Genomic DNA, 60,948 nt, shown 5'->3' with positions numbered 1-60,948 from the left:
ATGGAACTGTCACTTAGAGTGAGGTAGGTTATCCTCCTTTTCCCTTCCTAGGCATTACGATTAGCTCTCACCGATACAGAACGCACGGTAGGCAGAGCTACTGTAACCTGTGGCTGACTCTGGAGTTGTGGGTGGAGGGGGTGGAACGACCGCCTGTCCTCCCCTGAACTGGAGCTCTGCTCTGTTCCACACTCCTGGCTCACAGCAGATGTGGGACACTCAACTCCTAACAATGGATGTTTTCTAATAACCTTTCCAGTCCCAAGGTGTCACATGGTCCCTTTTCTGGCCCAGGACAGGATTATAATAAAACTGATGCAAACACCATCCTTGAGATTAATACCAGATAATAGCCCTTTAAATGGGACAGCCAGTAAACGAAGCCTTTTAGAAACTTCAGTTACTAAACTTCCTCTATGAGGCCCAAGGCAGACTAACCAGCTGACACTAACATGGATTGGAATGTTTATAAATAAGATTTTCAGTTATTCTCATGAACCTTACCGTGGGCCGGTCAGTTAGCAAGTCCTATATAATGCTTGTTAAATATCTCAAACGAAGATTTTCAGGGCTCACAGGGATAAAGTGGAATGGAGGAAAGGAGAGAAGCATTTTTCCTGGCTGGATCCACCATGCTCAGGAGACCTTTATCCTTTTCACTTCCTAACCCATCAATGATGTTCCCTTCTTGGCTTTAGCTCTAACCTGTCTCCAGAGCATCTGATCCATTACTTCCAAGTGTTTATTTAATGAACATTTTCTCCTGCCCACTCAAAGCTATGCTTTCTAGCATTACACTCCTATGATAGTTTTTATTGGTTCAGTACCCACTTGCTTACCTGTGTTGCAGCAGATATAGGAAAGAATGATGAAACTCAAATTTAACTGGGTAGCAAAATTAAAATTTAAAAAACATGAGATGCAGTCCTGTCTAGTGGGGAGAAGAGCATATGAAGACCTAAGTACACTCTTAAAGTGCCACATGGACATGAAGGAGGCGACACCTTGCCCCATCCTGAAGTCGGGGACATCAGAGAAGGGGAACGCCGAGTTGGATCTTTAGTGTTCTTGAGTAATGTGTATTCTTCTCCTTAGCTCTTTAACTGGAAAGGATCATTGAGGCAAAATCTTTTTCTTAATATGCTTATTTCCCACCATAATCAGGGTACTCAGTGCATAGCAACTAGCAAACACTTGGTAATACTTGAGCCAAGGCATCACTGACCCAGGTGCCCAAGCAACAGGACAAAAGTGAAGGCAGCCCACCCACCAGGTACTACGCAGAGCTCTCTACTCGCAGGCTGAGCTCTCTCTGTGTGCAGCTTTACTCTGAGGAAGTCTAAATGTAGTACAGAATTTCTTTTTTTTAATCCTCAGGAAGACTTTCTCCACTGAGATAAATGTAAAGATAAATTCTACCAACATTTTTCAGATTGTTAAATGTCAAGAGTCCTGCTTCATCATCATCACAAACGCACAGCACTTACCATTTGCCCAGTGATATTCTAAGTACTTAATATATAGTTCATGCACATAATGCTCACACCAACCGTATGTGGTGGGCATTATCATTATTCCCATTCTATACATAAGGAAAGAAGGCATGAGAGAGATGAGGTGACTTCCCCAAGGCCAGAGAGCTAATTTGTGTTACCAGGATCCAGAGTATGCTCTTAGCCACTCTGCTCATCCTTCTGATTTGGGGTGGTAGTCATATCACATCTGTCTTTTGCACTCTGGGATATATAAACACTAAGACGAGGCATTTGCAAAAACAAAGACACAGTGCTCACCAAACTACTATTTATTTAGCTTTGTTCCCTCCCATCCAAGACTGCTGATCTCTAAACAAGCATCAAAACCCAAAGCTCATTAACATCAGAGTGAGCTTCAATAAGGTGAACACTACAATGATGTACAATTACATCCTAATAATTCAATGCTCAAGAGCCCTGTAAAACTATTGCAAGACCCAGGATTGTCACAGTATGCAAATGCACTAGGAAAATCATTACCTATTTAGTCCCCTTCATTTTGGTGGGTTTAACATGAGAAGAATAATCCATGCTACAAGACGAGATTTCATTTTACAGCTGTAGTAACCAAGTACATAAAAGCTTGAATCTGTCCCAATAGCTTCTAAAAAATTTTTCCCATAGTGTCAGAGGCAAAAATAATGAAATCTTGCAAATGTACAGTTAATAGGACCCTAGAGGACACTAACTTCAAAAATGCATGGTCTATAAGACATTACAAGGCTTGATTCTAGTTTCTGCACTGTTCCTGTTAATAACAATGTCTAATTAAAACATCTGTAAAATACTGATAGTTTTAATTTTACATAAAATTTCCAAAACAACTGTTACACAGTATAATAGGTACCTGCAATGAATAGGTTATTAATGGAAGTATTATTTTAAATTAAAATCTGGTTCTAAATTTAAATTAGTCATCTCTGGCTAATGAAGAGAAAAAGAAGTCACCCATGCTGGGAATACAGTAGAAAATTTAGTTTTCAACATCTATTAAAGCAAATTCACTGTATCACTTGGGCTAAAGGACAATTCTCTCTGTTACTTTCTGTCTTCTCCATTTGGCACATCTGATGGATTTCACAGTTGAACTCAATATTAGAACTACAGCCTAATGCACCTTTTAATACATTACTTTATAACTTAAAAACTACCATTCAACTTTCTTCACAGTCTGAAATCCCCCCTCCCTGTTTTCCAGTGAGGAGACAGCAGAGAACACACTTCCCTGTGGTAGCTTCTCCCTCCCAGCCCTGCCTAACCTGATGAATATTTTAAAAGGGATGGCACAAAATCTCAGCTTTCCCTTTCTTTGGGTCTCATCTTCAGTTACAAAATAAAAGAGATTTGCAAGGCTTACTGGCTGGCCGCAATTCAATACCTTTCTTTCTAATTAATGCACAACAAAAGAGGGTTAAAAAGCGATCAGCACTGACTGGTGTGTGTCTACCGATGCTGGCACTGAGTTGGTCAGGGATTCATTCCAGACAGTAGGAAGCTGCGTTTCAAGTTGCTTCAGACGCACACATTGCTTCACAACAGGTGCTGCAGAATGTGGTCCACAGCATGAGGGAAACTCTCACAAGTTAAGTAAGGAGGTGGATTAATTTTTTCTTCATCTGATGCTCGGTATTTCCCTGAAATGAAAGTAAAGCCAGTAAACACAGGCTACCACCAGAATGCTAAATTAATCATATCCCATGAGCACCTGGGTCATCAGAGAACCACCCTTACAGTTTTGAGAGAATCAGGGGCCGCACATCTCCCAAATCACCTTTTATTGAGGCTTCAGGATGTAAACGAGGCAATCAAAGAAATGTCACATTCAGCCTTTCCCCAGGCCCTCTGGTCATTCACAATGGATAGGCCACAGGTACTGGGTCGCCTGACAGCTAAGATTCCCTTCACATATTCACAGCTGATGAAATCATCTTCTTTCCCCTACCCTCAGCCCTAAAGATAGGCTGGTGATTAAATTAATTCTTCAAAGTGGAAGCTCAGACCCCAGAGGGCAGAGGGCTCATCCGCTCCCAATGGCGACCGGGAACAGGATGTGCTGCTGGCATGCAGGGATCCAGGCAGCCCGGGAGCCTGGCAGATGAGAAGGCCCTGGGTTGGGGAGGGAAAGACTGATAGATGCTCGCAGGCCTGGGGCCAGGGAGGACAGGCCACTTGGCATCATGCAGCAGGCTCACTGCCTGACTCTCCCAACCCTGGAATTCAAGATGGCCTGCTGTTCTAGCACCTGACACACAGTTTAACACCTCAACACAGCAGAGGAACCATTCCACAGTGGTCACAAAGAGCTTTTGCAAGTCAGAAGGTGCATGGTCCCTATTTAAAGACCCTTTAATGGGTCCCAGTGCCTTTCAGAAAGAATCCAAAATCTCTACTGCAGCTTACCAAGCCCTCTGTCATACAGTCCCAGCGACCCTCTCACCTAAGCATGTGCTACTAGCTCACCAGGCTGCAGTTCCAGACTGGACTTGGCTTTTCTGAGGGCCTTCATACCTGCCATTCCCTTGTCATTCCATTCTTCTCACCTGACTACCTCCTTTATGCTTCAGGTCAGACCCCACCTTTCCATCCAAATTAAAACCCCTCCCTTGTCATTAACCTTGTTCTTTGCCTCTAGAACATTTACAACAATTTGTAATTATGCATTTATTTGTTTAACATGTCTCACATTTAAGACGACTAAGTTATTTGAGAGCAGGGACTCTATCTGTTATATGTCCCAGTGTATTCCAAGTATCTAACATAGTGACTAGCACATAGTAATCACCCTGTAAATATCTTTTTAAAGACTGAATGGAGGGAAGAAGAGAGGGGAGGGAGGGAGGAAATGCAGAACGCAGCTCCTGCCCTGTAGCCACCAGGGCTGCCTCTGCCCTTCACCTTTCTCCTTGCTCTCTCATCCCTTTGTGGTCTCTGTTACTGATTCTTCTGCTCTTCCCAGTTTTCTATGCCTAAACTCAGCTCTTTCAACAACAGACATGCTGTTTTCTACAACTACTTATTTAAGAGGCTTGCCTGAAAAACCCTCTTTTTCACATCTTTGCATCATGGTGGAGAAGATGCTTCCTGTCTTATCTTACTGATTGTAACTTCTTACAGGAAGGCAGCCAGCATCAAATGTACAAAGGTAATTAATATATACCTCACTCTCGTTAGCACCCTGAAGGCACCTGTCCATAGTATGGTCCCCGCAGCAAGCTCTACTGGCAGTTTTCTTCCCAAGCTTAAATATCATTAAGTATAAACTCCTTCACAAGGTTTTTATTTGATCTTACAAGTAAGTAATGACTAAATATTACTATATTACCTACTTTCTGGATCCAGTGGTCTAAGGGACAAAGACATAAGCTTCTTAGCCATGGAGTTAAAGGCTTTTGCTTTTAGTGTGGCTCTGCAAGTGGGGTTTCTACAAAGTACAAATTGACAAAAGTGGCTTAGGTATATGTTCTAGTTCTAGCACCTAGCACTGTGCCTGGCACACAGCAGGGGCTCAATAACATTCACTGAGTGAATGAAGCTCCCTGCATTGCTCATGGCTGACTCACTCACTGCTGCAACCTGTGCTTTCATGGATGGATAAATGATGAATGGGGAGAGAAAACAGGATGCTATGTTGATGATATATGAAGTCAAAGAAGGATCCTATTTTTTTTTTTCTAGATGACTGTTTCACATGCTAAACAAATTCTGGTTAGGACTAGTCAAAAATATTTAACAAATAACTGATCAAATTATATTGAGCATCTACCTTGTGCTACCCCTTGAGAAACAAAATTGCTCAAGATGATCCACAAAAAGCACTTGTTATTGAATATTAATTAAAATACGGTTATTTTCAACATTGGGAAGCATAGCACTTGTCCACTGCACTGAGTTAAAATTTATCAATGGAGCTGGCTGTTCCACATTTTTAGAACAGTAGGGTTATTCATGATTTTTCTGACCAAAAATCAATGGTACAAATATGCCTGTTTCCAAGAGCTGTACTTAGTTGATTTACTAATTACACATTTTGAACTTGATTGTGTTATGCTGATGGCTTCTCAGAGACTAAACTGATGCCTGTGAAAGGCTGGTTACAACCCAATGACAGTCAGAAAAGATGACAGAGCCAGTGGAGACCAGCCGGGAGAGCTGGGCCCATCAAGACACTGGCAGAGGTACCATTTTGAAGCTCAGTATAAATCCTTAATTACATGAGCTAAAACAAAACAAAACAAAACACTCATGGGAATAATACACAAGAGCAAAAATAGTTATCTCAGGATTTCTTCAATAATGAGAAAATAAAACAGCAAAAGGCAGAAATCTGAAAAGAAAGATACATGGAGGCTGGTGAGTGTGGCTACTTTTCCAGATTTTATTTCATTCTTCCTCTTTTCTGCTTACTCACAGGGCTGTTATGTTCCTGGGAAAGTGATCATTTTGACTGAGACATTCGAAAAAACCCACTGTGTTAATTCTAGAGTGACTGGTGTTAATATCTGCAAGGCTCCAATGGTTCAATTCAGGCCTCAGGCAAAAGCAGATAGTGTTTTCACTCTTTGTACAGACCTTCGCCACATACTTCTTATTCAATTGTAGCTCCATCTACATTTCTTGTTTCTATTTGAAATTCAAAGCAGATTTTAAGCAACACATTTTCTTGAACAAACATCATAGTCACTTTTTCTAAAAAATTTCCCAGTGGTCACTCTTCTTTGACTTTATGTTTAAATATTCCCTTCTGTAAACAGCCTATTAAATAGTTTTACTAACATGATATGAAACCAGGCAAGTGAGCTCACAGAGACATCTATGGAACCACTTATCTGCTATTTGATTTATAAGAGTCTGATGATATTTCTTGGACAAGATTTCTGGCTGTCATGTGCTGTTAATTCCAAATGCAGCAGGTGCCATTTGGGGGCAGCACGCAGGGGAAAAAGGCCTTTTCATTTTAATGGTAACAGTTCATTAAGTTCCCAATGCAATAATATTCGGCCCCACTCACAGATCTTATGCCTGTTCTTTCCTTACCTCGAAAGGACTTTATCAGTCCCACTCTACACAGGATCATAAACTATGAGGGCAAGATGGGACCAGTCCAATCCCATCATTCTAACAGGGCCTGAAAAGGGGAAGAACCTTGACCCGTGTCTCACACAGCTAGTTAGTGCAGAGCTGAGACCAGGACCCAAGGCACTTAACCAGTCTATGGTGGTCATAATATTCTATTAGTGAATCCTCCCCACTAAGGTCTTTCCTTTTTCCTAAATTTATTTGAGATACCATATAAAGTAAACCTAATAGTGCCGGAAATACTTCTTAACCTTTTGCCCACCACAAACAGTAAGTAAAGAGAAAAAAAGAGTTTTTCAAATATTTTTGTAAAAGTTCAAACATTAACACAAAGAATCAGATCACTTAGCTGGCCAGTTCCTAAAGAAATCGGTATCACAGTCGTATAGCCAGCAGAAAAATAAAAGGTATTTTCACAGAGCACTACCATTCATGGTCCTTTGCTTCATCCCTCTGTGATGAACTGTACATCCAGGAAATAATATAAATGCTGTCAATCAGGAATGGTTATCTCTGGGAAAGAGTTAAAATACCTCTGAGCCCTCGTCTTCCTAGCTTTGTACAGCACGGGCCCTTTCCAATTGTTTCCTATAATCCTACGCCGTTTTACTTTTGCTTTGTGGCAGAAAGAGAATAAAAGTGCCCAGGGCTCTGCCATTTCTGCAAAGATTGTTCTTTAAGTCAACTGTGTACTCTACTATTCTGTTTTAGAAAATGCTTTATACAGAAGATACATACCAGTCTTTACTAAGATGCCCAGCATGCCAACATCCTGAGCCCCACCAACATCATCCCTGCAATCCTAGAAAAGCATAAAGAAAGCATTTAGTGCAGTGTCTTCAGTAAGCTAGCCAACAAACCTTACCAACTGTTTATTAGGCTAGGGTGTCCAACTGTAATGCCATGTTTTTTATTGAAATAGAAAAGAGAAGATATAAAAGGTGAATCCACATGTAATACTCTGAGGAAGCATTCCAAGTTTGGAAAGGGAAGTATCTCAGAGGTGGAAGGTATACAATAGAGTAGTAATCTTGGTAACCAAACACAGACAGCAGAGTTACAATTACATTTCTCTATGCTTTGCCACACCTACATCTATTTATCTCCCCATTAAATAGATCATGGAAAAATGCATTCTATCCATTTGACAGTAAATAATCCAGCTGCAGACAGTGAATGAGCTAGATTCAGAAGATAGCTTTTCTGTGGACCACGTAGTATGCTATCGTTACTTTCCATCCCATTGTCCTAACAGGTAGAATCAAGTTAAATCCAGATACTCAAACAGACTCTGACTGTCTGATGTTCACTTCACACTTGGGAATAACAGATCATTCTGAAAAAGAAGCTCCCCTTCCTAATTATTATTCAAGACAAGGATGAATATACTTGGTTAAATTCAATGATGATGAATGCAAGGTAATTAAAATTCCAAAGACTGAAAGAAAAATCAAAAAAATTAATCTTGCCACCTCATGTCAATAAGCAGGATTGATTCAGACCATGCCTGATGACAGTTTTTTTTCCCTTGAAAACCATTAATATTGTTCAACAACAGCCCTTGAAAATGAGTTTCAGAATGTCAAAATCCTCATTCAAGGTCCAACTTCAAACCTTTTCTGTTACAGCTAAACTTTCCCTGTTGAAGAGTGGAGATGGGAGAGAAGAGACAGGGAGGTGGGAAAAAGTGAATGTGGACAAGGAGAAGGGGGGAACCACCACTTTCCTGGATAACCAACAACCCTCCATGCAGTTGAACACAGTTATTGCATCCCTTCCCATCTCTCATCCTGTCCCAGGGCCAGCATCTCCTGGGATAAAGAATTCTGAAGCCTCCAGCTTGGATAACCACTTCTTCAGACGCATTTGTCTAGGAAAGGCAGCTAAAGGCTTGCCAAGAGGAACAGTTGTGACTCAAAAGATGGTTTCTCAAAATATTATTGAACTCAGTGATTATCCTATTCAATTTTAGGTGAATGATTATAGAAACAGAAGATAAAATCAGGAGGACTGTGATACACATTTCCACCATCACAAGTTAAAACAGCTAGGGAGGGAGTCCCGAGCTCAAGTTCTACTTCCAGTTGTGCTACTAATTAGCTATGGGAATTCAGGCTTGGAGATTCACCTCTTCGGGCTTCAGTTTCCCAGTCTATAAAATGAGGAGTTTTGGACCAGACATTTGTGATGATCCCTCCCAGCTTGACATATTATTATTTAAAAATTGAAATATAATCCTGGCCACTAACTTATCATGTGGCAGTGTGCTTTCCAGCTCTTTTCCCATCGAGACACACACAGGAAATAACATTTGCCTAGCACACTGGGGTAAACTGATAAGATGCTCATGGCCACAGGTGACCAGCCAGGGCCTCCAATCATCCCAGGCTCAGCCCTGCCACTCAAAGGGCTAAGGTGATCAGTATCTTTAGCTATTTGTGGCACACAAAGAAGTTCTTCCATAAAGCATATGCTAAGAAAAAAAAAACACTAGTGGTAGAATTCTTTGGTATAGGTTCTCATTTGTGTAGTGGTGTTCCTCAAGAAGACATTTAAAGCATTCAACTAACTTGCAATATAAATGGCTTTTGAACTATGTATATAATATATAAACATACATATATATATTATAGGCGTTAACTACATATATATATGTATTGTAACACACAAATCTCCCATTACGCTATGGAGAAATGTCAGAAATAATAAAAATTTCAGTTATATGAAGAATACCACTAAACATTGACAGGAAACCTTGTTTTATAGGTAGCCACTTATATACTTAATGTATAGTAAGAGAATGTCCCGTTTCCTAAAGCAGTGTTTCCAAGCTGGCTCTCCCAGCACGACAGGTGAGCCAGGAGCACCTCCTGGGTTCTTCTACTTACATCTCCTATCATGACAGCCTCCTCAGGTTCACAGCCAGTGCCTCGCAATGCTTCCAAAAAGAACGTCTTCTCTGGTTTCCCCACGATTGTGGCTTTGGTATCTGTGGCATACTCTAAAGCAGTCACAAATGGTCCAGGCCCCAGGGCTAAGCCATCTTTCCTCTTGTAATACCTGGCTTTGTGGATTGCTATCAGAGGTGCTCCACCCAGGAGTAACCTAGAGAGAACAACAACAACAAAAAAGAAATTGACTAAAAGCAAGGCTTTTATGACTGGGAAAGAATGTCAGACTTACAAAGTGGCTTTATTCACATCCACAGAAACAAACAGTTTCTTATTAACTTTTAATGACTTGCTGTCTTCTAATGAATTCACAAATAAGTGCGGGGAATTACACTCAGATACACTAAAGAAAGGTGATAGATTATTAAATTTGGGATTGCTTCAACCTTTTACCTTTAGTGGTTTCAGACACTTTACCCAAATCACCAGGGAAAGAGAATTAAGAGAACTAAAACTAAATAAGACACTCCAGGGAAGAAGCTTAACTTAATGAGACAAGTTGTTTCAACCTTCCCCAATGGTAAGCAGGGGGCTCCTGAGCCTTTTACAATACTACACAATTGTTGCTGCAGTGACATATTAAGTTAACTCCTAAAATATCTGAACTCCTGTTTCCTCTACTCCAAAATGTAAGTTTCTTTTTAATTCAGAAATTTTTAATAAAGTGTTTCACAAAGAGTTTCTGCTTGCACTTTTACCTCTTATACCTTTTGATTGCTTTCAACATTATTTTGCAAATCAGGCCATCTTTCCTGAAGAAAAAGATTTACGGGAGACCCTTCCCTATCAGGTCCCTTCCTTTGTCCTGATACAGGACAAACAATACTCTCACATCAGACAAAAAGACATAAAGAGTTTTCCCATCATTTTGATAAGCAAATTCTACCTATAGCTAAGAATCCTCATTAGATAAGCAAATTCTACCTATAGCAAAACAACAAAACAAGTCAAAAAGTCCCCAGAAATTTAATACTCATTTTCCAACACCCAACCTAAAACAACTGCCATCCATCACAATAATACAGCCTTTAGTCACATGGCAGAAGTACTCATGCACATATTATCATCTAATGGCATGTGGGACATGATATATTTCTTAAACCGCTTTTAACCAATGTAATGAATGATCTCACTAGCTTAATTTACTTTAAGTCATCTACTTGGTTAAAATATTTAGTATGTCCGTCAAGGAAGAATTCATCATATCTTACCCTTCACAATTATGAGTAATTAAGCGCTCAACTATGACACTGCTAAATTATTTTTGTCAGTGGGCATGGAAATGCCTTCCTGTGGGAGATGCAGAATTCAGACATTTATGATTAAATATTTTATAAAGTAAAAACCAATACTATTACAGGGCCTTACTGTTAGTTACTACAGATTGCTCACAGCACTGGACAGGTCCTTCAAATTTATTCGCTAATATTAATACAAATTTATTTCTTAAAGCTGCTCTTGAAATACAACTATTAGGAAACCTGGCAAAGCCACTCTGTTGGCCTTAAAGACCTACAGCTGACAGCAATGAGTTACTAACGGGTGACTTATCTATCTCCTCTCCTGTCACCCCACCCCCAAGCCCACTTATTTGCTACTCTACCACGGAACTAGAATTCTTTATGCAACAGACCTCAAAATTGCTTTCCACTTATATAGCTAAACTGAAAACTCATTTGATTTAGCTTTGTTAATATTTTATTATATATTAACTGGGGATAAGACTTATCAGCTTGATTGATGTGTGCACTTAATTCCCATGCAGGACTTTAATGCCTTCCCTGGAACAGCTGAAACTGTGGGTTCCTCTACACTTCTCTAAATGGGAATTGGTTCTACACTAGGCTGGAGAAGTATTATACATCTCTCAGGGAAGCAGTTCTTCCTTCTACTGTTCTTCTCTGCACAGCATAAGCTTTACTGAATCTTTGAAGAGTCAAGGCATACTGAGGATGGACTGAAAAGTAAGTTTTCTAGGACGCGGATTAAAAGATCTTTCATAGTTAAACATTTTTTAAAATATCAGAGCCACCCCAATACTTGGAGTATTTTTCTACTTACTAGACAGGGCAACAAAAGCTTGGCTGTCACTATGGCTTGTCCCCCCAAAATTCACGTGTTGGGATATTAATTCCCAATGCAACAGTGTTGAGACAGGGGCCTTTAAGCGGTGACTAGGTCATGAGAGCTCCACTGTTATTGAGGAAGTAAGTTAGTTATTGCAGGAGTGGGTTCCTGATCAAAAGGATGAGTTTGGCCCGCTTCCCTCTCTTGCATGCGTGCTCTCTTGACCTTCTGCATTCTACCACAGGATGATGTGGCAAAAAGGCTTTCACCTGGTGCAGGCCCTTCAATCTTGAACTTCCCAGCCTCCAGAACTATAAGAAGTAACTCTGTTCTTTATAAATTACCTAGTCTCAGGTATTGTTATAGAAGCACAAAATTTTAAAAGATAGTTGTTTTTAATACAAAGACAACATGTCAGCAGAAAATCTGAAAATCTTTTGTCTAACTATAAGACTACTGGAGGCCAGGCACGGTGGCTCATGCCTGTAATCCCAGCACTTTGGGAGACCAAGGTGGGAGGCTCACTTGAGGCCAGGATTCCAGACTAGCCAGAGAAACTCTATCTCCAAAAATAATATATATGTAATTATTATAATTATAAGAAATAATTATGTGACTTGCTTTATTGTGACAGTCACTTTATTGCAGTGATCTGCAACCAAATTCAAAATATCTCATAGACATGCCTGCATTTGGAAGAATACTAGATTGGTTTTTGGGTTCTGGGTTTTTTGCTTCTGCAATAAAGCAAGTCACATAATTATTTCTTATAATTATAATAATTACATATCTATAATTATAATTTTTTTAAAGGCACAAAGAAGGTCTAATTCAAAAATTTCTGGTTATAAATTCCATGTAGGTGAATAAATAAAGTGTAAAAAATCCTAGCCCAGGGAGCAGGGCTACCATATAAAAATCTCAGGCACAGCAGCAAGAGAAAGCTGAAGGGGTGATTTAAATTTAGAGCGACACAATTCCTCAAAGCCCTAGAACCAGAAATATCATTTGACCCAGTAATCCCAAAGGAATATAGATCATTCTATTATAAAGATATACGCACGCATATGTTCACTGCAGCACTAGTCACAAAAGCAAAGACATGAAATCACCCCAAATGCCCATCAATGATAGACTGGATAAGAAAATGTGGTACATATACACCATGGAATACTATACAGCCATAAAAAGGAATGAGGTCATGCCCTTTGCAGGGACGTGGATGGAGCTGGAAGCCATTATCCTCAGCAAACTAACACAGGAACGAAAGACTAAACACTACATGTTCTCACTTATAAGTGGGAGCTGAACAACGAGAAGACATGGACACAGGGAGGGGAACAACAAACACTCGGGCCAGTCGGGAGTGTGGGGGAGGGAGAGCATCAGGAAAAATAACTAATGCCTACTGGGCTTAATACCTAGGTGATGGGTTGATAGGTGCAACAAATCATCATGGCACATGTTTACTTATGTAACAAATCTGCACATCCTGTACTTGTACCCCGGAAATTAAAATAGAATAAATAAATTTAGAGCCACAGAATATTACTGAAAGAGACCCAGAGAAACATCAAGTCCAACATGACCTATTTTACAGATGAGATCATCTGAGATGCTGGCACCAATCAAGGAGAGCTAGAACCAGTGCTGGAACCCAGAACCTGAAAACCAATCTGGGATTCTCCCAAATACTGGGATGTCTATAAGATATTTTGGATTCAGCTGCAGACCACTGCAATACAGCAAGTATCACAATAAAGCAAGTCACATAAATTTTGGTTTTCCATAGTCTATTAAGTGTGCAACAGCACTGTGTACAAAAAAAATGTACATATGTTAATTTAAAAATACTTTATTGCTGAAAAATGCTAACAATCATCTGAGCCTTCAGGGAGTCGTAATCTTTTTGCGGGGAGAAGGTCTTGCCTCGATGTTGATGGCTGCTGACGGATCAGGGTGGTAGTCATTGAAGGCTGAGTCACTGCAGCAATGTCTCAAAACAAGACAACAATGAAGCTTGCTGCATCAATTTTAATCTTCCTTTCATGAAACAATTCTCTGTAGTATGTGATGCGTTTCACAGTATTTTACCCACAAAACAAACTCTTTCAAAATTGTGAATCAATCCTCTCAAGCCCTTCTGCTGCTTTATCAGTTAAGTTCATGTAATATTCTAAATCTTGTGTTGTTATTTCAACAATGTTCGAAGCATCTTCACCAGGAGTAGATTCCATCTTAAGAAACCACTTTCTTTGCTCATTCAAAAGAAGCAAGTCCTCATCCATTCAAGTTTTATCATAAGATTGCAGCAATTCAGCCACATCTTCAGGCGTTACTTCTAATTCTAGTTATTTTGCTATTTCCACCACACTTGCAGTTACTTCCTTCACTGAAGTCTTGAACCCCTCAAAGTCATCCATGAGGGTTAAAATCAACTTCTTCCAAACTCCCGTTGATGTTGACATTTTGACCTTTCACGAATCACAAATCTTCTTAATGGCACCTAGAATGCTGAATCCTTTCCAGAAGTTTTTCAATTTTCTTTGTCTAGATCCATCAGAGGAAATCATTGTTTTCAGCAGCTATGGCCTTACAAAACGTATTTTTTAAATAGTAAGACTTGAAAGTCAAAATGACTCCCTGATCCGTGGGTGGCAGAATGGGTGTTGTGTTAACAGGCATGAAAACAATATTGATCTCCTGGTACATCTCCAACAGAGCTCTTGGGGGACCAGTTGCTTTGTCCATGAGCAGTAATATACTAATGGGAATCTATTTTTCTGATCAGTAGGTCTCAATAGTGGGCTTGGAACATTCAATAAACCATGCCATAAACAGATGTGTTGTCATTCAGGCTTTGTTATTCTATTTACAGAGCATAGGTTTTAACTTAAGTCACCAGCTGCATTAGCCCCTAACAAGAGAGACTGCCTGTCCTTTGAAGCTTTGAAGCCAGCCACTGACTTCTCCTCTCTAGCTATGAAAGTCCTAGGCGGCGTATTTTTCCAATGTAAGACTGTTTCATCTACATTGAAAATCTCTTGTTTAGTGTAGACGCCTTCATCAGTGATCTCAATTAGATCTCTGGATAACATGCTGTAGCTTCTACATCAGCACTTGCTGCTTCATCTTGCACTTTAATGCAAGTTTATGGAGACAGGTTCTTTCCTTAAACCTCATGAACCATCCTCTGCTAGCTTCAAACTTTTCTTCTGTAGCTTCTTCACCTCTCTTAGTCTTCATAGAATTGAAGAGAGTTAGGGCTTTGTCTTAAGGGAATGTTGTGGCTGGTTTGAGTTTCTATCCAGACCACTAAAACTTTCTCCATATTAGTGATAAGGCTGTTTTGCTTTCTTACCATTTGTGTGCTCACTGGAGTAGCACTTTAATTTCCTTCAAGAACTTTCCTTTGCATTCAAAACTTGACTATTTGGCACAAGAGGCCTAGCTTTCAGTCTATCTCAGCTTTCGACATGCCTAACTAACCTTACTCATTTCTAGCTTTTCATTTTAAGTAAGAGATGTATGACTCTTCCTTTCACTTAAGACACTCAGAGACCACTGTAGGGTTATCAACTGGCCTAATCTCAGTATCATTGTGTCTCAGGGAATAGGGAGGCCAGAGGAGAGGAAAGAGATAGAAAAACTGGTTGGTGGAGCAGTCAGAACACACACAACATTAAATTTGCCATCTTACATGGGCATGGTTTGTGGCTCCCCAAAACAATTACAATAGTAACATCAAAGATCACTGATCACCATAACACATAATGATAATGAAAAGTCTGAAATATTGACAAGAATTACCAAAATGTGACACAGAGACACAAAGTAAGCACATGCTGTTGGAAATATGGTGCCGATGACTTGCTCAATGTAGGATTACTGCAAAATCAGTTTGTTAAAAAAAAAAATGCAGTATCTGTGAAGCGCAATAATGCAAAGTGCGATAAAAGGAGGTATGCCTGAATACTACGCTGTCTTTCTAAATAACTTAACCATTTCCCCTGAAGATGAAGCATGTGGAAATGAAATTATACTGCAGTTTAAGTACTGGTCAAACACCTACCATATGTCCAACATCAAACTGGTAAGTCCCTCTCACCCCACTCCCCAAAAGTGTTCCTTCCCCAATCTTTCCCATCTCAATGATTTCTCCCAGTTACTCAAGCCAGAACCCTATCAGTGGTCCTTGATTTCTCAATTTCTCCCACCACCTCCACATCCCTATTCAGTAGGAAATCCAGCAATTTCCAATTTTGAAGCAAAAAATATCTCAAAACTGTCTTACTCTTTCACTTGAACTGTAATAGCCTTACAACTGGTATTCCTGCATTTTTCTCTATTATTCCAATCCATTGAATAAGCAATAGTGGGAGTTTTCAAAAGTGCAAATAGATGTGATCATGTCCCTCCCCTCTCAAAATTCTTTAATAGCTTCTCACAGCAACCAGCATAAAATCCAAAGTCCTTAGCACAGTCTCGAAAGCCTTGCCCTACTACCCCCAACCCCACATCTCCACTCTCATCTCAAGTTACCTTTCCCATTATTGACTGAGCTCCTGCCACAATACTGTTTTCTCATTTCCTCAAAAAATGTCAAACTCTTCCTGCTTCAGCCCCTATATGGTGCCCCCTCCTCCTGAAACTGTTCCCCATACTTTCCACATAGATTTCTTCCACTCATTTGTCAGGTTTCAGTTTAAATGTCGGCAAATCAAAGAAGTCATTTTTAATCTCTCTTTAAATAAAGTGGACTCCCTCCTCACATTTGGTAACTATTCCAACCCCCTTTTTCCTTCATATATCACTTGGCACAATTGGTAATCCTTATCCTATTGTGCTTGGTCTGTCTTCCTCACTAGAATACAGTCTCCATAATGCCCATTAGTTGTACTCATCACTGTATTTCCTACTTAAAAAAAAGAAGACCTGGTACCTTTTGCTAAATGTTTATTCAATAAACTAAATCATAGATGAACCTCTGCATGCCTCAGTGTCCTGACCTATGACAACTATTTTTATTCATAAATGTAGGAAGTATAGTAACTATACTAAAAATAAATAATGGCGAGTCACTTCACATTTGTGGGCTTCAGTTTCAAATGAAGCACTATTAGATCAGGGCTTTTCAGCCCTACTATTTTAGGCCAGAAAATGCCTGTTGTGGGGGCTGACCTTATGTATAATAGGATGTTTAGCAGCATCCCTGACCTCTACCCATCATATGCCAGTACCACCCCTCTCCCTCAGTTATGACAACCAAAAATGTCTCCAAACCTTACCAAATATTCCTTAGGGGGCAAAACTGTACCTGGTTGAGAAACGCTGAACTAAAGTAATGCCAAAGTGTTAACATTCAACACACTTCAAAGTAATACCAATCAACTCGACAGACATGAACTATCAAAAGTTCAAATTAAACCTAGTGAATCATGAAAAACACCAAAGGAAAATACCACTAATATTTAATTAATTGAAACCCCCAAAATACCTCCAATGTCACACTGACACAGTAATTCTCTCATTAATTACTGAAAAAAATACAATGAGTTTGTAGAGACTCAATGTTCCACAAAAAATAAAAATCTAAGAATACTATACATCCAAAGTGACAGATGAAATGAAAAATTAAAATAGAAAATCTAAGACAACTTCAACACTGCTATTTCTAGTTATAAACAGAATTTAAAAAAAAAAGTTTTGAAGTCTTTGGGATTAAAAACAAACAAACATAGCTTATTGACCTAGTAAGAAATACTTGAAGAGGTAAAATACTGAAAGTTCTACCCCTGAATTCAGAAGTAAGATCAGGCTATCTACTATCACCACGTGTATCAGTACTGCATTAGGAGTCCCAGACAGTGTAATATAGCAAGAAAATAAAAAGAATTTTAACACTGGAAGGAGACAATTAAAATTGTCATTACTGTCTACAATTGTCTATGTAGAAATGCAATCCAAAAGATTCTACTAATACAAACATCTATCAGAATTAGCAAGTAAATGGAAGACTGCTGGATACAAGATTAATATACGAAAACCCTATTAGCTTTCTATGTATTAGCAATAAGCAAATAAATATGAAATTTAGCAAAATACAAGGCTGGGCACGGTGGCTCAGACCTGTAATCCCAGCACTTTGGGAGGCCAAGGTGGGTGGATTACCTGAGGTCAGGAGTTTGAGACTACTCTGGACAACAGGGCAAAACCCCATCTCCTCTAAAAATACAAGAATTAGCCAGGCATGGTGGTACATGCTTATACTCCCAGCTACTGGGAGGCTGAGGCAGGAGAATCACTTGAACCTGGGAGGCAGAGGTTGCAGCGAGCTGACAGCGTGCAATGCACTCCACCCTGGGCAAAAAGGGCGAAACTCTGTTTCAGAAAAACAAAAACAAAAATATAATTTACAATAGTATCAAACAATATGAAAGACAAGAATAATTTAACAAAATATCTAAGACCCACATTCTAAAAACTAGAAAACACTGATGAGAACAAATGTAAAAAAACAAACAACAAAACAAGAAAACTCCCTAAATAAATGGAGATACATTTGATTTTCACAGACTGTAAGATATATTATTGTACAGATGTAATTACTGCCCAAATCCATAGATTTAATGAAGTATCAAACTCCCAGCAGGCTTTGTTTGTGAAAGTTAACACGTTGATTTCAAAATCTGTGTGGAAATCCAAAGGAGGTAGAATAGCCACGACAATCTTAAATAATAAAGTTGGAGGATGTACACTACCAGATATTGAGGCTTATTATGAGACTACAATAATTAAGACAGTATGGAATGGCAAAAGTATAGATAAAGAATCTAGTCATTTGATTTATGTCAAAAGCACAACTGCAATTCAATGGGGGAAGAATGGGTCTTTGCAATATATGTTGCTAGAACAACTGAGTATCCACAGATAAAAATGAATTTCTATTTCACACAATTCACAACAATTAATTCAAAACAGATTCTACACCTAATTGCTAAAAGTAAAACAATAAAGCTTACAGAAGAAAACACAGGAAAATATCTTCATGACCTTGGGGTAGGCAAAGATTTCTTAAACAAAACAGAAGAAAATACTGACAAATTGAACTACATCAAAATTAAGAACCTGATGTTCTCATACTATTAAGAGAGTGAAAAGGCAAATCAAAGACAGGGATATCTGTGGTACATATATCCAACCAAAGTCTCGTAAGATATAACACTTTAAGAATTCTGAGGCCGGGTGCAGTGGTTCTCGCCTGTAATCCCAGCACTTTGGGAGGCCGAGGCGGGTGGCTCTCCTGAGGTCGGGAGTTCAAGACTAGCCTGACCAACATGGAGAAACCCTGTTTCTATTAAAAATACAAAATTAGCCGGGCGTGGTGGTGCATGCCTGTAATCCCAGCTACTCGGAAGGCTGAGGCAGGATAATTGCTTAAACCCACGAGGCAGAGGTTGCAGTGAGCCGAGATTGTGCCATTACACTCCAACCTGGGCAACAAGAGTGAAACTCTGTCTCAAAAAAAAAAAAAAAAAAAAAAGAACTCTGACAAATCAGTAAGAAAAAGACAACCCAATAGGAAAACGTAAAAGATTTGAATGGGTGCATCACAACAAAAGGTATCCAAATGGCTAATACGCGTATGAAAAGGTTTCAACAACATTACTCATCAGAGAAATACAAATTGAAACTGAGGCTGGATGCAATAGCTCACACCTGTAATCCCAGCACTTTGAGGGACTGGAGCAGAATGATCACTTGAGGTCAGGCATCTGAGAACAGCCAGCAACACAGCAAAACCCCACGACAAAGACAAATTAAAAATTAGCCAGGTGTGGTGGCACACACCTGTAGTCCTAGCTACTTGGGAGGCTAAGGCAGGAGGACCTCTTGAGTCCAGGAGTTTGAGGCTACAGTGAGCTATGATAGTGCCACTGCACTCTAGCCTGGGTAACAGAGCAAGACCCTGTCTTTGAAAAACAGTAACAATAACAACAAAAAAAACAAATAGAAACTCAGTAAAGGTACCACCATATACACCAAACAGAATAGCTACTATTAAATAGAGAATATGGAGCATTGGAACTCTCATTTGTAGCTAGCAAGAATGTATGACTTGGTACAATCACTTTGGAAAACTGTTTGGCGATATTTACTAAAACTAAACAATTACCTATCCTATTATCTAGCAATTTCACTTCTAGACATGTACCCAAGAGAATTGAATGCATATGTCCCCCAAAAGACATATACAAAAATGTTCACAGTAGTTTTATTCATAACAGCTCAAACTGGAAGCAATCCATGTCCATTAACAGCAGAATGAATAAATAAATTGTGGAATATTCATATAATAGACTACTACTATACAAAACAACAAAGAAGCAAAATAAAAACCAAAGTACTGGTACATGCAAAAACTTGGATAAATCTCAAAAGCAGACCAAAAAATGCTATAATTCTATTATTTCATTCATATGAAGATTAAGAAATGGCAATAATTACAGAAGTCAGAACAGTGGTTATCCGGGGGAAGGAGTGGTACTGACTGGGAAAGGGAGCCACCAAGGATGCTGAAAATGTTCTAATCTTGATTACCAAATGGGGGTTATATAGGTATACCTATGTGTAAAATTGTATTGAGTTGTATACCTAAAATCTGTATAACTTACTGTGCATGTTTACCTCAATGGAGGAATCAGTAACAGAATATATTTTTATGGTTTGTTCATGTAAACAAATCATATTTAGAGTAGCAGGAGTTGCCAGCTAAATATATCCTCAAACTACAAAATAAGAGCAGTGATTATGATAGTCAACTGGATTCTGTATACTATGATTTTCAGATCTGCATATAAACTTCTCCTACATACACTAATGAAATGCTTTACACATCTCAAGTTCTGAAGTCTTAAACAATTTCTCACCACCAAAGTAATATTTTACAGTCTGGACTTTAATTATGAACACTGCACAGGAGTCATCCCTTTCAAAAATGGGAAAAGCCCATAGATATATTGCTAATTTGAGCCCTGCTGCTACTCTGTTCTGAGATTCCTCATGCTCAGGGCTCTAAGTACTTAGAAAAGACTCAGGAGTTAGTGTACAAACGCAGTACTGACCCCATTACTGTTTGTTTGTGTTTCTTTCTTTTCTTCCCTTTACTAAGGATTGAATATACTGGAGTAATTAAACTTATAATTTTTCCCTAAGAAGGAGATGGGGGAAAGCAAGCAATCCAACTGTCAACAAAGACCACTTACAGTGGTAAGAAGCTCATCCTGAAAAATTAAAAAAAAATTCCTGTACATCTCTAAGACTTCTGGAGGACTCTCAAACTCTACAGCAATTATGGGAAGAATGTCATTAACAAAACTTCAAATACATTATTCTTAAAAAGGCTTCATCTATAAATTTAAACGTGAAAGTTGTGATGCCATTTCTCTTCAGGTATAATAACATTTTAATAAGCTCCTCTACGAGCTGGAGAACAGTTGCTTAATTTAGGAAAAAAAGGCCTCAAACTTTTCCTAGGCTAAGTAATTCCATGTAGTTTTTTTCCCCAAAATTCCTTTGCCTGGCAACTATACTTCTGAAAAAAAAAAATCATAAAGAAAGCATAAATACTGCTCAACAAACATGTTCTCAGGAGTTTTTTTTTTTTTTTTTTGAGACGGAGTCTTGCTCTGTCGCTCAGGCTGGAGTGCAGTGGCCGGCTCTCAGCTCACTGCAAGCTCCGCCTCCCGGGTTCACGCCATTCTCCTGTCTCAGCCTCCCGAGTAGCTGGGACTACAGGCGCCCGCCTCGTCGCCCGGCTAGTTTTTTGTATTTTTTAGTAGAGACGGGGTTTCACCGTATTAGCCAGGATGGTCTCGATCTCCTGACCTCGTGATCCGCCCGTCTCGGCCTCCCAAAGTGCTGGGATTACAGGCTTGAGCCACCGCGCCCGGCCTCTCAGGAGTTTTTTAAAATGAATTTCAAAAACCTGGAATACCAACAGTAATAGGAACTTGTGGCAAAGCAATTCACTGTGCTTCTTAAAATAGAGTATACTGTAAGAATCAAATAGGTTTTAGAATGATATTTAGGAATATGACAAAGCATGCACAATACATTAGGTTTTTTAAAAGCATGTTACTGCATAGCATATATATACATTCTAAATTTTGTGTAAACATGTATGTGTATAGAAACAAAGTAACTGTGCTAAAATGTAAACTGTGGTTCTCTTTAGGTGGCAGGGTTATAGGTAATTTTTAATTTATTCTTTCTTGAGCATTTAAACTTAATTTATATTGATTTTGTGATTAGATATTTTTTAGTCTTGTTTACTAAGTTCAGGTTGGATTGTAAGTGACCTGTTTGTTTTCCTCCTAATAGTAATCATCAAGTTCAATTATAATTGGTCCATTACTTAAATGCTCAAACTTTGGGTTTTTTTTTTTTTTTTTTTTGAGATAAGCCGAGATCACACCACTGTACTCCAGCTTGGACGACAGAGAGAGACTTGGTCTTAATAAAACAACAAACAAAAAAATAATTCTCAATTCCATTCAGGCATTTAAAAGGTATTTGTAGAAAGGATGTACTATGCGTTTTTGTGGTGGGCTATCCATTAAAAACACAATAAATAAGATGCAGTGTAATGTGAAGGTTGATGTATCTGCCTTGATGTAACATGCCTCTGAAGATGGCAGGCAATGGGCTTTAAAATACAATGTTTATTGTCATTATCAGCCTAAACAGTAATTTAACTAATCGGTGGTTCATTTGAGATCTGTATTTGTCACACACAATCCAAACAGCTGCAGTCATTGGTTGGAAGGCAGTCCCTGTGGAAACATCAATATGCAAAGAAGGGCAAGACCTAAAATCCTTCTGTTAACTCTCTACCCAGCTGTTAAGTGCATTTGTGAAATTAGAGTTGACCTATAAGTGCACCGTAATGTTTTAAAATGTAGTGTTTATAAAAAATCAATATGGTTAGGAAAGTGTACCAATTAGACAGCATCCGAGCAATTACAAAGTCAGTATTATGTCAACATACATTTTTATTACCCTGAGTCTAGTATTCATCTAAGACAAAGAGAACTCTCAATTTCCTATTAAACATGTCCTTCCCAAATTGCCAGCTTAAATCAATCAATATCTTCTCCTTGAATTCTGTGGTTAAATAAATGAGTGAAAGGTAGTAGGAGTAAATTCAGAAGAAAAATAATAGATTCTGTTTCAAATGAAAACCGATATGGGTACAGTTGTAGAACTTAATTAAGGAGCAGATGGCATAGTCTCTCCCTCCTCAACTAAAAGTCAAAGTAGGATAATTGAAAAGGCAGGGGAAGCAAAAGTAATTTTAACACCATATACACTGAAGTACATCTCCAGGTGATCTGACATAACAGTGGATGTCCAGGAAGTAATTACAGTAAATAGATACTGACCAACTATAAAAAGTAAGTTTGCTCCCTTTAAACAAGGGCTTGACTATCACAGTGACTACGGTCACAAATAAAAGTACATTAAGTAGTTGTGGTTTCCATTAATCAAGAATCTAAAATTAATGTGCACACAGGGTAAAAGGTGGCTGTTCTCAAAGTGCTATTTCTGGCCACATAGACTTTACATGAGGACAGCCATTTTCAAGATGAACAGCAAATAATGTGCCCAAATGTGTGAACCTGGCTGGTGAGTTTTATAGTTTCCTATAAACATTCTAATTCTGTAGTATATACATGAAGAAATGAATTCTACATAATGTAGAAGTTAGAATGGTTCTTATAGATCTTTGCACTGGTAAGAAAATTTTGGGTTTTTTGTTTTGTTTTGTTTTGTTTTATAGCATTCTCGCAGTTAAACACAAAAAATTTGCCAGGCTATTAAAGAAAAATTTTCTAAGCTATTCCAACATATCTCTATGCAACATTTTGAACTATATACTTGACATATATTCAAAGGTAAATTATACTGTTTAATGGTTTGACCAGAAATAAAAGGCAAGACATGAAAAATTACAAAATCCAAAGGAAAAGTCACAATCTCATTCTACAGCAGATCTGCAGGTAAATTCTGATCCAATTTATCTTGGGAACTACAATAACAAGTATGCAGCCTTCCTTCTAGAAGTAGCAGCAAAAAGTTCATTTAAGTGAAATGCACACATTAACTGAAGATTTATAACATCTTATGTACTAGTTCTACTTCTACTCATAGCCACTGATGTCTCTCGCTTGGATATCCCATAGGCCAAACCTAAACTCATCACCTCTTAAATCCCAAACCAAGGGTTCTCTATCTTACTTGCTCAGGTTAGAAATCTCAATGTATCCTTGACTCACTCTTCTACTTTACTGACTAAACTCAAAAGTAAGACATGTTGATGGTATCTGAATCTGTTTTTCTTCATCTCCACTGCCACTATTCAGTTCACTGTTATCATCATCACTCATCAAATAATTTCTTTTAAAGTGTGGTCAAATGTGTCAACTCTTTTCCACAGCCTGGATTCTCACTGGAGGTAAAATCACATTTATTGTTTTTGGTGGATTAGCCTGGATACTGTTTTCCCTTGGAGATTAGCATAGTCAGTGAAGAATCACAGGAGTAATAATAAAAGATAAAACTGCTGCTCAGGTGTGCTGGCACACACTTGTAATCCCAGCACTTTGAGAGGCTGAGGTGGGTAGATCGCTTGAGCCCAGGAGTTGGAGACCACCCTGGGTAACACAGTGAAACCCCATCTCTACTAAAAATACAAAAACTGAGATGGGAGGAGCACCTAAGTCTGAGCCTGGGGAGACTGAGGCTGTGGGGAGCCGTAATGATGTCACTGCACTCCAGCCTGGGTGACAGAGTGAGACCCTGTCTCAAAAGCAAAATAAAAACAAAAAACATATTATGCACATGAAAAAGTCAAGATTCTAATACATATTATTTGATGTTGATCTTGAAGATGTCTGTCCTAATGTACAATTTAGGTGGCCATAAAGTAAAACACATAAACCCATTCATGACAATGACAAAGGAAAGGAAGAAGGGAAGTGTTATGATCAGATGAAAAATAAATAGCTAGGTTTACCGGAATGCTTGATTCAGAATTTGATAATGAAAATGTTCTGGTGCCAATCCTATGACCACAGCATTAGGATCACTTGTTTGTATTCCTAGGAAGGGAAAAAAAATAAAAAAAGGATTGTTGAAAATGCAATTAAAAGCAATGCCACATTTAAAACAAAGTAGTTTTAGTCAATCAAGTGCAAACTTTTGCTATAGCTATAATCTAAAATTTAATAGATTATCCTGCCCAGTGTACTTTGGAAGTATAAGAGAGAGTACACAGAAGGAGAGGGAGAGGGAGAAGGGGGTTGGGAGGGAAAAAGAGAGAAAATCTAACATTTTTCCATATTCCTCGTGCATAGTCTTAAGGGTACTCAGTAACCAGAAGATCTGAACTGAAAATTGTAACCTGATGTCCTCAAACAAATGACAATTTCTTACTTCAAAATGCTTTACTGATTACAATCAACAAGAACTGCCATGAGTTCCCTATGAACTATCAGATCAATAGCAACTGATTAGGGACTGAGAATCTAAGAGGCAAGGGAAATTAGACTTTCTAATTGACACAACTGAGGTTAACACATTCATGATTAATATGAAATGCACTGCAGAGTCTACAATTTTCTACATAATGCCTTATCTACTTTTAGTTTCAGAAATATTATTTTAAAATTAAAGTATGTTTTAAGGCCTTGGCATCTTAGAACTTCAGACATGACAATCAAACAAGTACATTCTCCATTACAACTTTATTTATTTATTTTTGAGAACAGAGTTTCGCTCTTGTTGTCTAGGCTGGAGTGCAATGGTGTGATCTCGGCTCACCACAACCTCTGCCACCCGGGTTCAAGCGATTCTCCTGCCTCAACCTCCTGAGTAGCTGGGATTACAGGCATGTGCCAACCACACTCAGCTAACTTTGTATCTTTAGTAGAGACGGGGTTTCCCCATGTTGGTCAGGCTGGTCTCGAACTCCTGACCTCAGGTGATCCGCCTGCCTCAGCTTCCCAAAGTGCTGGGATTACAGATTTGAGCCATCACGCTCGGCCTCTCCATTACAATTATTAAAAGTCTGATTAAAGGTTCCATGGATTATCCATATGCCAATTCCTATTTGCCTCTCTTATTGGCTGCAGATATCCAGGCTTTCCAACTTCCTCCTTACCAGTAGCCATGAGTATTCTCCAGTAGTTTCTTTGCTAACACAATAAGCTATTCCAGACTCATCCGATACCTGTCCAGATCTGCAATCAGTAATTTCTCCAAAGAACTACAGTGGGAACTGACACAGATACCAGTCTGAGCACTGGGTTGTCATTACTTTAGGCTTTTCCAGCAGAAGATTACACAATATGTATTATTTAAAAGAAAAAGGAGTTGGTAACTATATTTTCTATTCAAAAGTAGTAATACACAACTTTTATTTAACTTACTTGATTTTTATTATTTGCATCTCTTTTCACTGACACTAAAATCTAATAGTTACTACTTTGCTTTGTCCTATATATACCTTTAATTAAAGAAAAAAAAAAGTATTACTAAAAACAATAAGACTCCTGAATGCAGTTTAAGATCTCTTTGTAGTTCTTTTGTCCTTAGAATTTATTCTACTATGAATGAACAGGTGAAAATACTGTACTTTGAAGTCATTTGAAGTAATTATTTTCTCTGAGTGGCTATGTCACCAACCTGGTACAGAGTTAAGTTCATTTCTATTTGGAGGCTGGTTTTTCACTAGTATAATTGTCTTTTCATTGTATACAATATTCACACAGTTCCAAAGTCAAAATTATGTAATGGGGACTTTTTAAAAAGCCTCCTCTCTTAATCCATCCCCCTCCTCCCTTGCTTCCCCTTTAGGTAACCATTTTTATTAGTTTTTCATTTATCCTTCTTTGGCTTCCTTTTACAAATATAAGACAAATATATATGTATATCCATTTTCTTTTCATTTTCCTACACAGAAAATGTGTAAAGATTTCTACACCTTACTTTTTTTGTTTAATATATCCTATGCAGAGCACTCCTTATCAAGAGATAGAACTCTTCATCATTATTTAATTTTCAGCTACAAAGCATTCCATTTTGTGAATATATCACAGTTTATCCAATCAGTCCCTTCTGATGAATATTTGGGTTGTTTCCAATCTTTTGTTATTACAAATAAGGTAGTAATGAATAACCTTGTTCATATGTCATTGTGTATTTCTGTATCTATATTTTAGAGATAGATTCTCACAAGTGCTGCTTCATATGTAATTTTGCTAGCTATTGCCAAATTCCTCTCCATAGGCTTTGTGTCATTTTATATTCCTGTCAGCACTCAGATGCTTTTAATAAATATATTTTCTGTTTAATTCAGCAAAGTTGGTTTCTGTTTCTTGCAAATAATAATTCTGATTGATACATTGGCATATTTCCTATTAGTACTAGTTTTGAGGTCTGCCCAACTCTATAGCCATGCTGAACTTATACTCCATTTTCTATATTGTGCCACTGCACTCCGAGTATCCTCAGAAAAGCAGCAATGTGGCAAAGCTTCATAAAACTATGATATTCTTCCAGAATCTGTTGACTTTTCCCAAGAGAAACACTTTTCTCTTGATTGAAAAATATTTCATATTCAATGTAAAAACTTCACACTATCCAGAATAACATTAAACAAAGAGATCCTGGTATATCTCATTTAATCAAGTTAATATAGTGGCTCCTGCATTGAGGATTAGCTTATAATACTCAAAGTAATTTTGACCTGTGTTTTTTCAAACCATGGGTCATGATCTATTATTAGATTGTAAACTAATTTGGAGGGCTCTAAGCAGCATCATAATCAAACAAAAAAATCAAACCAAAAAGAAAATAGAATACATGTTATACAGCAAGAGTAAGTATTGCTTAACTCACATAAAGACACACATATAGATACATATTAGGTTACTATGTAATGTGTTTCACTTACTATGGATTACAGTCAAAAAAGGTTTGGGAAATGCCAGTTTAGATCCAAAATATCAGTATTATCAAATGTTTCAATAATAACGGGGAAATCAGAATAAACATCTCTAAACATCCAGTTTTAAAAATGATTTGTAAGTACATATAAATACCCAGTCTTTAAACTTTCCAAATTTCCCCTACCTTTGAAATCAGATAGTGCCCGATCATCAACTAGCAGCATGGGTCTGACTTGTTTCTGCTCTAGTAAACTTCTGGCTGCAGTCAGAGATGTGAATATTTCATTTTCAGAGATATCAAATTCCAATTTTCTCAACCTTTCCAACAGGTCTTGCTTGCTCTCTTTGGTCGTATTAGTCACAAACCTAACGATTACAGAAGCACCACGTAACCTGAGAGGGCAAAATTCAGATGTCAAAAGACAGATTTACATTCTGGCCCTATAGAATCTCCTTATTTGTTAAAACTGTGCCAAATGTTTTTATGGCCAGCAACATGACAATGTCTAGTCTCTTGCCCCTGCAGAATGGCAGCTTTACAGTTTACATAGCTACTTACAGATGTCAATGTTCACCAGATGTAAAAAGATTTTTCTTTCAATCTACAGTAGAAAGCTCATCTTTAAACCAGTAAAAGGTCCAACAGGAGCACACTGATTAACAGAAATTCATTCCCCTAAAAAAGGCTAACTCATACAGAAACCATGTCAAGGAGTCAAGATAAAGTCCAACTAAAGTGCAATAGATTTTTTTTAAAATTTTAAACAACATGTTGTCCACTGCTTCTCCACCTATAAAATGAACATCATGACTCCTAACTAAATTGATAACTCCCAACTGATGCCTGCCAGATATATAAGTATGTATTTCTTGATTCCCCAAATGAAAGGTAAGCTCTTTGAAAGAAAGTGAGGTTTGTGTCAATCTTTTGCCCTAATACCTGGCACTGTGATACGAGTCACTAGATTTTCTGATTAACACCATCCTATGAACATTTTAAGGTTGGAAAAAACATACCACATACTAAGTATTGCTGATTTTGAAAACTTCTCTAAATTATTTTAGGATAAAGATCCTTAATATATGTTATTAGTTCTGTTGTGATGAGTTGATTTTTTTTTCAGGACACCCAGAAGCAAACATTCACATTCCGCTTACTTTAACACACTTTTACTGGGTATCTCATTTGTATCCAGACTTCTGTTTAGTACTGTGGTTGGTAGATGAGAAATATAAGACAGTTCTTAACCTTTAAAAGCGTTTAGTTGATGGAAATAATTTAAAAATTTCAAGTTCTTTAGCTAAACTTTATTTGAGGAGCTGCACAATCAATGTTAGACCTTAGGTAAAACAAGAGAGAGCAGCACTATGCCTATCTGTGTGTGCTTTATTTCGTGATTCCAGGATTCATTTGTGATTTTTTTCCAACGGTATTTATTCCATATTGTAGAATCTTGAGTTGTCATTCCCACATTTACATCACTCACTTAGAAAATGACATATACATAGAACAAAAAGACTGGATCAAAAGGCCAAACCTAATAAAGGCTTAGAAAACAGTGTTTGGAGGAAATTATAATGCATACATCCTCGAGCTAAACCCAAGGCAGTTCCTATATATGGTAAGTTGGTAAAATGCCATCTTAAGGCCATCCATTTAGCTAATGATCTGCCGTGGTAAAATGGCACTTACAAACATATTTGTCAGCTGAACCTGGAGGATAGCTTGCCTTTTAAGAGCTTCCTGTGCGCCTGGCACAGCTGCATCTTCAATGTGAAGTGTGCCACTGAGATCTACCAAAACAGCTTTTAATGCACGGCGTGCTGCCATCCTTCATTCCCTAGGAGAGAGCAAATGAAATTAAAAATACAGTTTAGGAAACAATGGACAATTAAAAACTGCTAAGTCTTCAAAAATATCACTCATATCCAGAAAGATCCTGCTTAGTGTTAAGCCGCTTCCATTTTGGAGAAAACTGGTTTTAAAAATTACAAATCCAAAATTTGATCTATAAAACTTTTACAATACTTAGGTTAAAAAAAAAAAACACTTGAATTGAAGGAAAATGCTTACAGAGATATCATTATCTACTTTCAGGTTTTTAAAAAGAACTCTGGTGAACCATTCATTTATTTTTAAACATGAGAATAATGTACTCTAAAGAATAGGTGGATGAAAGGACTAAATCATTAGCAGAGTCTTCTTCATCTTTGGTTATATATAATGAAAATATTCTAATTGCCCTTTTTTTTTTTTTTTTTTTTTTTTTTTGAGACGGAGTCTCGCTCTGTCGCCCAGGCTGGAGTGCAGTGGCGCAATCTCGGCTCACTGCAAGCTCCGCCTCCCGGGTTCCCGCCATTCTCCCGCCTCAGCCTCCGAGTAGCTGGGAGGCGCCCGCCACCTCGCCCGGCTAGTTTTTTGTATTTTTTAGTAGAGACGGGGTTTCACCGTGTTAGCCAGGAGGGTCTCGATCTCCTGACCTCGTGATCCACCCGCCTCGGCCTCCCAAAGTGCTGGGATTATAGGCTTGAGCCACCGCGCCCGGCCCTAATTGCCCTTCTTTACTCCTGTAACCTGAAACAGAATACGTGGCTCTTCCTCATCCACCACTACCACCTCCTTCTTCTGCCACTCCTGGTGCATACATGGTACCTCTTTTGTGAAGCGGCAGCTGAGGAGACTGGCAGTCACCACGGCCAACAAAAAGCCCAAGGAAGAAGTCAAAACTGAGAACAACGATCACATTAATTTGAAGGTGGCAGGGCAGGATGGTTCTGTGGTGCAGTTTAAGATTAAGAGGCATACACCACTTGGTAAACTAATGAAAGACTAATGTGAATGACAGGCATTGTCAATGAGGCAGATGAGATTCCAATTTGATGGGCAATCAATCAATGAAACAGACACACCTGCACATTTGGAAACAGAAGATGAAGATACAATGGATGTGTTGTGTTCCAGTAGCAGACAGGAGGTGTCTAGCGAAAAGGGAACCTGCTTCTTTACTCCAGAATTCTGTTCTTACAGACGAAGATTACATTCTCAATCAAAAAATAGCAATTTGATTCCACCACATCCTGATGACTACAGTAGTTTTCTCTATTCTTTCATTTCCTCCTTCCCCATTCCTTTATGGTATCTAAAGTAACTGGCATATGTGCACAAGCATATTGCATTTTTTAAACTAAATAGCCAGTGGTATGTTCTGACTGACATCAAGTGGAGATGGGATGGGGAAAAACACTGATTCTGTGAAAATACCCTTTCTCCATTAGTGGCATGTTCATTCAGCTATCTTTACATTTCAGTAAGTTATTTTGCTCTGTTTTACCACCACCACCAAAAACCCCATAAAAATCCCTGCATATCTTGTTCAATTAGAGAATTTTAAGGTTTTTCATTTATCAATGTAAAACCAAAGACAATTTTATAACTTTTCCTGCGTAGCTGTTACATACAGGGCAATCTGTCTTTAAGTAGGGATAAATTACTCAAAAAAAAAAAAAAAAAATCCTAGTTTTCCCTTCAAGGCAAGCATCTTGGTGTTTACATAAACTTCTTGTTAAGAAAAAAAAAAAAAAAAAGAATAGGGCTGGGCGCGGTGGTTCAGCACTTTTGGGGAGGCCGAGGTGGGCAGATCACTTGAGGTCAGGAGTTCAAAACCAGCCTGGTAAAACCACATCTCTGCATCTCTACTAAAAATATAAAAATTAGCTGGGCATGGTGGCAGATGCCTGTAATGCCAGCTATTAGGAAGGCTGAGGGACAAGAATGAGGCAGGAGAATCACTTGAACCTGGGAGGCAGAGGTTGTAGTAAGCCAAGATCGCATCACTGCACTCCATGCACTCCAGCCTAGGCGACAGTGGGAGACTCTGTCTCAGAAAAAAAAAAAAAAAGATTCCTTTACAGTGGAAAAACCTGCCAGATAAACTTTAAATCAAATGATCAAATTAACACCAGTAAATGGGACAAACCAACATCATGTGCTTCCTTAGAGAGACAACATCACTTGTGTAGGATACCCAGTTAGATGTCCAACCCAAGTTGAATCACAAGGAAAAAGTCAGGCAATTCAAATTAAAGAAAATTGTACGAAACAACTGACTGGGTGAGGAACTGTATCAATTAAAGGAGTCTGAAAAGACACGGCAACTAAATGCAACGCATGAGAGTAATATAAAGCCAATGGAGTGAGGATTAACAATTAGTGACTTTAGGTGAAGAATATATGGTTTTTACTGCACTATTACAAACTTTCAACATAAAAAGTTTGAGAAAAATACTAGATCTCTTACCAAAGTGGGCAAAAGAATGATGTTTTCATACCTAATAACAGTGTGATATATAAATATACAAAATGTTTTTGTCCACGATTCCTGGCTCATAACTCCCATACCCTTGGTTGAAGCGAACAGAATCTCTGACCTTCTCCTGCCCGCTTTTCACCTGCCCAAGGCAGAACTCTCATCTGATTGTGGGTCAAAAGACCCTCATTTCAGAGAGGTTCTGTCTCATACCCTGGAGGAAGGAATGCTGCAGAGGGATCAAGAATAATCTAAACAGGCCTTACTGGGTTTAGATCATGCTCTTTACATTCAATCACATTTTCACACAGTTGCGCATACTTCAATCATACCTATCCAATGAAGTCTCCATTGATAGGGTTCCATGGGGGCTTTTGGGGAGCTGATCACATGGAGGCTGACAGGAGGGTGAACAAGAATGCCCCCTTGTGCTGTGAGGGTGGCACACCCCAACTCCACGGGGACAGAAGCTCTCACTGGGGACCCTTCCAGACCTTGCCCTATATATCTCTTCATTTGGCTGTTAATTTGTATCCTTTAATAAATCCTTGGTAATAAATTGATAAATGTAAGTGTTTCCCTAAATTTGGTGAGCTGTGCTAGCGAATTAATCAAACCCAAAGTGAGACGTGTGAAAACCTCAACTTGAAGCCAGTCAGTAAGAAGTTCCACAGGCCAGGACTCATGACTGGTGTCTGAAAATGGAGAAGGCAGTCTTGGAGACTAAGCCCTCAACCTATGGGATCTGACACTATCTCCAGGTAGACAGTGTTGGAACTGAATTGGAGGACTCCCAACTGGTATCTGCAGCAGAACTGATTGCTTGCTTGCTGATGGGGAAAAATCTCCACATATTTTGGGGTCACAGAAGTCTTCTGTATTGACTGTTGTTGTGCTGGTGTGACAACAGAGGAAAAACAGTTTGAATGTTTTCTTCAAGAATGGTAACAGTTATACAAAATGAAATTCCACGTATCTACCTCATCCCCAACTTAAGAACAGAACTAATGGCAATATTGCTGAAGCCTCCTGTAAGAACCTAGTCAGTTAAATTTCCTGGAAGTAACTGGTACAATTAATCTGTGATAATAATTTTCTTTCTTTTCTTCATATTTTTTACCAATTGCTTAGTTTTACCATTTTAGAATGTTATAAAAACGAAATCACAATGTACACATTCTTTCACAATTTTCATGATTTGTTTTGCTCAACATTGTATTTCTGAGATTCAACCATGTTGGTGCCTTTTATATTCTACCAAAAGCAAAACCAACATCCACCTTTTGGGATTATGACTAGAACTGCATTTAACCTACAGGACAGTATCAGGACAACTTATTTTTAAAGGAAATAAGATCATTATTATATTGCCATCCTATCCATCAACATACTGTATCTCTCCATTCACATAAGTTTTTTAGTTTTATAAATATCTACATAAATGGCTTGCATATATTTGTAGACACAACTCTATCATTGCTATAGTATTTTTTTTTTTTTTTTTTTTGAGATGGAGTCTCGCTCTGTCACCCAGGCTGGAGTGCAGTGGCCGGATCTCAGCTCACTGCAAGCTCCGCCTCCCGGGTTTACGCCATTCTCCTGCCTCAGCCTCCCCAGTAGCTGGCACTACAGGCGCCCGCCACCTTGCCCAGCTAGTTTTTTGTATTTTTTAGTAGAGATGGGGTTTCACCGTGTTAGCCAGGATGGTCTCGATCTCCTGACCTCGTGATCCGCCCGTCTCGGCCTCCCAAAGTGCTGGGATTACAGGCTTGAGCCACCGCGCCCGGCCCATTGCTATAGTATTTTAAATTACCTTTTCTAACAGTTTGGTGTTGCTGTATTAAAATACATTTCTTGTTGTTGTTGTTGTGTTGTTGTCTTATATCCTTTAACCGTTCCAAACTTTTTTTTTTTTTTTTGAGACAGGGCCTTGTTCTGTCACCCAGGCTGGAGTGCAGCTGCATGATCAGAGCTCACTACAGCCTCGACTGCCCATGCTCAAGCAATCCTCTCACATCAGCCACCCAAGTAGCTGTAACCACAGGCATGCACCACCACGCCTCGCTAATTTATTTTTTCTGTAAAGATGGGGTCTTCCTATGTCTCTTAGGCTGGTCTCCAACTCCTAAGCTCAAGTAATCCTCCCACCCTGGCCTTCCAAAGTGCTAGGATTACAGGTGTGAGGCACCACACCTGGCCCCAAACTTTAATTCTAAAATAAGAAAAAAAGAAACAAAATTGTCACTTGTTGGTAATTATTATCTACATAGAAAATTATTGTCTACATAGAGAATTTTCTATGTAGACAATAATTACCAACCACGAGTGATAATTTTTTTCTATTTTTCTTATTTTCCGTTTTATTATTCTAATTAGGAACTCCATAATTGAATAGAAGTAGTGATAGCATGCATCCTTATTATATTCTTGATTTTTTAAAGGAATGCTTTTAGTATTCATACATTAAGTAAGCTTGCTGTAGGACTCTGCTGATATTTTAGCCATTTAAGAAAGTTCCCTTCTACTCCCTGTTGCTAAGAATTTTTGTCATAAATGGCTATTGGATTTTACCTACTACTTTTTCTGTATGCAATGAGATGATCACATTTTTTCCCCTTAAGCTGTCAATGAGGTCAATTAATATTAAGTAAATCCTGCACAAATCCAATGCAGTCCTGATATATTGTCTTTTTTTACTTACTGCTAGATTCAAATACTAAAAGATTAGAAACAACCTAAATGACCATCAACAGAATGCTAGTTTAATAAATTATGGTATTTGTCAGGTTTTTCCACATTCAGTATTTTTCCCTTTCACATTTTATTCTTTGGGGCTGAGTCATTAAAGAGGGTAGGGAGGAACAAAACTCTACCTTCTAAAAACAGGAGTATCCTCATATATTATTTCAAATTCTTCAGTGAGAAAGACTTGTTCTCTATTGATTTACTCAATCATTTATTTATGTAATCTGTATGGGCTCACAGATATTTATTCTGTTCTTTGTGCCATAAGCTAATACTATGTCATTAATTTTGTCGCTGAAATTGTTTTAGCTTTGGTCATTGAGAGCTCTCTCAGGTTGGCTCCTGTGCCTCCATCCTTTTGTTTTTTGAGCACTTCTTTGCTTTTGGAACTACATGATGCTCCAGACTCACTTTGTCTTTTCCTGTAAGCTGATAATTGATTACATTTTGATATGGTTTGGCTGTGTTCCCACTCAAATCTCATCTTGAATTGCAGCTCCCATAATCCCCACATGTTGTGGGAGGGACCCAGTGGGAGGTAATTGAATCATGCAGGCGGGTTCTCCCGTGCTGTTCTCGTGACAGTGAGTAAGTCTCACAAGATCTGATGGTTTAATAAAGTGCAGTTCCCCACACACGCTCTTTTGCCTGCCACCATGTAAGACATGCCTTTGTTACTCCTTTGCCTTATGCCATGATTGTGAGGCCTCCCCAGCAATGTGGAATTGTGAATCCATTAAACCTCTTTCCTGTAGAAATTACGCAGTCTTGGGTATGTCCTTATAGCAGTGTGAGAATGAACTAGTACAGATTTTTAGATGATTGGGAAAGAAAATATTAATATTTTGTGATACATTAAAATAATATGAAATTAAAGTTTTAGTTCCATAAATAAATGTTTTTCATTTCATAAAAAAAAAGGTTGTAGAAAAAAACTTTCTTTCCTGTTACCTAGATGTCTACCTAACATTCTCAATTTTACTTTTTGGCCTGCAAAGCCTTACTATCTGGCCCTTTACAGAAAAAGTTTATTGACCCTGTGCTAGGGGAGGAGATTCCTACTGGAGAAGAGTGGCAAAAAAAACCAAAAAAAAAAACCCTAAAACCAGCAAGCTAAACATCCTTAATTCCACTTACGGAGACATACGCATAACACTATGCCCTATATGGTCACAGAAAGTGAGTACATATGTTCTCAGAAAGAAAAAACTTGTATATGCTTCTATTTAGAAGTGTAGGGCAAAAGTGGGCTCTGACAAGAAAGAAAAATAATGAGGAAAATACATGTGATTATATAAGAATAAGAGAACAGACCATAAATAAGTATTTAAGTAATGAACAAAAAGAACATTACAGCTACATGGGATCTTCAAGATTATCTGCTCTCGAATCACTCCCCACCCCTCTTTCTACACACACTGGTTTTACACCTTGGTTGGGAAAACCAAGGTCCAGATAATGTCTACACAGATATTATCTTCTCTTGAAGATGATGGTGCTCAGATGAAGAAATTACTAACAAAGATTTGTTACTAAATTTGCCTTCTAACTTTTTCTAAAGGTTCAATGCACCTGACAAACTATTCTTAAATGAAACAGAATTTACCTCCCTACACAGAATATACCAGACATACCACACAAATATTAAATAGATCTTTGGCACATTATTTATAAAATACCTATTATATTAATGCAAAGAATGTTATTAATAATGTATAAAATTAGATATACAAAAGGAATACAAATTTAATGAAAAAATTTGAAAGCACGTGTCCAAGAAGCTATTTTTCCCTTTTAAAAGAAGATTGTTGGCCAGGTACAGTGGCTCGCACCTGTAATCCCAGCACTTTGGGTGGCTGAGGCAGGAGGATTGCTTGAATTCAGGAGTTCGAGACCAGCGTGGGCCACAAAGTGAGACCCCCATCTCTATAAAAAATAAACAAAAAGTAGCCAAGCATGGTGGTGTGTGCCTGCAGTCCCAGTTAATGGGATTGCATAAGCCCAGGAGTGTGGGGTGCAGTGAGTTATGACTGTGCAGGCAGGGCAACACAGTGAGACTATATCCCTAAAACACACACACACACACATACATATATATATACAATTTGTATTTTACTAATATTTCCTCATCACAATAAAGACACAACTACTCATGATGCTTAAGAAATAATGCAGTGTTATAGTAGAGTTATTTGTCTAGTTAACTGAAGGTAACTAGAAATGATAAATGTTTATTTCAAATAACTATTACTCAAAACATTTTGGGATTTTTCTCTTTAGGAATTACCATCAATGTTAGCATATGAGTCACACATGAAAATCAGCTTCATTAACCAATGGCTCCATTTTATTTTTAACTCCAAGTGGCATTACTAGCCTTGACTACCCATCTCATCCAGCAGGCTTTATTCTGAAACTTTCAAAATTAAATCCATCTTTAAAGCATACAAATTGTAACCAATAAAAATATCCCAAAGAATATGTACTAGCTCTGAAAGCAATTCCAAAAATAGGAATCCAAAAATATCTTGAGCATGTAGAAGCTTATCATTTCCTACCCTGACTACTTTGAAAGAGTAAACATTTATTGATGAATAAACTCTGGTATGCTTATTTTTAAAAATCGCTTTAAACTTGGGCTTCCATAATATAGCAGGCTAAGAATCAAATTAACTCTCCAAATAAAACCTAACAATACTAGATCAAAAACTTATACACGTGTCTGTGCGCGTGTGTGCGCGCATGTGTGTGTGTAAGCCACAAGGTGCAAGGAAAAAAGGAATTGTTAGATCTGAATAAAAGCAAGAAACTCAGGAGATGAGCAGAACACTGGCCTGTTTTGGCTCCAAAGGTATCTGTCACACTATGTGACCCTGAGTTATCTTTTTTCCCCATAAGCCTCTTTAGGGAATAAAATATAAACTCAGAGCCCATCTGAAGAGACAGATCCTCTGACCTAAAAACCAAGACCTCACTGGAAGGGTGAGCCAGAAATAAACCTATCCCAGGCACTCCCTCCCTACCTTGTCTCAGTTGACTACAAGAAAATCAACTGCTTTGAAATGTGGCCTAAAGGGGTGGGAGGTAGAAAGTGCTGCAGAGAATTTGGAACCATAAACCAGCACTGGGCCCAATTTGCAGACCAAATTCACATCACCTAAGATAAGCCTCAGAAAAACTTCAAGATTTTAATTAGTGTGACCTTGACTAGCAGGTGTCTGGCTATAGCAAATATAAACCCTCCCTCAAAATACTAGTTTTCAGCCCAAACAGCAAAGAAATCCCATAAATAAAATCAAAGAGCCAAGTATGGTAGCACGGGCCTGTAGTCCTAGCTACTTGGGAGGCTAAGGTGGGAGGACTGCTTGGGCTCAGGAGTTCAAGGCCGCAGTGAACTATGAGAGCATCACTGCATTCCAGCTTGGACAACAGAGCAAGACCCTGTCTCAAAAAAAAAAAAAAATCAAATCAAATTCTAACAATGATGAGCAAGTAACTTAAGGAAACAAGTCATGGTAAGGGAGCACCTACAGAAACAACAGACTGCATAAGCAGCCCTATAAGGGTTTCTTATTCTTTTAATGTAATTATCATAATGCCTACATGTTTAAAAAACAAAACGTGCTGGGCACGGTGGCTCACGCCTGTAATCCCAGCACTTTGGGAGGCCGAAGCGGGCGGATCACGAGGTCAGGAGATCAAGACCATCCTGGCAAACACGGTGAAACCTCGTCTCTATTAAAAATACAAAAAATTAGCCGGGCGTGGTGGCAGGCACCTGTAGTCCCAGCTGCTTGGGAGGCTGAGGCAGGAGAATGGCATGAAACCGGGAGGTGAAGCTTGCAGTGAGCTGAGATCCGGCCACTGCACCCCAGCTCGGGAGACAGAGCGAGACTCCGTCTCAAAAAAAATGAGGCAAAAACACACGAAAGACTATCAATGTACAGATTCATTCAGAAGGCCCAATGAATTCTAAGCAAGATAAATGAAAATAAATCCACATCTAAACCCTCGCTATACGCCAATGGCAAAGAGAAGATCTTGAAAGCAGCTAAGGGAAAAGACAAATTACTTTCAAAGGAGCAACAGTTAAGACTCAGATTCAATGCAACTCCAATCAATATCCCAAAAAGTGTCTTGTGGAATTTGATAAGCTGATGCTAAAATGTTTACACCAGTACAAATGGCCAAGTATAGCCAAGACACTTCAGCCAAGACCGAACAAGAAAAAGAAATCAGGCCTTGCTTTACCTAATATCCAGACTTACTTAATGAGGTCCTGTAACTAATTAAAATGGTGTGGTATTAGTACATATGGAGACAAACTCACCAGTGGAACAGAAAATACAGAAAAAGATCCCAGTATGTGTAGAAACTTCATACATGATAAAATTAGTGTCTCAGATTAGTAAAGAAAAAATAAAATGATCAATAATACGGTGTTGGAACCATGGAATATCCATATGAGAAAAAATGAAATTGGACTCCCACATCACACCATACACAACAATTTCTTTTTCCAAGGAGATTAAACAACCACATGTTTAAGGCAAAACTGTAAAACTTTTAGATAGGAGAGTATCTTCATGACTTGAGGACAGAAAAGGTTTTCTAAAATGAGACATGAAAAGCACAAACCATTGAAGAAAAGACAGATAAATTCAACTGTATTTCAAAAGCACCATAAAGAGAGTGAAAATACAGAAAAAGAACTTATTTTTCTAACACATGTAGGAAAAGACAAGATTCCAGGAAGTATAAAGTATAAATAGTAAGAGAAAGATGAACGACCCAATAGAAAAACTGCATAAGATCTTAACATATCCTTTACAAAAGAGCAAATCTGGCCGGACACGGTGGCTCACACCTGTAATCCCAGCACTTTGGGAGGCCAAGGTGGGCGGATGACCCTAGGTTAGGCATTCAAGACCAGCCTAGCCAACAAGGTGAAACCGTGTCTCTACAAATATTAAAATTAGCTGGGCGTGGTGGCAGGCACCTGTAATCCCAGCTACTCGTAAGGCTGAGAAGGGAGAATCACTTAAACCTGGGAGGTGAAGGTTGCAGTGAGGCCGAGATCACGCCATTGCACTTCAGCCTGGGCGACAGAGCAAGACTGTGTCTCAAAAAAAAAAAAAAAAAAAAAAAGAGCAAATCTGAACAGCAAATAAATGAAGATACTCAAAGCTCACTGGTAATCAGGAAAATGCAAATTTCACGCACAGTGAGATCAATGCACCAACCTACAGATGTGCAAAATTTAAGACTGCAAACACCAAAGGCTGTCAACAGGAATTCCCATATGCTGCTGGTGAAAGAATATACTTGTACAAGCATTTTGGAATCAGCCTGGCATCACCATACCCTATGATCCGGCAATTCCACTTCCAGGTATACCTTTGAGAGATTATTTCACAGTGTACCATGATACATGAACAAAGACGTCTATAACAGCACCATTTGTAACAGCCAGAAAATGGAAACAACATAAATGTCCATCAACAACAGAATGGATACAGCATGTTTCCAAGGGCTGTGGCTGGTGGTAGCCATGGGATCTCCAACTGCATGCAAGAGCAACCTGGAAAGACTTTGACAGTGCAGGTCAGTACAATACCTGCAAGCTGCAACTCAGCTTTCCTATATTGTTTCAGGACCAGGGCTGGAAGCGTCTTCCACGTGTCAACTTCCAGTGTAGATGGGTGTTTTGTTTTGTTTTGAGACGGAGTCTCGCTCTGTCACCCAAGTGGAGTGCAGTGGCATGATCTTGGCTCACGGCAACCTCCACCTCCCAGGTTCAAGCGATTCTCCTGCCTCAACCTCCCAAGTATCTGGGATTACAGGTGCCCGCCATCACACCCAGCTAATTTTCTTGTATTTTTAGTATAGATGGGTTTCACCATGTTGGCTAGATTGGTCTCGAACTCCTGACCTCAGGTGATTTGCCCCCTTGGCCTCCCCTCCCAAAGTGCTGAGATTACAGGCATGAGCCACCGCTCCTGGCCAGTTTAGCTTTCACACTAAGCTTTTTGTTCTGCAGGTCGCCCCCAAGTTTCCTGGCAGTGTGTGATCCTGAGGAGGTGAGCTTGTTTCTGGAGCTGTGCTTTAAGATTCATGTTACATGCAAAGCTGTCCTCATGTGTGACTACGGACCTATGGATTTGGGAGAATCTCTATGGGAAGCAGAAGGCAAGACCCCAGTCATTTTAGGTAGAAACAACAGCATGCTGTATGTGCAGATCAATTAAAGATTAATAAAGACTGATAAAAGTAAAAAACAACAACAACAAAAAAAACCAGAATGGATAAATAAGTTGTGGTATATTTATACACAGAAAAAAAAGGCAGCAGAAAGAACTTACATTCAAATCGCTTTACATAACTCTCAGAAATCTACTAGAGGGTGAAAAAAGCAAGTCAAAAAAGAATATGTATAGTATGGTTTAATATTATAGTACTCAAAAATACAGATGCATACATAGGTGATAAAACCGTAAAGAGAAGCAAGGGAATGATTATCACAACAGTGGGGATACTAATTACCCTCCAGAGGGTAGGAAGCAGATGCAAACCAAGAGGAGCACAAAGGGAGCCTCTAAGGTATGGCAATACTCTACTTCTTAACCTAGACAATGAGAATATGGGTGCTTTTAATTTTACTATAATTATTTTAAACATATATGTTTTACATACTCTTATACAGATGATATAATGCACAATAAAAAATGAGTCTTCTTATATTTTAGTCAGTTATTTCTCATACATTTAATAGTTATAAAAAACTAAATTAGTCCAGTAGTCCAGACAATTACTATACACTCAGCATAAAAGCCTCCACCTCTAAGCCATTTTGAATTTTAAGTAAATCCCCAGTTCTGTTTGTCTTTCATAACGTATCTGATGAAAGAGGGAAAAAGAAGACTAGAGAGGTTAAAAAATATATTAATAGCTGTGGTTAATCAAGTTTCAACTGCAAAATCCTCCCTTCTGTAATAGTCCACATGTTATTATATTTCTGATCTTTATTGTGACCTTGAATTGAAGGGTTATGTAAGCAATAGCATCAACTATTACCTCCCTGAGAGGGAAAACAGCTTGTTCATCAAAAGCCTAGACCATTCCTAGGGATTGTATTTGGATGCGTTAACAGTTAAAAAATTCTTTGAAGTACACTAACTGCCCCACAAAAGGATGGACCAAAAAAAGGCATTTTCTTTTCATATATACAGAGGAATCTAAAATTGCTTCTCCCAAAATCCAACTTTTACAGGAGACATCTAATATTCAATAAAAAGTGTTACCTATGAAGGTGATTAAAGAACAAAATACGAACAAGACTAGAAAAACAATGAAAGTAAGAATTGTACTATTTACTTGGAGCCAGGGAACTGTCATAATAAATATCTATCATTTTAATCCTTATCGAAGCATCCACACAGGCTTAATGTTACCAAAACATTTTAAAAGCCTATATTCTTTGCTATCATCAGTTCCATAGAACATACCTTTTAAACTCTAAAATGCTCTTCTGGAGCACCACATATTTGAGAGTGACTGACTAAGGCCTAGAATAAAATTGAGGTGCCCCACTCATACCTCAAAATATACTTACTTCTTCAGTTAGTCCCAGTAACTTGATCACTTGATCACTTTGACCTCTCTTCTTGTTCAAACCTTTTTTTCTTTCTTTCTTTCTTTTTTTTTTGGAGACAAGATCTGACTCTATCTCCTAGGTTGGAGTGCAGTGGCACAATCTCTCAGCTCACTGCAACCTCTGCCTCCCCGCAGCGGCACAATCTCTCAACTCACTGCAACCTCTGCCTCCCGGACTCAAGCCATCCTCTCACCTCTGCCTCCCAAGTAGCTGGAACCACAGGTGTGCACCACCACGCCCAGCTAATTTTTGTACTTTTAGTAGAGACGGGTTTCACCACATTGCCTAGGATGGTCTCGAACTGGTGAGTTCAAGCAATCTATCTGCCTTGGGCTCCCAAAGTGCTGGGATTACAGGCATGAGCCACCAAGCCTTGTCTGAACCTGTATAATACTCGTTACCTGAACTACAAGCTGGTATTTGATAAAATGTAATTGTAAAATACTAATATAACCCTAAAAATAACTATAAAGGCTTCAAAGGTAGTGCCTGATTTTGTTTATCTTGGGTCCATACCCACCATCTCTCATAATCGGAACAAATTACATGGGAGATCCCTTAGAAGAGCCATAAACCACTGACAGTGGTACATATTCAATGCAAAGAAGAAGAGTAAATTCTCTCATCCCAAGAGGAGAACTTCAGATACTTCAGAGGACACCTGGGCTTGAATATCTCAGGGACATCTCAATCCAAGTCCTTTCACCCTCAAAGGTGCTCTTTCCCAGCCATCCCTATGAATGGTTGGCAGCACCATCAATCCAGATGCCAAATTATGTCAGTTCTACTTCCTTTACAATCTTAGATCCACTTACTTCTCTTCATCATTTTTAAAACTATCTTTTTGAAGTCTGAAATCAACTCTCATCTAGACTATTTCAACATTTTTTTTTTTTTTTTTTTGAGACAGAGACTCACTCTGTCACCCAGCCTGGAGTGCAGTGGTGTGATCTCGGCTCACTGCAAGCTCTGACTCCTGGGTTCATGCCAGTCTCCTGCCTCAGCCTCCCAAGCAGCTGGGACTACAGGCGCCCGCCACCACGCCCAGCTAATTTTTTGTATTTTTAGTCGAGACGGGGTTTCACCACGTTAGCCAGGACGGTCTCGATCTCCTGACCTTGTGATCCACCCGCCTTGGCCTCCCAAAGTATTGGGATTACAGGTGTGAGCCACCGTGCCCAGCCACAACAACTTCTTAATTGTCCTCTCTGCTTTGCATCTCCTATTATCAGCCCTAAATGATTCCCTAAAATGCAACCGTGACAGTGGTTAAAGACAAGAACAAAGGAGTTGTATAAAGTTATAGACTGGGTATACATCTCCACTCACCAGCTGGGTGAACCTGGGCAACTTTCTTAACCTTTCTGCCTCAGTTTCCTCACTGGTAACGTAGAATAACACAACTCTAATGGTTCATAAGAGGATTAAAGAAAGTAATACCTGAAGATGGCCGAATAGGAACAGCTCCAGGCCACATCTCCCAGCATGAGCAACACAGAAGACAGGTGATTTCTGCATTTCAGGGTACCGGGTTGATCTCACTGGGGCATGTCAGACAGTGGGTGCAGGACAGTGGGTGCAGCCCACCGAGCGAGAGCCAAAGCAGGGTGAGGCATTGCCTCACCTGGAAAGCGCAAGGGAGAAGGGAATTCCCCTTCCTAGCCAAGAGAAACCGTGACACACAGCACCTGGAAAATCGGGTCACTCCCACTCTAATACTCTGCTTTTCCAAGGGTCTTAGCAAACGGCACAATAGGAGATTACATCCCATGCCCGGCTTGGAGGGTCCCAGGCCCTTGGGGCCTCTCTTATTGCTAGTGCAGCAGTCTGAGATCTAACTGCAAGGCAGCAGCGAGGCTGGGGAGCGGCGCCCGCCACTGCTGAGGCTTGAGTAGGTAAACAAAGCGGCCAGGAAGTTCCTGGTGGAGAACTGGGTGGAGCCCACTGCAACTCAAGGAGGCCTGCCTGTCTCTGTAGACTCCAACTCTGGGGACAGGGCACAGCCAAACAAAAGGCAGCAGAAACCTCTGCAGATTTAAATATTCTTGTCTGATAGCTTTGAAGAGAGTAGTGGTTCTCCCAGCATGGAATCTGAGATCTGAGAACAGATAGACTGCCTCCTCAAGTGGGTCCCTGACCCCTGAGTAGCCTAACTGGGAAACACTCCCAAGTAGGGGCAGACTGACACCTCATATGACTGGGTACACCTCTGAGACGAAGATTCCAGAGGAATGATCAGGCAGCAACATTTGCTGTTCAGCAATATTCACTCTTCTGCAGCCTCCGCTGCTGATACCCAGGCAAACGGGGTCTGGAGTGGATCTCGAGCAAACTCCAACAGACCTGCAGCTGAGGGTCCTGACTGTTAGAAGAAAAACTAACAAACAGACAGGACATCCACACCAAACCCCCATCTGTACGTCACCATCATCAAAGACCAAAGATAGATAAAACCACAAAGATGGGGAAAAAACAGAGCAGAAAAGTTGAAAATCCTAAAAATCAGAGTGCGTCTCCCCCTCCAAAGAAACGCAGCTCCTAACCAGCAACAGAACAAAGCTGGGCAGAGAATGACATTGACGAGTTGAGAGAAGAAGGCTTCAGATGATTAAACTTCTCCAAGCTAAAGAAGGAAGTTCGAACCCATTGCAAAGAAGCTAAAAACCGTGGAAAAAGATTAGACGAATGACTAACTAGAATACCCAATGTAGAGAAGTCCTTAAATGACCTGATAGAGCTGAAAACCACGGAACAAGAACTACATGACAAATGCACAAGCTTCAGTAACCGATTCGATCAACTGGAAGAAAGGGTATCAGTGATTGAAGATCAAATGGATGAAATGAAGCGAGAAGAGAAGTTTAGAGGAAAAAGAGTAAAAAGAAATGAACAAAGCCTCCAAGAAATATGTGAAAAGACCAAATATACGTCTGATTGGTGTACCTGAAAGTGACAGGGAGAATGGAACCAAGTTGGAAAACACTCTGCAGGATATTATCCAGGAGAACTTCCCCAACCTAGCAAGGCTGGGCAACATTCAAATTCAGGAAATACAGAGAATGCCACAAAGATACTCCTCGAGAAGAGCAACTCCAAGACATATAATTGTCAGATCCACCAAAGTTGAAATGAAGGAAAAAATGTTAAGGGCAGCCAGAGAGAAAGGTCGGGTTACCACAAAGGGAAGCCCATCAGACTAACAGTGGATCTCTTGGCAGAAACTCTACAAGCCAGAAGACAGTGGGGGCCAATATTCAACATTCTTAAAGAAAAGAACTTTCAACCCAGAATTTCATATCCAGCCAAACTAAGTTTCATAAGTGAAGGGGAAATAAAATCCTTTGCAGAGAAGCAGATGCTTAGAGATTTTGTCACACCAGGCCTGCCCTACAACAGGTCCTGAAGGAAGCACTAGACATGGAAAGGAAAAACTGCTACCAGCTACTGCAAAAACAAGCCAAAATGTAAAGACCATCAATGCAAGGAAGAAACCGCACCAACTAATGAGCAAAATAACCAGCTAACATCATAATGACAGGATCAAATTCACACATAACAATATTAACCTTAAATGTAAATAAGCTAAAGCTCCAATTAAAAGACACAGACTGGCAAATTGGATAGTGTCAAGACCCATCAGTGTGCTGTATTCAGGAGACCCATCTCACATACAGAGACACACACAGGCTCAAAATAAAGGGGTGGAGGAAGATCTACCAAGAAAAAGGAAAACAAAAAAAGGCATGCATTGCAATCCTACTCTCTGATAAAACAGACTTTAAACCATCAAAGATCAAAAGAGACAAAGAAGGCCATTACATAAAGGTAAAGGGATGAATTCAACAAGAAGAGTTAACTATCCTAAATATATACGCACCCAATACAGGAGCACCCAGATTCATAAAGCAAGTCCTTAGAGACTTACAAAGAGACTTAGACTCCCATACAATAATAATGGGAGACATTAACACCCCACTGTCAACATTAGACAGATCAACGAGACAGAAAGTTAACAAGGATATCCAGGAATTGAACTCAGCTCTGCACCAAGCGGACCTAATAGACATCTGCAGAACTCTCCACCCCAAATCAACAGAATATACATTCTTCTCAACACTGCATCACACTTATTCCAAAATTGACCACATAATTGGAAGTAAAGCACTCCTCAGCAAATGTACAAAAACAGAAATTATAACAAATTGTCTCTCAGACCACAGTGCAATCAAACTAGAACTCAGGATTAAGAAACTCACTCAAAACCACTCAACTACACAGAAACTGAACAACCTGCTCCTGAATGACTACTGGGTACAAAACGAAATGAAGGCAGAAATAAAGATATTCTCTGAAACCAATGAGAACAAAGAGACAACATACCAGAATCTCTGGGACACATTTAAAGCAGTGTGTAGAGGGAAATTTATAGCACTAAATGCCCACAAGAGAAAGCTGGAAAGATCTAAAATCGACACCCTAACATCACAATTACAAGAACTAGAGAAGCAAGAGCAAACACATTCAAAAGCTAACAGAAGGCAAGAAATAACTAAGATCAGAGCAGAACTGAAGGAGATAGAGACACAAAAAACCCTCCAAAAAAATGAATGAATCCAGGAGCTGGTCTTTTGAAAAGATCAACAAAATTGATAAGACCGCTAGCAAGACTAATAAAAAAGAAAAGAGAGAAGAATCAAATAGATGCAATAAAAAAGGATAAAGGGGATATCACCACTGACCCCACAGAAATACCAGCTACCATCAGAGAATACTATAAGCACCTCTACGCAAACAAACTAGAAAACCTAGAAGAAATAGATAAATTCTTGGACACATACACTCTCCCAAGAGTAAACCAGGAAGAAGTTGAATCCCCGAATAGACCAATAACAAGCTCTGAAATTGAGGCAATAACTAATAGCCTACCAACCAAAAAAAGTCCAGGACCAGATGGATTCACAGCCGAATTCTACCAGAGGTACAAGGAGGAGCTGGTATCATTCCTTCTGAAAATATTCCAAACAATAGAAAAAGAGGGAATCCTCCCTAACTCATTTTTTGAGGCCAGCATCATCCTGATACCCAAGCCTGGCAGAGACACAACAAAAAAAGAGAATTTTCGACCAATATTCCTGATGAACATCGATGCAAAAATCCTCAATAAAATACTAGCAAACAGAATCCAGCAGCACATCAAAAAGCTTATCCACCATGATCAAGTGGGCTTCATCCCTGGGATGCAAGGCTGGTTCAACATACGCAAATCAATAAATGTAATCCAGCATATAAACAACCAAAGACAAAAACCACATGATTATCTCAATAGATGTGGAAAAGGCCTTTGACAAAATTCACAGCCCTTCATGCTAAAAACTCTTAATAAATTTGGTACTGATGGAACGTATCTCAAAATCATAAGAGTTATTTATGACAAACCCACAGTCAATATCATACTGAATGGGCAAAAACTGGAAGCATTCCCTTTGAAAACTGGCACAAGACATGGATGCCCTCTCTCACCACTCCTATTCAACATAGTGTTGGAAGTTCTGGCCAGGGCAATCAGGCAGGAGAAAGAAATAAAGGGTATTCAATTAGGAAAAGAGGAAGTCAAATTGTCCCAGTTTGCAGATGACATGATTGTATATTTAGAAAACCCCATCGTCTCAGCCCAAAATCTTCTTAAACTGATAAGGAACTTCAGCAAAGTCTCAGGATACAAAATCAATGGGCAAAAATCACAAGCATTCTTATATACCGATAACAGACAAACAGAGAGCCAAATCATGAGTGAACTCCCATTCACAACTGCTTCAAAGAAAATAGAATACTGGCCAGGCGCGGTGGCTCAAGCCTGTAATTCCAGCACTTTGGGAGGCCGAGACGGGCAGATCACGAGGTCAGGAGATCGAGACCATCCTGGCTAACACGGTGAAACCCCGTCTCTACTAAAAAATACAAAAAACTAGCCGGGCGCGGTGGCGGGCGCTTGTAGTCCCAGCTACTCGGGAGGCTGAGGCAGGAGAATGGCGTAAACCCGGGAGGCAGAGATTGCAGTGAGCTGAGATCCGGCCACTGCACTCCAGCCTGGGCGACAGAGCGAGACTCCATCTCAAAAAAAAAAAAAAAAAAAAGAAAATAGAATACCTAGGAATCCAACTTACAAGCGATGTAAAGGACCTCTTCAAGGAGAACTACAAATCACTGCTCAATGAAATAAAAAAGGACACAAACAAATGGAAGAACATTCCATGTTCACGGATAGGAAGAATCAATATCGTGAAATGGCCATACTGCCCAAAGTATAGATTCAATGCCATCCCCATCAAGCTACCAATGACTTTCTTCATAGAATTGGAAAAAACTACTCTAAAGTTCATATGGAACCAAAAAAGAGCCCACATTGCCAAGACAATCCTAAACCAAAAGAACAAAGCTGGAGGCATCATGCTACCTGACTTCAAACTATACTACAAGGCTACAGTAACCAAAACAGCATGATACTGGTACCAAAACAGAGATATAGACCAACGGAACAGAACAGAGCCCTCAGAAATAATACCACACATCTACAACCATCTGATCTTTGACAAACCTGAGAAAAACAAGAAATGAGGAAAGGATTTCCTATTTAATAAATGGTGCTGGGATTACAGCATTACAGCTAGCTGGGATACAGCTAGCCATATGTTGCAAGCTGAAACTGGATCCCTTCCTTACACATTATACAAAAATTAATTCAAGATGGATTAAAGACTCAAATGTTAGACCTAAAACCATAAAAACCCTAGAAGAAAACCTAGGTAATACCATTCAGGACATAGGCATCGGCAAGGACTTCATGTCTAAAACACCAAAAGCAATGGCAACAAAAGCCAAAATTGACAAATGGGATCTAATTTAACTAAAGAGCGTCTGCACAGCAAAAGAAACTACCATCAGAGTGAACAGGCAACCTACACAATGGGAGAAAATTTTTGCAATCTACTCATCTGACAAAGGGTTAATATCCAGAATCTACAAAGAACTCAATCAAATTTACAAGAAAAAAACAAACAATCCCATCAAAAAGTGGGTGAAGGATATGAAGACACTTCTCAAAAGAAGGCATTTATGCAGCCAACAGACACGTGAAAAGATGCTCATCATCACTCACCATCAGAGAAATGCAAATCAAAACCACAATGAGATACCATCTCACACCAGCTAGAATGGTGATCATTAAAAAGTCAAGAAACAACAGGTGCTGGAGAGGATGTGGAGAAACAGGAACACTTTTACACTGTTGGTCGGACTGTAAACTAGTTCCACCCTGTGGAAGACAGTGTGGCGATTCCTCAAGGATCTAGAAGTAGAAATTATCATTTGACCCAGCCATCCCATTACTGGGTATATACCCAAAGGATTACAAATCGTGCTGCTATAAAGACATATGTACACGTATGTTTATTGTGGCACTATTCACAATAGCAAAGACTTGGAACCAACCCAAATGTCCATCAAAGACAGACTGGATTAAGAAAACGTGGTACATATACACCATGGAATACGATGCAGCCATAAAAAAGGATGAGTTCATGTCCTTTGTAGGGACATGGATACAGTTGGAAATCATCATTCTCAGCAAACTGTCACAAGAACAGAAAACCAAACACCGCATGTTCTCACTTATAGGTGGGAATTGAACAATGAGAACACTTGGACACAGGAAGGGGAGCATCACACACCGGGGCCTGTCGTAGGGTGGAGGGAGGGGGGAGGGATAGCATTAGGAGATATACCTAATGTATGACGAGTTAATGGGTGCAGCACACCAACATGGCACATGTTGGTGTGCTGCTCATTGTGCACATGTACCCTAGAACTTAAAGTATAATAAATAATTAAACAGAAAAAAAAAAAAAGAAATACCTATGAAGAATTGTGAATTGTATTCCGCTCAGAGAAAGGTTGGGTTGTGTATGTGGAGGGCTGGGAGAGAGAAGCAAGGAGGGAAATTATGGATCTATCAAGGGCTACAAAAATCACAGGATACATATGATGTGAAGTTCTACAGCGTTAGTATAACTTGAGGATTTGAGAAAACATATCTAAATATATATTATGGCATATTATTCAAAACTTACATACTTAAAACAAGAGATTTTAATACAAATCTTCCCCTGGGAGACTGGGGCTCTACAGAACATGCCTCCTAAAACCCCTGGGAAGTACAAATTTTCTGTCCTTCCCTATATGGTTCCAGACTTTTCTGGAACCACTGTACACATTCAATAAATGACGGTATTATTCAGCCACTCCCCAGTTAAAATTCTTCCAGTGTCTCCCCGCTGTCCTCTGGATAGTCTGAACAATGAACACTGGTGGAGAGAGTCTTGGTTTACCCTCTCCAACTCACTTGTCTCCACTAGCACCCCAGTTCCATGGTACTGCAGTAGGCCAAGAGCTCTACAGTTTGCCTCCCTCGTTGGGGGACTTTTGTCTGCAACTACTCGGGCCCCTCTACACCCTCGTCTCCTGGCCAATCCCTTCAGCCCTCAGTCTCAGATAACCATCACTTCCTCTGGCGTGCTCCCCTGGGTCCAACTCCTTTTCTCCCCTAGGGTCCCTAGGGGCCATCTGTGTTCCTACTACATTTACCACTGTCCTGGTTACCAGTCCGCGCCTCTCCTACTAAACCATTAAGCTCTGTGCATAAGGTAGTGTGCTGCCTTTCCCACTGTGTTATTCAGGCGTTCAACAAAGATTGTGAATTAACTCATGAATCCCGGTGTAGAGAGCTACTAGGCCCCAACAACAAACTCTTTCAGCACCAACTCAACTTCCATCCCCCTATCTCTTGGCTGGGAAGGGGCCTGAAGACTGGTCACTGCACTCGGTTCTAGCCCAAGTACCAGGGCCTTACAAACGCCAAACTGACCAGGAGGGACGCTAGCTCCAAAATACAGACCAAGAGCACGCTTTGAGGAATGACTGACACACTAGTGTCACAATCCGCCCCGGAGAGACCCACAGTGCGCCTCGAGCCCAGCTGTGTGCACAGGCGGGGCCAAAGCAAAGGGTTCGGTCCCGACGCGGAAGGCATGGAATGTGTACAGAGCATGACCGCAGGTTGGCCAGGCCTGAGAGGACGGGCGGCCTGTGGGCGCCACTGGTAGTTCCCGAACCCTGTCACAAAAACTGCAGCCTCCCGGCCCCAATTCCGCTTCTTCCTCTTCCGTCCCACAGCAGCTCCTCACCCACACTCTGTACGCCGTCCTCAGGAAAGGCCCCCACTAATGGGAAAACCAGCCAGCCACACTAGCGGCAGGTTCCTCTCAGCCGGGATAAAAATCCCCGCAGCGTCCCGACGGACGCCGGAAGCTGGGTCCTGGCCGCGCCGGAAACCCCACCTTTCGCGGCTTCGCCCCACCCTTCGCCCGAGGTTTCCGCCGAGCCGTACAGCCACGGCGTCCAGTAGTTCTCCGTCTGCAACGCCACTGACGGAAAGCTAGGCCCTTCTGGAGACCAGCTTTCCCAGGCCGCGGCCTCCTGGGCCGGAATGCACGAGGAAAAATAATCCCCTGCCTTTCTTCGGTAGCTGTTTTACAGTCCACAGCACCACTGTTGAACCGTGTGTTACTGAGTAGTGTTCTTTGCCTTCACCCTCCCTTCCTCCACCACTTATCCACTCTCGAGGTTTAACTAAGAAGTCATACTTGACTAGACAGCCCGATCTCCGAAGTCGCCATTTCCCCCTTAGCTACTTGAATAGCACCTGGCACCTCTTGCTTTCTCCTTTACTCCCTCAGGCAGCGACGTCCCTCCTTTCCCGCTTCAGCGATCCCTACCTAAACTGTAGTCAGCCTTCCCACCCTGCCTCTCTCCCGGTTAGAGCCACTACGGGCCGTGCCTTCCTGTTCCACGGGAGCTCTATCTTGGTACACCCAGAACCACCTCCCTCCCTACCCCGCTGCCACACTCGTGGGGGTCTCTACTTGTCTCCTCTTGATGCAAGTAGTTATGTGGACCTGAATAATAAGAGAGAAAGGTGACTCTTATGCACTCACTATGAAAGTGACTGAACAACTTTCTGGAGCCCTCTTGACATAGTAGGATACTCGGGTTACACCTTATACTAGGGTTATACCCCTTGATAAAACCACTGCTCTGTCCTTGACTGGGGACCCATATATGCCACAATCTAACACCCCCACTACCCAAAGCTGCAGTCAGCCCTGTTAAGAGCTGTAACCCATTCTGTCCCTTGGACTAGGAGCCATCTGCTTTTTCTCCCTGCTGAATCTGAAGTTTTTTTGTCTTACTCATATTTGCTAAGTTTAAGTTTTGTGTGAGGCCTAATTGGTTGAAGGAAAAAGGATTTGGTTCTAGTTTCCCCTTATGAGCCAGCTGTCTTTGACCAGATTAAGACATCACCAAAGGATTTTAAGTGGGTAATATAAGAAATGTATTTTTCTAAATGCTTCCTCTGCCTGCAGTATGGATAGGAGAGATGCCAGAATGGGTGAGACCACGTAAGAGTCCCACTGCAAGGCCACAAGAGAGATACTTTAATTAGAATGTGTGGAAACAAAGCAAAGAGGATAAATTCATAGGAGGCAGAACAGAAACTCGTGACAGATTAGATTGGGGTTAGCGAGAAAGCATCAATTATCAGGCTCCAAGACTGGGCAATTGGGTAGTGTGATTGATAGTGCCTTTTTTTTTTTTTGAGACAGGGCCTCACTCTGTCACCCAGGATGGAGTGCAGTGGTGCAATTATGGCTCACTGCAGCCACGACTTCCCAGGCTCAAGGGATCCTCCTACTTCAGCCTCCCCAGACAGCTGGGACCACAGGTGAACACCACAACTGGCTAATTTTGATTTTTGTAGACAGGGTGGGGTCCCACATGTGGCCCAGGCTGGTCTCAAACTCCTGGGTTAAAGCAATTCTTCCACCTCAGTCTCCCGAAGTGCTGGGACTACAGGCACGAGCACCAATGCTTGGCCTCATTCACATTATGTGGAATCATGGGATAGGACTAATGGCTTTCTCCTCTCCATATGGATCTACTTGATGAAAGGCAAGATAAGAAGAAATTCAGCCCTCCAAAGGGAGGGGCTGGATTCAGAAAAAAAAAAGGGGGCAAAAAACCCAAAGGAGTGGAGACATAAAGCAGTATTTGAACTGGAACAAAAACAGTAGGAAAAACTTATCTTGATCATTGATACCCTTGGACATTGCTCACTGTGACCAGGTCCTTGAATCAAATGTTTTCACAATATTTGACTTCTAATGAACAATCAGGGGCCAAGAGAAATCTTAACAAAAAAGAATTCCATTCTGATTGGTATCAGATGTTATTTTTGTTGTTTTGAGACGGAGTCTCACTGTGTAGCCCAGGCTGGAGTGCAGTGACACAATCTCAGCTCACTACAACCTCCACCTCCCAGGTTCAAGCGATTCTCATGCCTCAGCCTCCTGAGTAGCTGGAATCACAGGCATGTGCCATCACACCCGGCTAACTTTTGTTCTTTTAATAGAGACGGGGTTTTGCCATGTTGGCCAGGCTGTTCTCAAACTCCTGACCTCAAGTGATCTGCCCACCTCAGCCTCCCAAAGTGCTGGCATTACAGGCATGAGCCACCGTGCCCAGCCTCAAAACGTTACATTGGTAATAACTTAGAAACTAATAAATGAGAAAGTGATTTACTTAATAAAAAACATTTTCAGGAGAACATCTCTTTGGTTGAAGCACAACTGGATTCAAAGATTAGTGATCTGGAAAAGATATATATAGATTATCTGGACCAGACTTCTGTTCTGAAGGTTATGGACCAATTTTACAGAGAGGATAACCAAAAACTACTGAAGTCTTAGAAGTGTATTTGCTTTCAGTCACATGGCAAAAGGTTCGCTTGATATATTAGATATATCTTGCCTCCCAGTCTTTTTACTAGTCAAATATCTTGCTTTCTCTTGTCATTTCACCAGTAATACACATCTAACACAGATCAGATTGCCTACTCTTATCGTATCTAAAGCAAGGATTTTGGTGGGGAGAGGAAGGTGGGAGAACTCATCTAGCTTTTTATTTCAGTAGCTTTAGGGTTACAAGTGGTTTCTGGTTACATGGATGAATTGTACAGTGTTGTAAAGTCTGAAATTTTAGTGCACCCATCACTGGACTACTGTACATTGTACTCAATATGTAGCTTCTGTATCCCTCACCCCCTCCAACCTCCCTAAAGCAGGGATTTTATTTTTTTGTATTTTTACTTTTTTAACTTTTAGATTTAGTGGTACATGTACAAGTTTGTTAAATAGGTAAACTTGTGTCACGGGGGTTTGGTAGATTATTTTGTTATCCAGGTACTAAGCCCAGTACCCAATAGTTACTTTTTTCTGGCACTCTTTCCCACCCTCCACCCTCAAATAGCCCCCAGTGTCTGTTGTCCCCCTCCTTATGTCCACAAGGTCTTATCATTTAGCTTCCACTTATAAGTGAGAACATGCGGTATTTCGTTTTCTGTTCCTACGTTAGTTTGTTAAGGATGATGGCTTCCAGCTCCATCCATGTTCCCACAGAAGATATTATCTAATTCTTTTTTTATGGCTAAAGCAGGGGTTTTTATAATATACTTTTTAGCTATATTTTTGAAAATTTAGGGTTTTATGGAAATGCCTTGGGAAGCTTGACAAGAGTGCAGTGGAGGCTGAATAGTGAGCCTTTGAATCCCAGCCCTACTTCAACTAAAAACAAACAAATGGACCTACTCTCATCAGTTTTAGATACTGGAATGTTACAGTTGTGTCAGAATTCCTTTGAAAATCTGGTTCTGCTATGAACAATAAAAGTTTGAAAACCACTGTACTTGATTAGCGACTAGGGTATGAATTTGGTTAATATCTACAGACTAGAGCCAAGAACCTTCGCACAGTTCAGAGGCATGCAAACACAGGGCCAGAATACATAAGGACTATAAACATAATCGGTATTTGGAGTCCAGAATGATCACAAATTGTTAATCCTGATAATAGATAAAGGGGAGGACGTGGGCAGGCCAACAGGCACTTAAGTCATTGTCTATTAAAATAACACACTATGTTTACTGAATCACAACTGCTCTGGGGAAACCAAGGCTGACCTGTGAAAGCTTACAGACCCTTCTTTAGCCACAAACTGGAATTAGGAAGTGGCCTCCAGATATGACGTATTTTGATGTTCATTGCTTCACTTTCCTCAGAACTACTTGGCTACAGAATACTTTGATCCTGGTCCTTCTGTGACTGCTCCCTGATGGAATATTTGAACAATATCCCAACACTGAATTAAGATGAAGGTATGCTGTAATGTCTTACATGAAAAATAATATCAGATCAAGGTCTTTCTTTTTAAAAAATTGTGTACTGCTCATACCGTATGGGGAAATGGGCCTGCCCTCAAGTAACTGCTTCTTTTGAATCTTTTCAGTAGCTCAAACTTGAACTCATGCATGAGTTCTTTGTAAGGCTAAAAGAACATGGCCTCTAAGTACCAAATTAGTCATTCACATGAGCCAAGTAATCAACTAAGAATCCCTGGTACATTCCTTGGACTAGCTGCAAGCCTACAGTCCAAAGATCATCCATCTCTAACTCAGGAAAGGCCAAAAGGTACTTAATACCTGCTCCATAGTTTTAGAAGTAACTTAAGTCATGAAATAAAAGTTGCTCGTGAGTCTTCTGGATGTATGTCAGCAATTCAGTTAATTCACCGAAGAAGAAAAAAAAAAAAGATGTAAATATTTACTTTGATTAACTCTATACTCAGTAATTTTACAGCAAAGAACATATAATAAGAGGTGTTCACACAAAATGGAGATTAATGCAGTTAACACTGAAAGGTTTATACTAAGGTACAAAAACAAGTGCTTGACTTAGAAATTCAACTTTATTTACAAATGTTCTCCTATAAACAAAGATGCCATTCTACCCCTTTAAAATATTGTAACTGATTAATTTCCATAAAAACCATTTACATAATTTCAATCTTTCTGCATAAATCTGTATTATGAGATGGGCAAATAACCTCACAAAATGGTCTGAGACATAAAAACAAAAGACAACCTATCCAGCATGAATGTCCTATTGATAAACTTAATGAAGAATTAAGAATCACACTCCACAATGTGCTACTCCACCAAGAAATAGAAATGTAATGATTTTTTTTAAAGGTAAATGCTTCACAATAAACAGTTTTCTTGGGTAGTACAGTTTAATTGTGATTGTTTAGGACTGCTCTTGCAGGCTAATATTTATGCTTTTTTAAAAAAATCATCATTGTAAAAAGGGCAGACTTATAGATTTTTCTGACAATGAAAATCTGTAGACACTGGTCTGGTCTCATCATTCAGGCCAATTAATAAAATAACAAATGCATGGAAAGAATGTTAAACAAAAACATAATCATCATGTGACTGACAGAATTCTCCCTGAAATCAGAGAATATTAATACTCAATAATATGTATAAATTTGAACTTATAGCTGAGACAATAGACAAAATAATTAACCAAGAAGCTTAAAATAAAAATTATTCAAATTACCTATTTATCATTTTATGTGCAGTAATTGCTTTTTAAAAATCCTTTAAATTTTATCTAGGGATAACCACTCACATCATAGCTAAGTTGCAAGGAACTTCAAAACTTTGAAAAAAAAAATTCATCCCTGAGAAGTGAGAGATAGAAAAATATCTAAAAAAAAAAAAAGAGAAGCAACAGTCTTGCACCCTTTTAACAATCTCATCACAGCATGAACTACTATTAACAGTGAGCAATCAGATATTCCAGTCCTGGAGAGTTACTACCTCTTATGATCTGATCTTTTTGTAATGAAACTACAAGTGCAACATTAAAAAAAAACCAGATAAATAGAAACTCTGGTTTTATTTTCAGTTTTACATTTTTGACAAGTGCAAGGTCAGCCAGCTAAGATATAAATATTCCAATAATGACCGAAGTAATAATTTCTACTGGCATGTCTTCTTCTGAGTCTCCATTTCCTCCACTGATATTCATCCAAATAATAAAAGTAACACAATTGCAATTGAGTTTACTATTATCAATGGCACTGCAAAGAGAAAAAAAAAAGTTTGTTACTATAAAGAAAAAACAGAGAAAAAACTAGAAAATAATTATTAGCCTCCAGGAAGGATAGAAATATTTAACAATATGTCATCATAATCATGTTGTAAATAGTTATAACAAAGAAACATTCTAAAACACATTGGATCATGAGATCCAAAACTTATTTTAAAGAGAGCTTATATAACTGGGAGTAAGGGTTGCACCGGAACAGCTAGATCAATGTGAAACATCTGTGGATACTCCCGGTGCAACCCCAGGAACACAAGTGCATTGGAGCCAGGCAGAAGTAGACCCACAGGGTTGTCACTGACATTTGAGATTAGAAATACAATGCAAAGAAGATTCTGTAGTGTCATTTTACTACATTAAAAATGAACTTACTTACCACTGTATCCAAGGTTGTGATTAAAGGGAGAAGAGGTCCTAATTATAACGATTTTGAATAAAAGGTTTTTGAACTCTTTGTTTCTTGAATTGCTCAAAAATATTTTCCAGTAGAATGACAGAGACCAGATCTCTATTTTTATTGTTTTTTTTTTTTTTTTTTTGAGACAGAGTTTTGCTCTGTCTCCCAGGTTGGAGTGCAGTGGCATGGCACAATCCCAGCTCACTGCACCCTCCACCTCCTGGGTTCAGGCCATCATCCTGTCTCAGCCTCCTGAATAGCTAGGCTTACAGGTATGCACCACTGGCTAATTTTGTATTTTTAGTAGAGACAGGGTTTCACCATGTTCGCCAGGCTGGTCTCGAACTCCTGACCTCAGGTGATCTGCCTGCCTTGGCCTCCCAAAGTGCTGGGATTACAGGAGTAAACCAACGTGCCCAGCTTTCTCTCGAAAATCTCCCAATACTGTATATGATTTTACAACTTGGAAGCAACCGTTTCCAAAAGGTAAGAATATAATTTTCTTTTAGCTCTGACAGGTAACACACAAACAGATAATACAGGCCGGGCGCGGTGGCTCAAGCCTGTAATCCCAGCACTTTGGGAGGCCGAGACGGGCGGATCACGAGGTCAGGAGATCGAGACCATCCTGGCTAACACGGTGAAACCCCGTCTCTACTAAAAAAAATACAAAAAATTAGCCGGGCGAGATGGCGGGCGCCTGTAGTCCCAGCTACTCGGGAGGCTGAGGTGAGAGAATGGCGTAAACCCGGGAGGCGGAGCTTGCAGTGAGCTGAGATCCGGCCACTGCACTCCAGCCTGGGCGACAGAGCGAAACTCCGTCTCAAAAAAAAATAAATAAATAAAATATACTTTAAGTTCTAGGGTACATGTGCACAACGGGCAGGTTTGTTACATATGTATACATGTGCCATGTTGGTGTGCTGCACCCATTAACTCGTTATTTACATTAGGTATATCTCCTAATGCTATCCCTTCCCCCACCCCCTCCCCACACTAGACCCGGTTTGTGATGCTCCCCTTCCTGTGTCCAAGTGATCTCATTGTTCAATTCCCACCTATGAGTGAGAACATGCAGTATTTGGTTTTCTGTTCTTGCGATAGTTTGCTGAGATTGATGGTTTCCAGCTGCATCCATGTCCCTACAAAGGACACGAACTCATCCTTTTTTATGGCTGCATAGTATTCCATGGTGTATATGTGCCACATTTTCTTAATCCAGTCTGTCACTGATGGACATTAAAGCCATGTTAAAAGAGAAAAAAATTCCCACTACAAATGGCATATGTGGTATTCACATTTAGAACATTCGCTACTTAAACCACAACATTAAAACTTAAGAGTGCTCTATTGGCTTTTCTTCTTACCTCTCATCACGGTTCTTACAGATCGAATAAGGTTCATTAGTTGTGATTTAATTCCCGGCTCTTCTCCGAATCCATCAACTCCCTGGTCTGTTCCCCAGCCAACTGTATAATGTAAAGATTAGCTGTGTTAAAAGTTATTACACACTTGCCTTGGTCCCTTACTAGTCATCTTCTAAAAGATTAGTTTGAGACCTTGTTAAAGACAAAGTATAAAGTCATATGACTTTTAAGAAAAGTTAATACAATAGTGAGTTAAATATTTGTTTTCTTTTTAACTTTTGATAGCAGCAACACCCTCGCTTCACTTCATTTACACTTTGATTTTATAAAATAAACTACAATCTAAATTATTCCATGGCATTTAGTTTAGTGAAGATGATCTTTGTAACTGTTTTTTTCTCCTTGTTAAAAATACCATATAAAATACTTCTCAAGTCACAACTGAAAACCAAAGCATACTGTCAAACTATATAATTATTATAATTAGCTCAATTCAGAATTTATAAAATCCATCACAATCATTAGTATAAAAATGCTGTAGCTGAGAATCACTGTCTGCATTACTTGGGGAAACTTTTAAAGTAAACCTGGTAAAGTGGAAGTCGATCATAATACCAAAATACACAAATCTCAAACACTATAATACCAAATCTTGAAAATCCAAAAGATCAAAACCCTGACGTCTAAAATCCCAAAAATGACAATCAAGAAACATCAAAATCTCAAAAATGTAATTCTAGGAAGAATAATTTTTTAGATTCTTTTAAAAAAATTACAATAATATAGAGACAGGGTCTCACTTTGCTGCCTAGGCTAATCTCAAGTTATCCTCCACCTCAGCCTCCCAAAGGGCTGGGATTACAAGTACGAGCCACCGCATTCGGCCCAAGTATTTTTCTTTTTTTTTCATTTGAGACAAGGTTTCACTCTGTCACCCTGCTGGAGTCGCCCAGCCTGGAGTACAGTGGTGTAATCATGGCTTACTGCAGTCTCGACCTCCCCAAGTTCAGGTGATCCTCCCACCTTGGCCTCCCGAGTAGCTGGGACCATAGGTGCACACCACCACACCTGGCTAATTTTTGTGTTTTTAATACAAACAGGGTGTCATCATGTTGCCCAGACTGGTCTTGAACTCCTGGGCTCAAGTGATCCACCCACCTTGGTCTCCTGGATTACAGGCGTGAGTCACAGCACCCAGCCCTCATTCATATTTTTAAAAGGGGAGTTATCTTTTAAATAATTTGGGGGCTGAGCATGGTGACTCATACCTATAATTCCAGCACTTTGGGAGGCCAAGGTAGGTGGATCGCTTGAGCCCAGGAGCTCGAGACCAGCCTGGGTAACATGGCGAAACCCTGTCTCTACTAAAACTACAAAAATTAGCTGGGTGTGATGGTGTGCGCCTGTAGTCCCAGCTACGCGGGAGGCTGAGGTGAGAGGATCACCTGAACCTGGGGAAGGCTGAGGCTGTGGTGAGCCAGGATCATGGTACTGCACTCCAGCTTGGGCAACAGAGTGAGACCCTGTCTCAATTAAAAACAAATTTTTAAAGAGGCAAATGTGTCATTTGAGAAACATAAAAACACAACAGAACACTTCAAAGACCACTTTACACAAAAAAATACACAAAAAAATAGGCAATGATAGCATATATATATTTTTGCGGCACTAAGGTATACTAATGATAGTCACACAGGTATAATAGCCATGAGGTGAA

General features: G+C 39.7%; 2 protein-coding genes, 1 non-coding gene and 1 pseudogene across 4 annotated transcripts in view; 2 read left to right on the top strand and 2 right to left on the bottom strand.

Annotated features, from left to right (window-relative positions):
• Window positions 1–1,789: 1,789 nt before the first annotated feature.
• On the bottom strand, window positions 1,790–51,735 carry HDHD2 (haloacid dehalogenase like hydrolase domain containing 2). 2 transcript variants are annotated; one of them, XM_033177829.1, is made up of 7 exons: window positions 51,588–51,735; window positions 29,336–29,483; window positions 27,827–28,035; window positions 24,708–24,792; window positions 9,500–9,716; window positions 7,350–7,413; window positions 1,790–3,169 (listed from the first exon to the last, which is right to left on the bottom strand). In XM_033177829.1, exons 3-7 carry the CDS (start codon window positions 27,864–27,866, stop codon window positions 3,066–3,068), a joined length of 510 nt encoding a protein of 169 aa, XP_033033720.1. In that variant the 5' UTR covers window positions 27,867–28,035; window positions 29,336–29,483; window positions 51,588–51,735; the 3' UTR covers window positions 1,790–3,065. The 2 variants fall into 2 exon arrangements, with proteins under 2 accessions (XP_033033720.1, XP_033033719.1); XM_033177828.1 differs by having other exon boundaries at window positions 29,373–29,483.
• On the top strand, window positions 29,785–30,625 carry LOC117064238 (annotated as a pseudogene).
• Window positions 40,211–40,342, top strand: LOC117064274. The gene has a single exon (XR_004429347.1). It is a non-coding gene; the product is annotated as a small nucleolar RNA SNORA44 (small nucleolar RNA).
• A 4,508-nt stretch (window positions 51,736–56,243) lies between the features above and the next one.
• Window positions 56,244–60,948, bottom strand: part of IER3IP1 (immediate early response 3 interacting protein 1) — a 22,635-nt gene continuing 17,930 nt past the window's right edge. The window contains exons 2-3 of the mRNA XM_033177830.1: window positions 59,232–59,333; window positions 56,244–57,441 (exon numbers count right to left, since the gene is read on the bottom strand). Coding sequence (XP_033033721.1) covers window positions 57,386–57,441; window positions 59,232–59,333 — 158 coding nt within the window. The 3' untranslated portion in view covers window positions 56,244–57,385. The remainder of the gene's footprint in view (window positions 57,442–59,231; window positions 59,334–60,948) is intronic.

This window comes from Trachypithecus francoisi, unplaced genomic scaffold (assembly GCF_009764315.1).
Source record: "Trachypithecus francoisi isolate TF-2019V2 unplaced genomic scaffold, Tfra_2.0 Lachesis_group19, whole genome shotgun sequence".
Classification (NCBI taxonomy): domain Eukaryota; kingdom Metazoa; phylum Chordata; class Mammalia; order Primates; family Cercopithecidae; genus Trachypithecus; species Trachypithecus francoisi.
The sequence above is the reverse complement of the archived record's forward strand: the minus strand, read 5'-3'. Positions and strand labels throughout refer to the sequence as shown.

Excerpts from the sequence above, each read along its gene's own strand:
- HDHD2 (XM_033177828.1), bottom strand. The coding sequence starts at position 29,473 with ATGGCAGCACGCCGTGCATTAAAAGCTGTTTTGGTAGATCTCAGTGGC. Across the intron at positions 28,036-29,372 it reads GCACAGGAAGCTCTTAAAAG|GTTACGTGGTGCTTCTGTAA; the intron begins GCAAGCTATCCT and ends TTGCCCTCTCAG. Across the intron at positions 9,717-24,707 it reads ATTCTGAATCAAGCATTCCG|GTTACTCCTGGGTGGAGCAC; the intron begins GTAAACCTAGCT and ends TGTTCTCTCTAG.